General features: G+C 45.4%; 3 protein-coding genes across 8 annotated transcripts; 1 reads left to right on the forward strand and 2 right to left on the reverse strand.

The window, feature by feature from the left end:
• Positions 1–11,685: 11,685 nt before the first annotated feature.
• Positions 11,686–28,112, reverse strand: SCO1 (synthesis of cytochrome C oxidase 1). 2 transcript variants are annotated; one of them, XM_032803855.2, is made up of 7 exons: positions 27,992–28,111; positions 27,603–27,728; positions 27,120–27,210; positions 25,791–25,988; positions 19,202–19,294; positions 18,939–19,054; positions 11,686–12,701 (listed from the first exon to the last, which is right to left on the reverse strand). In XM_032803855.2, the coding sequence occupies exons 1-7, from the start codon at positions 28,073–28,075 to the stop codon at positions 12,570–12,572; spliced, it is 840 nt and encodes a 279-aa protein (XP_032659746.1). In that variant the 5' UTR covers positions 28,076–28,111; the 3' UTR covers positions 11,686–12,569. The 2 variants fall into 2 exon arrangements, with proteins under 2 accessions (XP_032659746.1, XP_074927823.1); XM_075071722.1 differs by lacking the exon at positions 18,939–19,054 and having other exon boundaries at positions 12,525–12,701; positions 27,992–28,112.
• A 265-nt stretch (positions 28,113–28,377) lies between these two features.
• On the forward strand, positions 28,378–35,850 carry ADPRM (ADP-ribose/CDP-alcohol diphosphatase, manganese dependent). 2 transcript variants are annotated; one of them, XM_032803842.2, is made up of 4 exons: positions 28,378–28,851; positions 30,097–30,744; positions 33,996–34,112; positions 35,481–35,850. In XM_032803842.2, exons 2-4 carry the CDS (start codon positions 30,114–30,116, stop codon positions 35,771–35,773), a joined length of 1,041 nt encoding a protein of 346 aa, XP_032659733.1. In that variant the 5' UTR covers positions 28,378–28,851; positions 30,097–30,113; the 3' UTR covers positions 35,774–35,850. The 2 variants fall into 2 exon arrangements, with proteins under 2 accessions (XP_032659733.1, XP_032659718.1); XM_032803827.2 differs by having other exon boundaries at positions 28,378–28,594.
• A 166-nt stretch (positions 35,851–36,016) lies between these two features.
• Positions 36,017–60,139, reverse strand: TMEM220 (transmembrane protein 220). Of its 4 annotated transcripts, none has more exons than XM_032803884.2 (6): positions 59,940–60,139; positions 56,744–56,773; positions 56,023–56,083; positions 53,599–53,722; positions 51,396–51,455; positions 36,017–36,286 (listed from the first exon to the last, which is right to left on the reverse strand). In XM_032803884.2, the coding sequence occupies exons 1-6, from the start codon at positions 60,027–60,029 to the stop codon at positions 36,241–36,243; spliced, it is 411 nt and encodes a 136-aa protein (XP_032659775.1). In that variant the 5' UTR covers positions 60,030–60,139; the 3' UTR covers positions 36,017–36,240. The 4 variants fall into 4 exon arrangements, with proteins under 4 accessions (XP_032659775.1, XP_032659758.1, XP_032659766.1 ...); XM_032803867.2 differs by lacking the exon at positions 36,017–36,286 and adding an exon at positions 45,400–46,567; XM_032803875.2 differs by lacking the exons at positions 36,017–36,286; positions 51,396–51,455 and adding an exon at positions 45,400–46,567.
• Positions 60,140–66,045: the final 5,906 nt, after the last annotated feature.

Below are 66,045 nucleotides of genomic sequence, written 5' to 3' on the forward strand. Positions count from 1 at the left end.
TTACTGGATGTGATTAGCCAGTTTGAATGCCTGTATCATTTCTGCATCTGAAGTTAGAAATATTGACCATGTATTTGAATTTCAAAGGTGCTACTTTGAGTGTCACCCACAACTAGCCCTTCGAGTCCCTCCACTGGCTCCCAGTCAACTGCCAATGCCAGTTTAAGGCCGTGGACCTAGTTTTCAAGGTAATTAATGGATCTACCTCCAGTCACGTCAAAGATCAAATGTTGATCAAACCACTCCCTCAGCTGTGCTGCTCTGTTTGGACTAATGTCAACGGTGCCTTTAGAAGCCCCGGGGGGGCATCAGACTCAGGTGCTGCCTCCCCCAACCATGTGGCTTTGGGAGAAAGCTGCAGAGAGGAACCAGCCAAAGGTTCCAGCCCAGAGGAGCAGCAGAAACAGCCAAAGCAGACACCTTTTCTACAGTTTTGACTGGACTTTCTCTGCCCTGTGTACTGATTGGCTGTTTGTTCCAACCCTCTCTTCCCTCCCAGTCTCTTCTCCTCAGCTTCACTCCCTTGCTCTGTCCCCCTCTCACATCCCTTTCCATTTAGCTGAGCTCCTCCTAAGTAAATCCACCACCCCCATCACCACCCCCCAAAAAAATACAATTGTGGCACTAACGAGCCACTTCCTGCCATCAGTGTCCACTGTCAGTGTGTTGGACCCCTTCCTCCACACTAGGTTTGTCTGGTCTATTTAGATTGTAAGGGACCAGTCTGTGTATGTGCAGCACCTGGCACAACAGGGTCCCATTTCTGATTGTCCCTGAGGCACTACTTGTAAAGAACGTAGTTAAGAATAAAAGCAGGGCAGGCACAAACGATAGGTTATGTGATGAAGTCTGGGAACAGCACATAGCAGATGTTACTTGTTAGTCCCTCTAGACAGCTGCTTGGCCTCTCGGTGACAACTTCCGTGGGTGCTGGAACTAGGGGTGCTGGTGCACCCCCGGCTTGAAGTGGATTCCGTCATATACAACAATTTGCCTCTCAGCACATTGCACAAATTGTTCCAGCACCCCTGACAACTTCTAGTATCGATCTCATCCAAGCCCCAAACAAGGCATCAGCTCACATCACAAGCCCTATTAGCATGTAGCTGGGCCAGACTCAGAGCTTCTGGTGGCAACTCAGCTCAGCCGTGTGTTAAAAAGCTGCAGCACTTCTCTTGCTCTCAGAGAAGAACTCAGTTTCTTCTAATTAAGGAGATGACGGTGGTTCATCCTTCTGCCCATACAAGAGCTAAGGCAGGGACTGACCACTAGGCAAAGGTGTGCTGATGCCAGTACAAAGTCCCCCGTGCATTTAGGGCTCAACTGCCATCTCCTGGGAATCTGCGTTGGAATGTGCCATCAGCCTGCACCAAAGGCTTTGCAGAAGAAATCAGTCTGACCAGCATATTAGGAAACATCTGAATTCTCCCACATGCCTGTGCTGAGTGCTTAACCCCATTCTCATGGACATGAGCAATGGACACAGCTCCATGTGATGCTTTGACTTCATTCCACTCTCATTTCCATGTTTGAAGGCACTTTATAGCAGTGTAAACTTCTCCTGTGTCTTGGACCAGGCTCCTGAAGAAAAGACCAAACCTTTGAGTGGCCTCTTCTGACTGCTTAGGATATGATTCACCCAGAGCAGAGAAGAAAGGGCTCCTGCGCAATGACTTTGATTCTAGTTATTTGTAGCAATTTACAGACAGCGGAAGGAGTGCTAGAAGGAATCCATCTGCCCCTTGGAATGCTGCAGATGTCTCTAGTGTAAAAAGATCCCTAATGGCCCGAGCGAGGAAAGTGCTGACAAAAGCAAAACTGTAAAGGGCACAACGTGTGGATGAGCCACCTGGCTTAGGGACGACATGCCCCTCCAGCTCACACCCCAGGAGACTGGAGCCATTCTTGTCAAAGACAGCCACTGTCAATGGGGCTCCTCCAGGCTCTGCAGAAGACTCTCCTATCCCTAAGCCTGACACCAGCTTTAAGGGCCTGTAGCATGTCCCCTTTCTGATAACCCTGCTCTGGTCATTAACTGTATTCTCTTAGTGCCCACGAGTCTCAGGCCTGGACCAGGGCACCACTGGGCTAGTGGTGTACAAACATAGAACACAAAGACAATCCCTGTTCCAAAGAGCTCAGAAACTCAAAGTCCACAACAACTGAAAACATCCACAGACCAATCAGCTAGGAAACAGAGAGACAGCACAGGGCAGCACGCCGGGCAGTTGGCATAGCACACCAGTCTCCTGACTGTCGTCAGGTTTCTGTGGGCATCGCATGAGAAAGGAAGGTTTTGAAGGAGAATAACGAGGCAGTGCCCATGGGAAGCTCTGCCCGAGCATGAGGCAGCCTGGGTGAAAACACACAAGGGGCTTTTTTCAAAATATAATGAGTCATGATGGAGGCTGGGATCGTGGGCCAATCAGAGGAGAGCGTTGACAGCTCAGTAGTGAATGAGAAGTGATCGTATGGGTGGGGATCAGCTGTGCAAGTAGGGTGGCACGGTATGGTACGCTGTACCAGCAAGACATTTATAGGTGGTACAGTGTACTGGAAAGAGGAGCAGCAGAACTTGGGGCCATTGGGCGGCCCCACGCCGGCAGCTTCTCCGGCCTAGCAGTACAGCCCCCAGCCCTTCCACACAGGGTCTTCCCCAGCTGTACAGCAGCCACACCGGAGAACAGGGCTGGGGGTGGAGCTGGGGGTGGTACAGCCACCGGAGGAGCTGCAGGCATGGGGCCACCTGGTGGCCCCATGTTCTGCTCCTTTCCCTGCTGCGGTTCCAGGGCTCTCCCTCCCCGTCCATGGTGCTCCTGGATGCACTGCCTTGGTACTGGGTCTGTCAGAAGGGGTTGGGCCCTGCCCCTCTCTGGACACACCTGGGGCACAACACTAGAGGAGCAGCTGCTGAGTTCCCCCACCTTCCCAGGAGCAGTGAGACTCAGGCTTTGGGGTTCAGGCTCTGGCCACAAGGTTTCAGGCTCCAGCCCCAGGCTCCGGCTGCCTGGCTTCAGGCTCTGTCCTCCAACCCTGGGGCTGCAGACTCTGGCGCCCCATTGCCTCCCTGGCCCCCACTGCCTCCCCTGGCCCCACATGTAGGGCTTAATTTGTCTCCAAACTTGCCACGGCTGAATAAGTCTGCTGTGAAAAGTGCTACTTGTATGTTTGTTAATATCACTTTTCACAACAGACTTACTAGCTAGCAATAAATAAATTACAACGGTTTGCAAGTGTATATGTGCATATTTATTAGTTTTTCCTAAACCTAATTAAGTATTTTAGGAAAAAGTGTGAGAGCAGCCACCAGTAAGAGTTTGTGCCCACACTGATGCCACCCCTGCCCTAGAGTGATGATGCTCTATATGTCAACACTAACTGCTTTGCTGCTGCTTGTTAAGCAGATGAGGAAGCGAAGCCCATGGGGGTGGAGGGGAGTGGGGAAGGAAAAGGGAGGGGCGAGAAAGAAGGAGACACAGAAAGACAAGGCAGGGAAGAGAAACAGAAAAAGGAGGTTGGGGAAGAAGAGACAGGTCAGAAATAGCAGCCCAAGGAGAAATAGTCCCCTAATGGAAGATGGAGAACACAGAGTTCATCCTGGAGGCACTGAGCATGACAGAGACCTCCCCACCTGCAGATCGTGCTGCAGAGCCTTCACCAGCCTCAACAGCAGCAACACCCCCAACTACCAAAGGGAAGCAAAAAGTGGGAAGAGGAGCAGCTCTCTCTTTTGTTCCCTCTCCAACCCAGAGAAGAGCAGGGAACCATCCCAGCAATCCCAGGAGAGGAGGCAGAAATGATAGCAATGATAAGGGACTTAAGCAGTAACCCAGGCAAACCCACTGATCTATGGGGGGAACTCACTGCACAGAGTGGTATTGGCCCTAAACTTGTAGCTGGGCCATGGAGCAGAATTCAGACCTCATTGCACCATGACTTTAAGAGCCCAGCTCCACCCCCAGCTCGGTGCTCACCACAGTGCAGTCTGAGCACTCAAACAAGTCACGTGGACTGGCCACACGGCTCCATCCGTTTTTGCTTCCCCAGACTTTTCCCTGGCTCCTCTCCCAGAGCTGTGATGGGTGAGTGGGGCTGGCTGGCTGGCTGGCTATGGACATGGGCTGGGCAAGGTGCTGAACATACCACGTGGCCCATGACCAGATTCTGAGCTGCTGTGGGGCAGGTGCACAATCAGCATTTCCACCTGCTGGAGTTCCCAGTTCAAGAGAGCAGCTTGGAAGCTGGGAACTAGACTAAGGGAATGAAGCCTGAATTGCCCTGGTCTAATTCTAGGCAAAGGTCTCCATACAGCCCTGCTAAAGCCAGCAACATGGTGGGGATCCTAGATGGGGGAAATTCCAGGACAAAGTGCATGGCCAGGACAAGCGAGCAGAGGGAGCCATGGGAAACAGGCAGCTCACAGTTGCTGCTCTGTCGTGCTGCCAGCCTCAGCATCTTCACTCACAGGCATTGAAAGCCCCACTCCCCAGCAACCTTTGAGACTCTCAGACAAGGCTCTTTGGCAGCCCAGGAAGTACCATGTACATTAGGGACAAAGGCAGCTCCCTCTCCCTGGATGTGAATGGTCTCAGAACCTCACCAGCCCCTCCCTTGAGAGACCACAGGCAGGACAGTGTGGTTAATCAGTCTGGAAAGGAGAGCCTTGCTGGGGCAGCAGTCGGGGGAACATTAGGGCCTGAAACATAATGGGAAGAAAGAATAGGTACGAAATAAGCTGTGTATCAGAACCTGTCTCTGCATCAAAAAACATCTGTACCAACGTCATCTGCACCCCACTGCAGAGGGCTTCTCCTGTCTTGTCCCCTGAGCTCTTTTGGAATGTGCCAGGACAAAACTGTATGGATACACAACTTTAAGGCAAACTGTGGGATAAGAGAGGACAGAAACCTCAGGCTCTGCCTATTCTTGTGCTGGGAAGAAGTGGCAACGAGCTTATGGCAGCAGCTGCAGACAGGGTGACCTTGTGCCCTGAAACATTCATAAGCAACAAAGCCCAGCACCTGCTGGAAATTAGAGCGCATCAAAATACCAGCCATGCTCACTACAATTAATGAGCTGGCCCTGGTTCCCCAGCTCCAGTGGGGAGGGTTGGAAGCACATCGAGTAGCACTGGCCAGTTTGTTCACATGCAGATCCCTCTCTCCCTTCATGCCCTGCTCAGTATAAGCCAAGGTTTTCTTCTTACACTTGTTAATTAACTAAATGTTCATCTTATAGGAAACAAAATGTTTTCTCCTGCACACAGTGCAAATGAGACCATGGGTGATCAGAGAAAACAGAGCTTCAATTGGCAGCAGTTCTTTCCACTGTGCTGTTTATCGGTCATGCAGCAGCAAGTTTAGAACACAGACAACCTAGTACAGTCTGTCTGATCAAAAACGAGCTGACTTTTCCCCACAACTGTATTAGAGAAGTAACAGTGACACCTGAAAGTCCCTGGCAGGATTACTAGTATTGTCCGTTCATTTTTCACTTGCTGAAGCACCCTCTTGCCAATGAATTTATAGAGTTTCATAGTCAGAGCTGCTTTCTCTTATCTCATTGTACCTCAACATCAAGCTGTTACCAATGGATAAAGACTCCCTTGAGGGCACAAGGCACATCATAGTCACAGTGCAGAAAATTGGTGGCGCAGCGGGGCTAAGGCAGGCTCCCAGCCTGCCCTGGCTCCGAGCTGCTCCAGGAAATGGCTGGCATGTCCCTGTGGACCCAGGGGGGAAAGGGGAGGTTGTCTCCACGCGCTGCCCTCGCCTCCAATGCCAATTCCACAGCTCCCATTGGATGGTCCTGGTCCCCCTACCTAGGAGCCACTACCAGAGAGATGTGCTGGTCGCTTCTGGGAGCTGCCTGAGGTAAGCGCTGCCCGGCTGGAGCCCGCACCCCCTCCTGCATCCCAACTCCCTGTGCCAGCCCGGTGAAAGTGAGTGCAGGTGGGGGAGAGTGAGTGATGGAGGGAGGGGGATGTAGTGAGTGGGGTGCAGCCTTGGGGGAAGGGGTGAAGTGGGGGGCAGGGCCTGGGGCTGAGATTTGCGGGCTTGGGGGGTCCCTGAAAAATTTTACATCGAAGTGGGGATCCTTGGGTTGCTAAAATTTGAGAACTGCTGTGCTAGAGGAATGGGTGTAGAGAAGTGGATTGGGAACTTCAGTCCATCCATGAAGGCAGGGTTTGAATCCTTAACAAATCCTTAAAGAGCTTTTCTCCCAAGTGTTTCTCAGGCATTTGAGTTAAATGGGTGATTAAAAAAAAAACAAAACTTATAAATGGCCCAACTAAAAAATCCTTCCCTGAGTGCTCACATCTCAGTTTCCTGCCACCTGTGATGCCTTAATCCCACCTATCCTCCTGTCATACATAGAGACTTCTAGGAAAGGCCGGATAGACCCGACCTGAATCTCTAATGTAAAACACCAGAAGGAAAAAAAAATTAAATAAAAGATCTTCAGCCCCTTCTTGATTCTCCTCTCCTATCCTCACACATACATGCCAAAAAAGGCACTAACTATTTTTCCCCTAGGAAAATCACTAGCTTCGGGGGACTTTAACAACTAACTTGAGGGATGCAGACAACCTACCTGGTAACCTTAGCAATGCAGTCTCCACCACAGGACCAGTACTCCCCGCTAACTGTTATTAGTCAGGAAGTAAGGGATGCCTTTGGAACTTGTAGGCCAAAGCTCCCACAGAGCATCCAGAGTTTCAGGAAATACAAACCATCAAAAGTAACTGGAGAAGACACTATTTCGAAATGTATTTGCTCCTGCTACTCATTCCCCTCCTCCTGTATCCAGAGCTCCATCTATGATCCCACAATCACCTTCAAAGCAACTACTTCTGATGACAGCAGTTCAAGCAAGACTTAAACTGATACTTTCCTATTAAAGGCCCTAGTAAGAAAACATGAAAGTACAACAGAGGCCAAACGATTTCTGACTGTAATGCTGGGAAATATCAGCAGGCTGCACTGGGTCCCTAATGGAGCAGAATGTTTAATGCCCACAATGTGTTCTATACTGCACAGAACACAAAAATAAGGACAGGCCCTGTCCCAAAGAGGCTACAGTCTAAAGGACTATGACACGTAAGGACTTGAGGGTTTGGATTTTCTTTTAAATCTTTTTCGTAATTATTTACAACCTCAGGGCTTGTGAGCAAAAAAACATTAAAGGGGGGGGGTAAGGACTTTGAGAAACATCATAGTGGCACTTGCACCTTTAAGGTGCTGGGTGGAGTCTTTTAAAACGATATCTAGTCTGTTTTCATGTTATGGTTACAGGCAGCAGGGAATGGAGCGTTCTCAACATAACAACAAGATCCTCAACAGAGCTAGTAAGGAATATTTTTGACAATTTTTTTTTTTTTTGTTTGGCACACATGGGTTTCAATGAAACTTTCATTGAGGTTCTCAGGTCCAGCAAGAGAGATCCCAGAATAGCCAGGTGGATAGGATATCTAGGCTATAGGAGAGCCAGCTACAAGTCTCTGCTCTGCCCTAACTACTGGGCAATAGAATCAGTCTTGCTCTGGGCCAGTGAATACTACAAAGTGGAACAGCTTCACCAGGAAAGACAGAGGCAGAATAATCAGCAGTCAGGGTGCTCACCTGGGATGTGGGAGAAGCAAGTTCAAGTTCCTGCTCTGACAAATAACTCTAGTCTAGAGTTGTTCTTTCTTCCTCCCACCCCTTTAAATAAAAACATTTAGAAGGTCTTGAATTCATCTCAAAGCAGAATGGAAAATTTTTTGAAATCTCAAATTTCCATAAAATAGAAACACTGTTTCCTGCCAGTTCTAATTATGAATACCTGTCTGGATTTGACAGTCAGCATCTACAAACAGATCCTATGACAGATTCAAGATTTAAAGCATGAGACTTCCTTTGGAAATCACTTCTCCTGGAAATTACACATGACAGCCACTAATGGACTGCCACCATAAGGAATAACCCTCATAAACAATAACCCTCAACAGCTGAGAATGAAGGTTAAATTCTACCAAGACACAAACACACACAGTGCAAACTGATCCAAGGAAATTCTTGGTGAGAACTTAAAACAGAAAAAAACTTCTTTAATCTATCCGGCATTTCAGAGGCAGGAAAGATATCTTAGTTCCACAAGAATCTTCTTACATTAGAATGCACCCTCTTGACAAAGATCTGTTGAGACACATTCCAAACTAATACTCCTTTCTGACACACAACTTGTTCTAAACAAAGTAACCTCTTCATTTTCCCAAACCCTCTGCAGGAAAGAGGGGGTTAAGATGCACTGCCATTTCCCAAAGCTTTGTAATGGCATGTCTATTTTCTAAGCTTAGTTTTCATCCAGTTATTCAGGTTATTTGAAAGATGAAAAAAATACGTATTAGACACAGTACTTGCCCTGAGTCAGAAAACTGATCATTTATTCTTTGTCCTAGGACCAGCACAAGACTGCTCCTGATTGTACCTAAAATCATAGAAAGGTAGGGCTGGAAGAGACCTCAAGAAATAAAGTCTAGTCCCCTATGCTCAGGCAGGACCAAGTATACCTCTAGACTATCCCAGAGAGGCGTCTATACAACCTGTTCTTAAAAGCCTCCAATGATGATGTTAGGGTTTCCTCCCCACGCTGAACTCTGGGGTACAGATGTGGGGACCTGCATGAAAGACCCCCTAAGCTTATAAGTACCAGCTTAGGTTAAAAACTTCCCCAAGGCACAAATCCTTTCCTTGTCCTTGGACGGTATTGCTGCCACCACCAAGTGATTTAGACAAAGATTCAGGAAAAAGACCACTTGGAGTTCCTATTTCCCCAAAATATCCCCGCAAGCCGCTTCACCCCCTTTCCTGAAGAGGCTTGAGAAAAATATACTAACCAATAGGTTAACAAAGGGAGCACAGACCAAACCCTTTGATCTTTAGTGTCCTAAAAACCAATCAGGATTTTAAAAGAACTTTATAATAAAGTAAAAAGAATCGCACCTGCAAAATCAGGATGGAAGATAAGTTTACAGGGTAATAAAAGATTTAAAACACAGAGGACTCTCCTCTGGACTCACCTTCACATTTACAAAAAACAGGAATAAAACTACCTCTTACCATAGGGAAAATTCACAAGCTAAAACAAAAGAATCTAATGCATTTCCTTGCCTTTACTCACGATTTTTGCAATTTTAGATGTATCATTTCAGGTATCTTTTTAGGAGCTGCTTTACCTGCTTAGTCTCTCTCTCTGTCCCAAGAGGGAACAAACAAAGAGAGCACAAACAAAACCTCCCCCCCTCCCCCACCATTTGAAAGCATCTTCTTTCCCCCTTGGTCCTTCTGGTCAGGTGCCAACTAGGTTAATTGAACTGATTAACCCCTTACAGGTAAAGATTCAGTACATCTGGCCAGGATGGATTTTGTTACTGCGTACATAAAGGTTGTTACTCTTCCCTTTATATTTATGACAGATGAGAATTCCACAACCTCCCTAGGAAGACTATTCCAGAGCTTAACTACCCATATAGTTAGAAAGTTTTTCCTAATATCTAACCTAAATCTCCCTTGCCAAAGATTAAGCCCATTACTTCTTGTCCTACCTTCAGTGGACATGAAGAACAATTGATCGCTGTCCTCGTTATAACAGCACTATATTTGAAGCTGCTATCAGGTCTCCCTTCAGTCTTCTTTTCACAACACTAAACATGCCAAGGGTTTTTTAACCTTTCTTCACAGGTCAGTTTTTCTAAATCCTTAATCATTTTTGTTGCTGTCTTCTAGACTCTCACTAGTTGGTCCACATCCTTCCTAAAGCATGGCGCCCAGAACTGGACACAGTACTCCAGCTGAGGTCTCAGCAGTGCCAAGTAGAGGAGGACAATTGCCTCCCATGTCTTACACATGACACTTCCATTAATACTCCCCAGAATATTAGCTTTTTATTTATTTTGCAACTGCATCACAGTGGCTCATATTCAATTTGTGATCCACTATAACCACCAGATCCTTTTCAGCAGTACTACCAGCTAGTCAGTTATTCCCCATGTGATATTTGTGCATCTGATTTTTCCTTTCTAAGCATAATAGCTTGTACTTGTCTTTACTGAATTTAATCTTGATTCTAAACCAGTTCTCCAGCGTGTCATCATTTTTCATTCTAAAGTGCCTGCAACCCCTTGCTCTCATCAATATATTTTATAAGCACACTTTATTATCCAAGTTATTAATGAAAATATTGACTAGTACTGGACCCAAGACTGACCCATTACACCTCACTAGATACATCCTCCCACTTTGACAAAAACCATTGCAAGCTACTCTTTTGAGTACAGCCTTTCAACCAGTTGCGCATCCACTTTATTATAGTTTCATCTAGACCACACTTTCCGAGTTTGTTTACGAGAACGTCATGTGGAACTGTGTCATATGTTACTAGAATCAAGATACATCATGTCTACCGCTTCTCCCTCTTCCACTAGGTCAGTAACCCTGTCAAAGAAGAAAATCAGGTTGGTTTGGCATGATTTGTTCTTGACAAATCCATGTTGGTTATTCCTCACAATTCTAACAGCAGCTAAGTAATTACAAATTAATAATTTCTTGCAGTATCTTTCTAGGTATCGAAGTTAGGCTGGTTAGAGTTTTTTTGTTGATTAAAAAAAAGATTTGTTGAAGAACAAAAAAAACTTCAAAAACAGACTTCAGTGAGAAACTGCAGAACTGGAATTAATGTGCAAACTTGACACCATCAAATTAGGACTGAATAAAGACTGGGAGTGGCTGGGTCACTCCAAAAAGTAATTTCTCTTCTGTTGATATTCACCTCTTCTTGTCCACTGTTGGAAATGGGCCACATCTACCCTAATTCCATTGGCCTCGTTAGCACTGACCCCACCCCCCTCCACTTGGTAAGGCAACTCCCATCTTTTCATGTGCTGTGTATTTATACCTGCCTACTGTAATTTCCACTCCATGCATCTGATGAAGTGGGTTATAGCCCACAAAAGCTTATGCCTGAATAAATTTGTTAATCTCTAAGATACCACAGGATTCCTCATTGTTTTTTCTGATACAGAGTAACATGGCTACTCCTCTGAAACCTGTCATCATGCAAGGACGGTATAAGGACACCATTAAGGCCCTGTGGAGTGCTGAAGAGTGTTACTAACAACATTGTAGGAGATGTCAAAGTAGAAAGGAATACAGGAGACTCTTCCCTTAACTTTTGATTTAAGGCCTGAAGAATCTTTAATTGTCATTGATAAAGTTTTAGTTTGTGTTATTTTGCTAAGGCTTGAAGCTCTCCTCAGAGCAGTTGGCTGGATCATACACAAATCTTGATAGGGCTTGGCAAAGAGTTCTCAGGCTCTTTAAAACACAATAACTGTACAAGACCGCTTTAGACTGCCAACCTAAAAGAGAAGGCTCTCTGCTGTGGATGTGCCAGTGACAAGGAACACATTGTAGCCTTATGGGTAGTACAGTGGCATTGTGCACTTCTGACCAGGACTGTTCACATGTCCATTTAAATATGGATTTTAGCCTATTCAAAGCAACTGTCAAAGCACAGTGAGAAGTCGCTGCATTCTCTGTGCTCAGTGTGCTGCACTGGATAAAACACTCACTCTGCTCCCTTTGAATGTGGTATTTAGATTTGATAACCACTGTAAGGTCCACAAAAAATCAACTGCATGCAACATAAGAGTCATTCCTTTATTTTACAATCAGAGCATTGCACACATTTTACCTGATCAGTAGCCGTGGGCACATACACTCACTGATCACTCCTCCACTCCATTATTCAGTGCTTCATAACTGTCAGACTAAAAAGCTGCAGGTGGCTGGTTACACCAGAAGAAAATCCATCCCCAACTCATAACCTATTTCATTACTAGTAAAAGTAACACCATTCTACATTAGGACATTGGAAACCTTGCCTGGAAGTGATGCTGCATCCCTGGGCTTGAGCCCAAAGATACTCAGTCATTGTACAGGGCTGGTCCCACAAGTGGAAGAGGATGTGCCTTCAGTGCTCTCCTGTAAACCACAGGGTAGGAGTGCTATCAAGGCTTGTTACTGTGGACAGAACATTACAAGTGTCTGTACAAGATCAAAAGGCACTGCAGAGAAGGGGGCGTGGGAAGGGACGAGCCCTTTGGGATGCCAAAGTTTCTGCAACTTACATCAGAGAACAGCTTTTCCTGCAGAGAGTAGTTCTCACTTACCTCTTCCCAAAAGTGAGCGCATAACTGATGCAGAGGTACCTTCACCAACAAAAATAGTTTTGTAAAAATTTTAAATTCTTTGCTCCCGTGTTCCATAAAAGTCTCAAACAAGTTCCTTATTCTGCAGCATGGTAATTGCTGCCAAATACACCCAATGGGAAAAGTTATGTATAAATTTCTGATAAGCAGCTACACTTCACAGAAATAAATACAATATATCTTTCTTGTTTGGAGAGGAAATGTGTGACATAAGGACACAGTCTTATAAGTTCAGTGCAGTTGAAAGCAAAGACATGTCAGTCCAATTGGAGCCTGCCTTACAGTTTGACTTTGCACCATTCTTCGCAGATCTTGTATTTTAGCTGGGCTTATACTGTCTCATGTGGGCAGCAATAGAAGTGGCAATCTCAGAATTCTTCTTGTTCTGGCCATAGTAGTCCACAAAGCCTCCATCTGGCCCAATGAGGTACATAATAATTGTGTGATCCACCTGTAAGACAGCAGAGAGCAAATTTGTGCTACAGGTCCTGAGTGTCACTCAGAGGGCAGTACGGGTTAGTGCCCTGATTAGCCTTTCAATCAGATTATCTCTGACTGTAGATTCACCACGAAGAACAGACTATAGTTACAGACTAGAAATGAGCCAAGCAGGAGGAAATTGGAGAACATGCTGTAAATAGGTAGGGCGAAGAGGCACTGCAAGTAGCAGAGCCTTGCAGGAGTTGTAGGCAGCTTCCCCCATTCCAGTCTTCAAGCACGGTAAGTACAGAGGACAAGATGGAATGAGAAAATGAGGCTTGACCTCTTTTTCCACTAACTTTTCCCTCCTCCCAGCTCTTCTGAAGCCTGGATTAAGAGGAGAAGTTCTTCCTGCCCTGCCGGCCTAACATCTCAATGTGCGCGAGACCCTCTCACTCCTTGCTGTCCTACAACCCTGGCTCCTGCAGTGAGACAGGCACTTGAATCTAGACCTTCGCCTGATGTAAATGAAAGGGATATGGTGTGGGGACGCTGCAGTAAACCAAATTCACTCTCAGAGCAGACAGTGAGAGCAATAATGTTATTGAAAAAAGTGAGCTATGGAGAGAAGGCCTTGTGAATACCAGGAAAGGCATGTGTATCCTGCCATGGGGCTCCCTCTGCTGGCTACACTGTGCTAGCATTCAAAGATGCTTCAGCTGCCTTTCAAGCAGGGTGGAAAGGTTTAAATCAAGGCAATATAAATGTTTGTTTTTTGTTTTGTTTTTTTTTAAAAGTTCACTCACATAAATCTGAGATTTTACAAAAGTCTTTAAAATATGTGCTATTGCAACTTAAAACTTAAATGTATAATTAATTCAGTTATAAATGTTTAGATATCACTCTCCTGGTAGGGTCTCTTCTTCTCTGAGCTTTACAAGATTGCTATGGGCAAAAGTAGAATTGAAAACTAAGGCTGTGATCCTGCAAACACTTACGAGGGTACCTAACTTGATTTACATGAACAGCTCCACTGACTTCAGTGGGGCTACTTTTGTGCTTGAAGTTAGACGTGCACATAAGTGTAAGCGGCATCACAGACAAATTGTATTAAAACTTCTCATAGCTGCATAAAATCTTTGAAACTTCAAAACAAAACTGCTTCAGTGTTAACAATGCAAAGTGTATGCCATGTTGTAGCCATGTTAATCGCAGGATATTAGAGACAAAAGGTGGGTGAGGCAGTATCTTTTATTAGACCAACTTCTGTTGGTGGAAGATGCAAGCTTCTGAGCTACACAGAGCTCTTCAAGTCTGGGGAAGGAAGAAGAGTGTCTGAGCTAAACACAGGTTGGGACAGATTGTTAAGCAGGAGCCCACGTAACTTGAAATGAAGTGGATAATTGGGGGTTAGGCTGTTATGCATGAAGGGTTTGAAGTGTGGGTGAAACCAGACAATCACTACACTCTAGAATGAACTTACACAGAAAAAAAGATAAAAGACAAAAGCACCACATGACCCATGGGCAAACACTTTTCACAAAGGGATTACTCCATATTAGATCTTTCAGTACTTGTCCTCAAAGGAAACCTGCACAACACCTTCAAAAGATGAGTCTGGGAACTTAAATTCATGACAATTCCATGGGACAACTTCCTTAGCCCTCTCTATCCCAACAATCTGCAATCCACTTTATTAAAAACAGAAGCCACTGATCCTTTACACAGGGCAGCAGCTCAGGTCAGCATCAACCCATTTTCTTCCGAGCACCGATCTGCAAGCACACTATCATGAGAGCCTCCAGCGTTTGCAATGGAGAGCAAACTGATCAAGCTTTTTGCAAAAGAAGCTGTTTCAAACTACCTGTAACCTACAGGGCAGGCAGTAAAGTTTTTCCACAGTCCTAGGACTAGAGTGGCCACATCTGAGCAGGGTAGGGGCAGAGAATGGTGGTTCTAGGGACTCATAAATAGTTCCTTTGACTTGGGTCTGCACACTGCAGTGCGGACTCCAGAGCCACAGATTCGAGCATGGGTTAGAAAACAATCTTTAGGTAGGGTTAAAAAGCAAAATGTAGATGCTCAATTTCCACTAACTCTGGGCTTACACTGCAGTGCAGATATCCCTCTGCTACCTTACAGACCTGAAGAAGAGCTCTCTGAAATTGCTCTGACCCACATATCTAGAGTATGTCCACAGAGAATGTAAGCCCAAGCTTTTGCCTAAGCTCAAGCCTAACGCCCCTTGCGTCCACACACCATTTGTGTTAACCTAGGGCTCAAACCTAGGGTCCCAGGACCTTGCAGGACTGTAGGCTCCAAGCCAGTGTTAAGCTGGGATCTAGGGTCCAAACCTTATTGCTTTTCTGTGTGCACACAGCCCCAGAAGTCTTCCAGATGTATCCCAGAGTTCCTTGGGGCAACTTCCTTAGTCCTCTCTATGCCTACAATCTGTGGTGCTGTCTATTGAACTTTACCGCAAATGGAAGCCACGCCTCTCTTTGCAAACAACCTGCACGAGTAGTTCAGATCAGTGTTGACCCATTGTCTGCTGACCACCACCAGCCTGCACACACACTTCCAGAGATCTTGCAGAGTTTTCAGTAGAGACTGATCAGAACAAGCTTTTTGCAAAGAGAGCTGCTTCCTCGTGACAAGAACACAGCCAGATTCTGGTGCACGCTGCCGTGGCACCCCTGCACATGCAGCCCCAGGGCAGGGTGGGGCAGAGAGCAGAAAGGGGACTACGCAGGTGCCCTGCAGAGAGGAGCAGCAGCAGAGCTCCCGACTCACCATGGTGATAGAAGGGATGACCCCCAACACCTCAGCTGCTCCGCCACTTGGTCCCGCTCTGCTCTCTGTCCCTTGCTCCCGGCCCCCCTGCCCTCACGGGGGCTGCGTGTTCAGAGATGCCTAGCCAGTGTGCACTGTCAGGGTGGTGACTGGGAGCCAGCCCCAAAACTTCCCCACAGCCTCCCAGGGATCCCTTATCCCGGCCTCCTGGGGGGTAGGGCCACGGCAGGGATAAGGGACCCCTGGGGGATACTGGAGCACAGTACATCTCAAGTCCTGGGGATACCCTTCATACCCAGCTAACCAAAACACTTTCATTGAACAGCTCATTTTAAAAATTAAAAGTTGCAAAGTTTCATTTTAATCATTTGGCAACCCTGGCAGCACTTATGTCCTAATTATCCTCTGAACAAGTGCACATGGGCATTTTCCTGCCAATGTGACTCGCGTAGAGGGAGAGAACCCAATTCTCAAATTAGATGGTAGAGTTCAGTATAAAGCTTTCTACTGACACAGCCACCAAAGGAACTAATTATGCAGTTTATGTACTCGTGTGCTCCTTATTGACCTGAGTCCCATCAACAGCACCGTCACAGTTAGGAAAAAGGGTGGGCACTAATATTTTCCCACTGTGCAACACATGCTCAAGTGCCAACTGGGGTCGGGGGGTGGGGGCAAAGGGGTGCTAGGCACTCTGGGTTAGGGTTACGTTGACTCAGGTCTGTGCACTACAGTGTGGATTCCAGAGCCCTAGGTTTGAACACGGGTTGGAAAATCCTTAACCTAGGGTTAAAATGCAGTGTAGACGCTCAAGCCCAGGGTTCCCTGACACAGTTCAGCTGACTCAAGTCCCAAAAACCCAATGGTTCTTAAATTATGCATCAGGCCTCCAAAGTGGGTTGCAACCCTGTTTTAATGGGGTCACTAGGATTGGTGTCAGATTTGCTGGGTCCCAAGGCTGAAGCCAAAACCCTTGAGCTTTGGCTTTGGCCCTCCAACCTGGGGCAGCAGGGCATGGGTGGGCTCAGGCTTCAGTCCCCATCCTGGGGTCATGTAGTAATTTTGTTGTCAGAAGGGGGTTGCGGTGCAATGAGGTTTGAGAACCCCTGGAAACCACAGCCTTGCACTGCTGTGTAGACATACCCCTAGTGACTTCATCCTGGTCAGGTCTTGTGGCTACTACTTCCTCCTCTTCCTCTTGGCTACTGACATCACTTCCTATTTCTTTAAATCCAGCTCTGCACTCGCACCATCTTCACATGGTTTCCCTACTTCTCTGATCACTCCTTCAGTATCTCATTCAGTGCATCCCCCCACCCCCAGTTATTGTTCTTGGCCCACTCTTCTCTCACCGCCTCTACATCAGGGGTGGGAAAACTTTTTAGCCTGGGGGCCACATTAGGGTTCTGAAACTGCATGGAGAGCCAGGGTGTAGTGTATTAAATTGCTCCCTGTAGGAATGTGCTACTTCTAGTATACAACTTACAGCTGCCAATCCTAGTGCTCCGTAAGTAACACCAGGGCTGGCACTTCCAGGATTTGGAGGGGCGGCATTGTGCCGCGCTCGGCAGCAATTCGGTGGTGGGGGGGTCCTTCTCCGCTCGGGTTTTCGGCAGCAATTCTGCAGCGGGTCCTTCACTCGCTCTGGAACCTGCTGCTGAAGTGCCCCGAAGACCGGGAGCAGAAGGACCACCCCCCCCACCCCCCGCCGCAGAACTGCCGCCGCTGATCGGGAGCGCGGAAGGACCCCCACCTAGGGCGCCAAAAACTCTGGCACTGCTCCCGAGTAGCACGTTCCTACTGGGAGCAATTTAATGCACTACACCCAGCGGCTCTCACAACCACGATCCCACCAACCAGCTCGCAGCATCATACCCCAGAGTGCTGCCAGCATGGCGAGCTGAGGCTGCAGGGGAGGGGCCAGGGGCTAGCCTCCCCAGCCGGAAGCTAAAGACCAGGCAGGACGGTCCCACGGGCCAGATGTGGTCCACGGGCCGTAGTTTTCCTACCTCTGCTCTACATGCTCTTATCTGCAAGCACAACCTTAAATCATCTACTTCCCTGTGGGGAAGCTCTCCACCTTCATTCAATTCCATATCTCAGTAACTGGTATCTCTGTGGATATCCAGCTGTCAATTTAAACTCAGCAGACAAAACCAAACTCTTGATCTGCCTCCTCCCCCTCCCACCACAACTGAGGATACCACCACCTTCCTCCAAGTTACTCAGGCCTATAACCTGGGTGTTGTTTTTGACTTCTCTGTATTCAGGCCATCTCTAAAGCTTACTTATTCTTCCCATACATCCCTTAGATCTACCCTTCTCCCTTTACCAATATTGCTGAAACTCATCCAAGCCCTTATTTAGTATCCTGACTACCATAATCTCCTTTTCTCTGGTGTTGACTGCTGCAATCTCTCATGCCTCAAATACATTCAGAACACTGTTGCAAAACTCTTCTTCCTGGCTCATCACTTGGACTACCTCACCCCTTGCTGAGTCCAACATTGGTTCCCCATACTTCCACAAACACAAGAATTTTGTCTTCACCTCTAAGATCTTTCATAGTACTACCCTGCCCCACCTACCTAATTTAGTCACTTGTAGTATCAATCCCCCCTTCACAATGCCAACATTCCCAGGCTTTACTGTGCACCGATCTGTAAACAGCTCCACATTTTCTCCCATGCTGCAATTTACACATGCAGAAAGTCTCCTATTGACTGTAGACACTGACTTATCTTCCTTCAAATCCCACCTCCATCTACAAAACCCTGCCAGTTGATCATAGCTAGGCAATGATGAGCTGATCATCCTACTCCTTTAATTCCCAATTCCTGCCATTCCCCCTCACCCTACCTCCACCTCCAATTGCAAGCGAGACCAAAACAATACCACATGGAATTAAATTCATGTTAATTCATAACCAATAATTGCATGTTATTGCCCATGCCCACCTTTTGTGTGCCTCCTTTAGAACATGAGCTCACTGGAGCAAACAATGCCTCTTTGGGTAAGTCTCCACAGCAAAGAAAAAACCACAGCTGGCCCATGCCAGCTGACTCAGATTCATGGGACTTCGGCTGCAGGGCTGTTTCACTGCTGTGCAGACTTCCAGGCTTGGGCTCTCTGAGACCCACTCACCCTGCAGGGTCCTAGTCTACACAGCAATGAAACAGCCCTGCAGCCCAAGCCCTGCAAGCCCGAGTTGGCTGGCCTGGGCCAGCCGTGGGTTTTTCTTTGCTGTGTATATATACCCATCATCTGTGTGTGTACAGTATCCAGCACAATGGTGCCTTGGTCCCAGTTTAGGTCTTTGGGGCTAACTCCCCTAATGTAAACATTTAGTAGGAGCAATAAATAAAACAGGCATATGTTATGCAGGATCTTAGATTAGATTATCTTCTGGCTTTAAGATCAGTGACTGAAGCTGTGAATAACAGAGCCCTCAGGCACAGGCCTTGCTTTTACTTACTATGTAGTCGTTGTCTTCATCCCTGGGGCCTGAGCTGTAATACACACGATAGGCTCTGGCCACCTGCTCAATCTGCTCTTTCGTACCAGTCAGTCCAATCAGTTTGGGAGAAAACTCTAAACAGAAATGCAACATATTAGCCATGCTAAGGTTCCGTCACCCAGAACCAGCTTTGGTAGAGCCCAGCCATCATTTTAATCACAACAGAAAGCAATGAGCACAGAACAGCTACACAGTGCAAGAAAGAGAAAGGCAAATGGTACCTTTAACGTATCTGGCAACGGCTTCTCCAGTGTCCCTCTCTGGGTCGATGGTAATGAAGAGGGGGGTCACATTTGGCAGAGATGGGATCTGGTCTGTCACCACAAAGATTAACAGTTAATATTGCTCTCAGCAGGCCCAATGCCACAGCTGATCTCCCACATAATGAGGCTATAGCCAAACTCATAATACACAGTGAGTATAGGGGGCCCTTTTTGGCATGGATTGAAATGGTGACCACTTTGGAATGATATTGGGCAGGTTAAAGAACATCTAATGAACCTTTTTAAAGGCCAGGGAGCAAGTGCAATGAGATAAAATGGCGTTCTCCAAACCCTTGTGTCTGCCCTGGGGGTCCCTTCTCCTCAAGTAGAGATCCTACGTCCATTTACTAGGGCTGACAGGCCAATTGAGGTGCAAGGCATGCAGAGTGTAACCAAGATCAGGCATCTTGAGAAATAATAACCACTTCTCCCTGTTGAAAGGAGATGGTATTTTGCATTTCAGCATCTATCCTGCTACTGCCTCCTTCCAAGGGAGCAATGCCACATCACGGAGACATCAGGGAAGGCTTCTCCTGCAGCAGTAGCACAAAGAGCAACAAAAGCTACCTGCTGTTGCAACACTGCACATTCCTACAGGGGAAAGGGTTATCTGCCTCTCCTTAACATATTAGGTTTGCTTCTGGGGAAGCTGACGGAACCCGTCATCAACAGAACCTACAACCCACCTGGCCCAGAGGCCATCTTTCAGCCATCCCCACTGTCACAACAGAGCTGGACTCACCTTTCTGGCCTCCTCCTTCCCTCACCCCTTTGACCAGAGCACATTAATTTCTTTCCTGCCAGGAAAGGCTCCATCCTGCCAGTAGTTACTATCCATGCTTTTCCTCCTTTATTCAAGGTGCTGCTGGAGGACCCAAATCTCCCTCCTCAAGAAGCAGATGTGGACCTTGCTCAGCCTGCCATCAACAACCACACCCTTTCAAGTGGCTCAACTTCATTGGTGCTGAGAGTGCCACACAGGGGCAAGTAGCTGGGATTTTAAACATTCTGGTAGACTTCTTCTGTACTCAAGAAATATTAAAGACTGTAAAAGAGAGCATCCATTGCAGAACCTTTCTGTCTGAAAGGACGTTTTGAGCATGGAGATAATTCCTGTCCTGCAGAGCCAAGATCTTTGCCACAGAACCTTTCACCTATTGACAATATCTCTTCTTGAATGGTAAATTTGGTACAGGTAAAATTGTAACAGGAATGTTTGAGATTCATGAGAGTTCTCTAGGGGCCACCTCATCTCAACAATGGGGGCTATAGCCCCATACAGACAGATGTACAGCCAGTTCAGGGACCCCCAGATATTGCCCAATAGGATGTTGGGGTTACGTTACACTGATTGCTGCTTCCCTGGCATTTTTGCATGTGGACATAAGGTGTTTTTCAAATGAATGAGAAGGATGAATGGGCAAGATTTCTCTAATGCGGACAAAGCTCTATCTCAAGAGAGATCTGTTCTCCAGAATAGATCCAGCCTTTCCTTAATCAAGAAACTGCTCTTGGTTAGCAGTTACTACCATATTTCATTAACCAAGAAAACCCTCTTCTAGCAGGACAATACCACATCCCAAAGGGCAGTGCTAAGTACAAAAAACTATAGGAACCCAACACTGACTCCAGGCTTGCCTTATATGAGGCTTCCCCCAAGATCTAAGCATGAGGCCCAGTTTGACCTTGTTTGATAACAACATTGCATCTAATGTGAAGCAATGCAGAGAGACCAGGAACTTGGAGCAATCACATTTTTTAATTGCTCCGCTCCAGCTCCGACTCCACTCCGCGCTCCGACTCAAATTTTTAACTAAATAAAAAAGTGCATACTGTAATTTTGAAAAAACATTTTTATTCAGACTTTTAACACAATTTACATATCAACAATGATACAAACTAGAATCATTCATAATTCATTCTGTACAAAATTATTGTAGCAATCAAGTCGTCTTTCATAGCCTGCTGCAAATCATTTAAAATTAACTTTAAAGCTGAAAACAGTCGCTCCACACTAGCTTGAGTTTTTGGCACGCTCGAAGCAATTCTACAGGCAGCCTGACTGCAGTGTGGGTAGCTGTGAATGGCCTCAAAAACAGACTTAACTTTTAGCCTACCAATAGACTCCATCGCCTCACAAACTTCCCGAAAGTTTCTCTTGAATAATGCTTCATTACAATTATGAATTGCAGAAACTCGATGTCTTTCTTGTTTATCCAATTCCTTTTTGAAGTCATCTTCTGAAGAATTGACGCTTGCATTATCTCCATTTCCACATGATGGTTGTGGACGTCTCAGGGATGGACGCTCGAATAAGTTCAGAGTGGAGATGGAAGTTTAAAAACAGCCTGCTATTTCTGAAAGATGTGAACTTTCCGAAACTGCAAATTCGATTGTTGATGACTCATTTTGTTGTGTTTTGTTTTCTTCAAACTCTTTCATCGAGTTCAAATGTAGCAATAGATTGATATTGCTCAACGACTCGAAAAACAAGGAGCCCTTCCTTGGACTTTGGTATTTCCCTTGAGGTAAGAAGAATCCGATACCGTTGGTAAACAAACTCCAGCAAGGAAATGAATATTGTCAAAAAGCTTCTCTTTGCGTTTCTGCATGGAAGACAGAATTCCTTCCGCAATTTGTCCACTGTTTTCTTCCAAGAATTTTGACAGTTTTCGCCATTCCTTCATTAAAACTCCCGGGGTTACAGCGACAGCTTGAAGATTCATGGTTGTTTGGTTTGGCTGTGCCAAGAGGTCTCACAGGTTCTTCACTTCATCCCATTCAGCTTTTGTTAACTTGAGTTCTCTTGTTCCAGCAGCAGCCACTTGTTCACAGTAAGATTGAAAAACGAGAAGCCAATCAATCATCGCAAATGTTGAACCCCAGTGAGACACAGTATCCAATGACTGAGTTACCCCTTGTAGATCAAGCACTTTGGGTTCATACTTTGAGCACTTGGGGTTCATAGTCTGACAATGACTTGTCAAATATTTGCCAGACATTTCTCCGCACATTCTTTGTTCAATCAATCCCAGATTGCCAACTGGGGGCGGCGATACCATACCACATCAGTTGGGCTTTTGAGTCGTCCTCATGAAGCCATGTTGGAAGTATGAGGATAGGGTCATTAACCCATTGTGCAGCAGCATTCATGCTGAATTTAATTTCATCCATTCCTTTAGTTTCTTCAGACAAAATAGCTTCAGTTCTGTCCACACCCCCTGTTCTCAGAGGTAGAAATCGTTTTATTGCCCTCGCTGAAATTTTTGATGGTACACATCATGTCTGCTGCATTGTCAACGCAGATGCTCAGCACTTGCATTTCATTGATCCTAAATTTTTCTAAAATAGCCTTTACTTGACTTTCCAAGTACAAAGAATTGTGATGCCCTTCAGTGTCGATTATGTCCAAGGTTTTTACCTCAGCTTCATCTTTTCCTTCTTCGTAGTACTGAGCATTGATTGCAAGGAAATTTCTGTTTCCACGGGTTACCGCATCCATTTTCAGGTACCACAATCTTTGCTCCAAAGCTTTCTTGAGCTCTTCGCGACCAGACTCAGCTGTGCTGACAACTAAATGAGAAACCGTATCATTCCCGGTCAAAACACCAAGCTGCTGACCCATTTCACCTGCAATTTTTTGGAATCCTTTGTTCTTTAGTTTGAAGGTAGCGAGCAGTGTTGAACTCAAGCAAACCATTTCCATCAGCCCTTCACAGAAAGTACTGGAAGCCATGGTGACTGTAACCTTTGAGGACGTCAAATATGAGTCAAGTTTTGTTTGCTCAATTTGGGTTTCTTTTCAGATGAAGCGCTGCAAAAAATCTTTTCTCCGGGAGTTTTCAAAGAGCCAGATGAACATCATTTAGCCGCGTCAGCTTTCTGTTTTGCCTCATCTTCCTGGTCCTTTTTTGTAACCAGAGCCACATACTTTTCAGGATAGTTATGTTTTAAACAGTTGGTGACATGTAAACTTTTCACAACACTTGCTTCACTTGTCTTGAAGCTACATGGTTTGAGCTCGACACTCACTTCCTTGTCCACCTTGGCACGTTGCCGATTTCTTTTTTGCTTTTCCCATAAGCCCAAATTTGGGCTTTTCAAATTCAAAAGTAAAGACGTCGTTGAGATCCTTTTCTGTAAATTGGCTATCAATCATGGGGGGCAGATCTGATTATTTTCTTGAAGCCATGGCCAAATCTTTTTGTGCTGCTACTGCATCCAAATGTTTCTTGTTAAGATATTCGAAAAACAATGAACAAAAGCATTACTTTTTTTTATAATGTACCTGCCTGTGATATCTTAACCATTTCAGGTACTTCCAGTTCTGGATTTTCTCGACAAAAATGATCGCATTTTCTATTTACGCAAAATTATTATTAAAGTATATTTTAATATTTTAACATGTTTCTTGCAGTTTTAATGACGTAAAGTATTTTTGATATACATAATTTTTTTATTTATAAATTGCAAGTGAGCTTTTCTTATGAAATTTTGCGGTAAAAATATTCAAAATATTTTCCAAGTTTTTAATTATCTCAAAAACGCATTAATATAGATAGATCAATGAAACTTGATATGTGCCGTATCATTAGCATGTGCTATCACTGTTCTATAACATTAATTGTTGGGCAGTAACAAGGCTACATGTTACAAGACTGAAAATAAACTTTAATGGGAAAGGGGATTCAAATTGCAAGAACAGTCCTTTTAGTAAAGAGAGCAAATTTTTGGAAATATGTTTTTGCTTCATCAGCCTGAATAGATTATACAAGATAGAGCAAGTAACAGATTCCATCTTGTATAATGTTTCCAGCCTGATGAAGGAAAAACATTTCTGAAAATTTGCTCTCTTTACTAAAAGGACTATGCTTGCAATATGAATCCACTTTCTCTTTAAAGTTTATTTCCAACGTTCTAGCATACATCATTCAAATAAAATTATTTAAACTACTGGTGTCATGAACTGGGGTGACTGGGCCAATTTAATATTTTTTAAATCTTTGACTATTTAAGAGATATGAGCCTGGAATATGATTTAATGCTAAAACATGCATTAAAATGGTACTCTTAATTTATTCTGTATAATTAACCACCTCCGAGAAAACTGTTTAAAAATTGTAATCTGCTTAGATGCTTAGAATGATAAACAATTTTACTTATTAATTATTTTTCAACTTTGGAACCATAAATTTTAAATGTAATAATAAATAATAACCAAAAGTTATTAACTTATTATGAAACATATTACCACTCATAGCCAGTGGCAGTCGATGACAAGTCTTCCTTGAAATATGAAATAAAAATGACCAACTGCCAGTTCGGGACACCTACGGTTTAAATAATTTTGGATAATGTAATATGGTAGCACATACTAACGCTAAAACACAGACATAATTTCATTACTTTATATTAAAGCGTTTCTGAAATATTAATCAGAAATTAATTTTTCATCACCTCTTTGAAGGGACTGTAACTTCCTTAGGAAGAATTTTAGGACACGTGTTCACAGAAACATTTTTTGTTAAAATGACAAGGATACACCCCCAAAGTTGTGTTGGACATTTTCCAATCACTCTGGATATATCACAAAAATCACTCCTAATTTATGCAAAAATGTTTACTGTATATTTATATGCCTGCTGCACGTGACTTTGTTAGTAAATTTAAAATTACAAACAATGCTACCAAAAGACCATTGAACAGATGACAAATAAAATAAGTCCACCAGAGTGATACGAGAGCATGTACAAACGAACAAATGTACCGGTAACAGGAGCCCATGTGAGAAATGAGCTTAAGTGGTTAATATCTCGTGTGATATTTTAATATATTAATAAAGAAAAAATTTTTTTTGCAATATACCTGTTTGTGATAACTTAAATGTGGCATCTCGCATCACACTTTTCCATAATCGCAGCACTCAGCGCGTCTAGTTGATTAACTCTTACAAAAGAAGTATCAACACATACTAATCTAACTAATCTACGTGAGTACGTACTCGCCTAACATTGGCACAAGGGTGGGAGCAGTCTGCAGTGTTGCCGGATGTCTGATAATTATCTGATTCTTTAATAAAAGGTATCCCCAAAAAACTTCGTAACTTTGTATCTGTACATTTAATCTTGATTTTGGCCGAAATGAGAGCAACTGTGACATATTACATAAAGTGGTAAAGTAGATGTTAATATCAATTGTTATACAATCTGAAACTTTTGGGCACCTTTAGGACTTTCTTGCTAAATACCATTTATTCTGGACTGAAAATGAAAAAAAAAAACAAAAAACTGGAGCAGTGGAGTAGTCAAGGTTTTCTGGGCTCCGGCTCCACTCCAGCTCTGGGCAAAAACCTGCAGCTCCACTGCTCTCCACTCCAGCCTCTGCTCCAAAGCCCTTAGAGAAACCACCTAAAAAAGGCTGAAATTTTCACATACATTAAGAAGATGGTCCCATTGCCATTTAGTAAGCTGGGAGAAGCACTGCAGTATTTCACTAAATGAAGTGCAGCCTATTTTAAGTAGTTAGGATTCTGACTGGATTTAATTACCAATTTCATCCACCGCTAGAATCATTTTCTCCAATTCCTCTGGACAGATATCAGGGCAGTGCGTGAAGCCAAAGTAGATTAACACCCACTGGCCCAGGAAGTCCCTGTTGGTCCTGGGCTGTCCCTGGTGATCCACAAGTGAGAAAGGGCCTCCCAGCAATGGCTTCCCAAGAGCTCGCTTCTGTTCTTTCTCCAGCACTGAAACCAGACAACAATGGGAGGTTACTTACCAGCTGTGTCACACACAAAAGATCCCAGAAACCATTCAAAGACAGTTTGAGTCATAAGGCTCTCAAAGGCAAATATGCCTAGTAGGACTACAGTAATGTAACACCTTGAATTTCAAAGCCCGCTGCAAAATATAAGCCCAACATGGACAAGACAAATTTACAGTAAACAGAACAGCTTTACATTGTGATATTTTGCATATAAACTATATTCTCTTGTGCTCCAAAAGGAGCTTATCATCAAGATAGCACTGAAGCTCATATGCTGAAGTCAGGAAACATGAATTGAGATGGGATGCCTGCAGTTAAGAGTCAGGCATCTTTTAGAGACTTAAGGGGGCGGGAGGGGAGGGAAACTGCTGTGCTGCCACAGTCTAACTGGGTTTCAGTATCAGAACAAGGAAAAAAGAATTAGGTAAGTGTTCACTATAAAGACAGCATTAAACAGTAAGTGGTTAAAACCAGCATACAGGGGTTAAAACGAGAATTGGGAATCTATGCTCTTAAAAAGTCTTACACATACTTCCACACCCTGGGGAAACAGACACGCACACACTTTCATTCTGGGCTTTTATACTCTAATCTTGCGTAATGCTTGCATACAATGATAATAAATGCAATATAACAACTTAATATAAACCAACAATACTACAAGTTTTAAAATAGGACTTTAAAAGAGCAAAAAGAAATCAAAAATGTGGAAAAGAAGTAAAATACTGGATAAACTGAAAACAGATAACAGTGTAAAATATGTATATATGCACACAAGGTAAAAATACAAACTGACCATCAAAGAGCAAATGGTCATGAGTTAAACAGATAAAGGAAAAGGATAATAAAACTAAGTGGGTAAAACAGGCCAGAACAGAAAGACAACGTGCAAAAACTCTTGTGCTCCATCTTATTCCATGAATATTTAGACCAGAATCTCTTTTGGACAAGGAGCTCTCATCCTGTGTGTTTATCAATCTCTCCTAGTTGTCACCCTTCCAAGCAGCAGTACCACAACTAACATGGCCACAAGATCTTTTTATCTGTTCAGCTATAAAGGCCTGGAGGGGAATTAAAAAGGTTTTGGGATGACAATGTAACATATACATACTTTCTTCCTTTTTTTTCTTGAAGTATTTCATTCCTGCCAATAAAGCTCCACCAATCGCAAATGTGAGTGCCAAGGACTTCCAGGAAACTGGCTACTAGGAAAGAGATTCCATAAAAATTAAACTTCATCATCTTCAACTATCTTTTTTGTAAAACATAGGAAAGTGCTAAGTACATGTTTATGAAATAAACACTCAGCTCTTGCGATATGACAGAATACTTGTATAAAAGATCAACCACAATTCTGTATGAAGAACCAATCCACAAAAACCAAACCCAGGTACTTTTGTAAATACAGCCACTGCACAGAGACTATCGCCACAGAGGGACCCTTCCCACCCTGGCTCCCTCCTTGACCGGGAGGGCAGGGCACCTCTTACTACACACAAGGAACACGAGGGAGTTTTACGCCTTAGCCCGCAACCCCTCTGAGTTTAGATTAAGGACACAGCTATGGCCGCTATTGGGAACGTGGCCTCCTTACCCCGGGCTTCGAGGGGCCCGTCTTCGCTTTGTCTCCCTGAGGTGCAGTAGCCAGGTGGCGAGTCACCGCCAAGGAGCCGGGGAGAGCCCAGCATGATGAGCGGCGAGCAAGGCTGACGGCGAGCAGCTACAGAGAGAGATGAGGTGAGCAGCAGGTTAAGGCGCGAGGCTGCTCGGGGTCTGGGGACGCGCAGGCGGGAGGGGGGGCCGGCCGGGAAGGGTGGGGGGCGCAGGCACAGGCCGGGCCGGGGCGCGGAGCTGTTCTGCCATGGCGGGGCCCTGGCCACCTGCCCCCAGGCAGGGTCCAGCCGGGTCAGGCTGCTCAGTGCGGGAAGCAGGACCCCGCCAGGCCCCAGGGGCGCGGCCCCCCGGACTGGAAGTTCCCCTCACCGGTCGCGTCCACGCGCCTCTGCGTCCCGGAACGTGGAGTCCCAGCGCCCAGACGAGGGAGACCCGCCCGGCCACCGCCGCCATCCTACAACCGGCGTCACCGCAGAGTAACCCCACCCCCCCCGGCAGCTTCCGGCGTCACCAGCGACTAACCCCGCCCTCGGCAACTTCCGGTGTCACCGCCAACTAACCCCACCCCCGGCAACTTCCGGTGTCACCGCCGACTAACCCCGCCCCCCGGCAGCTTCCGGTGTCACCACCAACTGACCCCGCCCCCCGGCAGCTTCCGGCGTCACCGCCGACTAACCCCGCCGACAGCGTCCACTAACCCCGCCTCCCAGGTGCCTTCCGGCGTCGCCGCCAACTAACCCTGCCCCCCAGGCAGCTTCCGGCGTCCTTCAGTTTCAGTCCGCGGGCGCACAAGCAGCAGCCCGGCCCTGGGGCGTTGGGTGGGCGCGGTGGCCGGTTTTAGGGTTGCCAATTCCTGGAGCTTTCATCACATGACAACCCTCAATGACAGATTAATCTTTAGTTCCTGGCGACTCCAGGACAATCATGGTGGGTTGGCAACCCTAGACCCCGGCCAAGCGCCGACAGAGCCAGGTTCGTAGTTCAGGGACGTGCTCCGTGGGTGGGCGAGGGGGGGTATCTGAAGTGGGAATGGGGGTCCGAGCTAGAGTTGTCACCTCTCTGATTGCTGGTAACCCTGAGGTCTCGCCCCTGTCCTGCCGCTTCCCCTAAGATCCCCCTCACGCACTGGATTGTCTCTATCTCCCTCCCCTCCACGCCGCAGCTGGGCTCCCTCGGCTCTGCGGCAGGAAGGGGAGCTGCTGCAGTCTGACAAGGAGCTGCCTGCACAGGTAGGAGTGGCCCCAACTGGGAGGTTCTGGGGTGAATGACCAGGCACCTCCCCTCTCCCTTCAGTAACTGGACATCTGACTGGACACTGCCAGGTCCCCTTTTTGGCTGAACTTTCCAGTTGAAAACCATGCACCTGGCAAAACTTTTCTTCTCAGGAAATGAGTTAGAACCAGAAACATCATCAGTTGAAGGGTGATGTCACTGTTCCACAATGTGGTGTGTGTGATGATGTCATGCCAGAGATTGTGGAAGTGACATCATAACATGGTGACTTGTCTTACCATGACAACCTGAGATGTTTCTTTTTGGCCCAGACCAGATGACCATCCACTCCTCCTCCTCTCTCCCCACTCCCCACCCCCATTCAGGCCATGATCTTTCCTAGAGACTGTCCGTGGCCCATGTAATGCCTGGCACTGAGCTGATGCACAGAGTGTGGCAAATGAGGCTGGAACTGTGATTCCAGAACTGACCTGGGCTCCTGGAGAACTGGGCTACATTCCTGCCTCTGCCAGAACCCTGCTCAACCAGTCAAACTAAACCCTCCAACAGCTGGCTGTAGGCTGCATGATGCACCTTTCTGGGTGCCCAGCTTCAACTGCTGGAGCCCTGGTTTATAGAAGGTCTGAGCACAGTACTGGGAAACTTCTGAGTTCAAAAATGATGAATCAGCCCTCAGAAAATCGTTAAATTAGCCTAAAAATCAAGAGATTTTTAAAAATAAAAGTTGTATTCTTTTTGCCTTCTGGTTTTTGAGCCTTCAGGATTTCCAGCTTCAAGCTCTTCTCCTCAGCCATGAGGACTAATCGTCCTTTAAAATCAGTTTAATCCAGAACCACACTCTTAATAAGCAGGGTTTATTTTTTAAGCTCAACCTTATCTCTGAATTTCTTGGCTTGGTAGTGCTTATTTCAGGAATAATTACATCATTCTTACAATGTTTTTACCCTTAAATTACTGATATGTACTCCCAACTCAAACTCTAGTTTAACATAGTTTTTAATCTGGGAATGTTACATATTGAAGGAATATTACATGAAACCCCCTGCCCTCTTTGCCTTTTTCAAGAGTGGCAGGCTCTTAGTGCTTCTGCTTTTTTCTGAAGTGTTACCTCATGCCAAAGAGTTCTGCAGGTCTCTAGCTGTATAAAAAATGTTTCTTCTGGGTGTTGCAGCTGATTCTTTTTTTAAAGCACCCAGCTTTGTTTGAACTGAGTTTGTCTTCTCTCTTTTTTCCTGCATTAGATTTTGGGAGCCTGGTTATGGATGAAACTCCTACTTGGAGACCTGGATCCTTGACAGGGAACTCTGAGCTGTGTTTTTCCTTTGGAGTCATAGCAGATATTCAGTATGCTGATCTAGAGGATGGTTATAATTTCTGGGGGTCCCGGAGGAGATACTACAGACACAGCCTTAACCTTCTTCAGAGCGCAGTTGATGAGTGGAATAAGGAAAACAGTCAACTTGAGTTTGTACTACAGCTTGGCGATATTATTGATGGTTTTAATGCCCAACATAAAAAATCAGAAAGTGCTCTGAGAAGAGTTATGAACAAGCTTAAAAAGCTTAGAATCCCAATCCATCACACATGGGGAAATCATGAATTGTACAACTTTACTAGAGACTATTTAACACAATCTGAACTTAACAGCAAGTCTTTAGAAGACCAGATCTTCCTTGGCTCTGCTGCCAGTGGCCAGGACTCTCCTGGAGCCACTGCTGAAGAACATTACTATGCTTATCATTTTAGCCCAGTCCCAAAATTTCGGTTCATTTTACTTGATGCTTATGACTTAAGTATCCTTGGGAGGGATAAATCCACCCAAAAATATCAGGATTCTTTGAAGCTGCTGAAGGAGAAAAACCCAAATGAGAATCTGAATAGTCCCACAGGTATTGCACTGCCTGAGAAAGGTTAACATGCATTCCCAAAATTCTGCTTCAAATAATATTCCTCTTCATAGTAGAAAGACTTATAATTAATGTAAGATATGTTACTAGGTGGTAAATCAGTGTGAGCTTCGTTGTCCTTGATCCTTTTCGCATAGTATACACACAGAATTCCCACTCTTGGGCGTAAACTTCTTAGTGCAAGAAACGTCAGAACTTTCTTAGCTTATTTGTCCTGTGAGGTACTGGCCATTATGCACAAGTCCCTTTAAGTTCTTTGCCAACTTTCTCAGCTAGGTTCTTATTGAACAGGGTCAGAAAAAGAGTGCCACACATAAGCTGCATGCCAGATTTTTTTTTTCCCCAGTGCTGTTATGATGCTTGCTAAGTCTTATTTTAGACACTTCCATATATCTTCTTCTGATCGCTCAGTCTTCTGTGAGACTCATCAATACTAAAGCACATGACCATGGAGGGGCTTTGGAGGCATGCCTTGACAAACCCACTGATGACTAATGTGGGGGCGGAACTATTCTCAACATCAGTGCCTTGTTTTGGTTACACTGTGAGACTTTGTCTAGGCCAGTGCAGAGACTGCAAGACTAATAACGTTTCTTGGAATAACCCCATTTCTATACTTTAGAGTTGCTGTCTTCCAAGGCAGAATGAAATAATACAGATTTGTATGGTTTACAAATCTACATTCAAACGCCTTGGGAGCACAGTTTGCTGATAAATTTGGCAGGTCAGGGCTGGGCTTTGTGGATACAGGGGTTTGGTGCCCCTTTGTCCCTTTTAAAGTGGTTAGCCCTGCTTCTTCAACACTAGGCCAGTCTGTTCCAGGGAACTTTTTGGTGGGGAGTAGCGTAGATGGTCCTGCTTACAGGACCTAAGCCAGACAGAGCTCAGGAGCTATCTGCCAGCTGGAACTCAGCAGCTCTATGTTACCTGTTCTGAGGCTTCCTACATGCCAGATTTTGGGGCAGCTGTACCATGGGTGAAGTTTGTCCCTGAGTGCCTAAAGAAAAAACACCTTTTTCCAACACCAGATGCCTTAGCACGGTAGACTAGGGGTAGACAAGCTATGGCCCACGTGCCAAAGGCAGCACGTGAGCTGATTTTCAGTGGCACTCACGCTGCCTGGGTTCTGGCCACTGGTCCGGGGAGATCTGCATTTTAATTTAATTTTAAATGAAGCTTCTGAAACATTTTTAAAACCTTATTTACTTTACATACAACAATAGTTTAGTTATATATTATAGACATAGAAAGAGACCTTCTAAAAATGTTAAACTGTATTACTGGAACGCTAGGTGCCAGTATCCTGGAGATTGGGTTTTCCATTGTCTTGGATTTTCCACTGATATGGGGTCTGCTTCAGCCAGTCCTTTTTAATGGCCCATTCAGGCTCAGACAGGTAGCAACACACACACACCCCCCTATGTTTCTTAACCTGCTCTGAGAGCAAACTTAGTCCTTTTTCCCCTACTGGGTAGTCATGCAAAATGTAGGGGAAACTGAGGCACACATAGGATTTATAAAAATATTTCAGAAAAGTCTCACTTTGTCACAACGTAACTTTAGCTTTGAAAGTGAATATGGTAGCACTTCAGAGCCTACAGGTCAGCTATGGAGTATGCTCTGACTTTGTAATGTTTCTTTCCTGATGGGGCCTTATTTTTCTTTGCTGTACCCTCCCATCGTTCTTACTGCTACTTGTAGTACATTTATCAGTTTAGCATGAGACATCCTTGAGCTTTTTACTGTTCAAGAGCGGGAATCTTGTGTGTAATGCATCTTTAAAGATGGGCAAATTACTTCTGTAATTCTGCTTCTTTGAATATATCACACCAGATTCACCCTTACCTCCCCTAGGTTTGCAAGTCTGTTCTAAAAGGGTATGTTGCTGTCATTTCGGTCCAGAAGATGGCCATTATCTTTTGAAAAATTCACACACATGCTTTTGTTTAGTTTTCATTTTAGAGGAGCCCTCGCTTCTCTCTAGTAGACCATACTAGATGATGTGGTTGCCAGGCGTACAGTTTTCAACCGGAACGCCCAGTCAAAAAGAGACCAGGCCTGTGACCGAGCCGTTAAAAGTCCAGTCAGCAGCGCAGCGGGGCTAAGGCAGACTACCCGCCTGCCGTGGTTCCACACGGCTCCTGGAAACATCAGCATGTCCCCCCTTGTCTTCTAGGTGTAGGGCAGACAGGAGGCTCCAGTGCTGCACCCGCCTCAAGCACCAGCTCCACAGCTCCCATTGGCCGGGAACTGTGAACAATGAGAGTTGTGGGGGTGGCACCCACAGATGGGGCAGCATGCAGAGCCACCTGGCCGCACCTCCGCATAGGAGCCAGAGAGGGGACATGCCGTTGCTTCAGGGAGCTGCCTGAGCATCGCCTGGAGCCTGCACCCTTTGCCCCCTGCCCCAACCCTGATCCCCCTTCCGCACCTCATTTCTGACCCCACATTGGAACCCACACCCCCAGCCCACACCCTGACCCCCTGCCTCAGCCAGGAGCCCCCTTCCATACTTTGAACCCCTTGGCTCCACCCCCCAGCCCAGAGCTGCCTCCTTCACCCCAAACCCCTCATTCCTGGCCCCATCCCAGAGCCCGCACCCCCAGCTGGACCCCTCACCTCCTGCATCCCAAGCCACTGCCTCCACCTGGAGCCCCTTCCTGCTCCCTGAATTCCTCATTTCTGGCCTCACCCCAGAGTCCACACCCCCAGCCGGAGTCCTCACCCCCTCCCACACCTTAACCCTCTGAACCAGCCCGGTGAAAATGGGCAAGTGAGTGGGGAAGAGCGAGCAAAGGGAGGGGGGATGCAGTAAGCGGGGGCGGGGCCTTGGAGAAGGGGTAGGGCAAGGGTGTTCAGTTTTGTGCAAGTAGAAAGTTGGCAGCCCTTCTAGATGAAGCTGTGGCAGTTGGAATTCAACACAGGCAAGGGTCTCATGTCCAACTGCCAGCTCAGAAAGCCACTCACGAAGTTCTGGACTGTGTTCTGCTAGGTTGCTGTGATGCAAGAGTGGGAATCCTTAATGTATGGCATTGTCAAAGCAAAATGACTAGTAAATCACTGTCCCTCATTTACTCATGAAGGCAGTGAATTTTTGGAGGCACAAGATACATAAGAGCCTGTCAGGGGAAAGGACGCTATTTATCCTAAGCACAGATGTACATAGAAGACCAAAGCAGGTAGAGAAGCAGGTATTCGGTGGGTGTGTGCTTTACCTTCTTTCTTCATTACAGGACTTGCTGAACCACAATTTGTAGAGTTCAATGGAGGATTTAGCCAAGCACAGCTGGATTGGTTCAATGAGGTTCTTACATTCTCTGACACTAATCAAGAGAAAGTCGTGGTTGTGAGTAAGTCGGCTTTTTTATGTGTGAATGCATGTGAGTTGAGACATCTGTGAAGGAATAAACCCCAGTGATAAACTGATAGGATGCTGTACATACTCCAGGGGTACTCCAATTTTTCCCACTCATGGGATTTCCTACCAATATCTTATATTCTAGAATCATACAGTTTCCCCCTCACACATACATTTTTTCCACAACAGGAGGAGGAGACTGTGGTAGACAGGAGCAAGAAAGGGGGTTACAGATTTGAGGGGGTCCTAGGTGGGAGGCATTAGGCTGCTGCAAGGTATTAGAAGTTGCTGTGTTGGGGAGCAGTGGTGCTGGCATTTGGGGGAAGGAACTATTAGAGACTTGGGCAAGGGAAAGATTTTGCATTAGAGGACCTCTAGATCCTGGAACTCCCTGATTGTTCTTGGAGCCAAGTGCCCTGGGCAGTGAAAGGCACTGTGCACCAAAAACATCTGAGCTGCTGTGGGCCATGGAACAGCAGTAGCCACAGTAGGAGCCCTCTTTCTCTCCTCTCCCTGGGCTTTAGTTGACACCTCCACATAGCCATGCAGCTGGGCTGTATGCCAAGCCAACTGCCCAGCCAGAGCAAGAGCATGCAACTGAGCTGGCTGCCCAGCAAAAACAGGTACACCCACTGAGGACGCGTCATAACTGGAGCAAGGGCATGCCCCACCCTGAAGCTAGTAACCATTTTACATCCGGTAAAGAGTGATGAGAACATTTTACACTACATGAGCTTTGTGAATAGAAGTGTAAATCAGACTGTTTTGCCAGCAGTGAGTGCTGTAGGCACCTCTAGAGGCTGGCATTATGATGTTCAGGCTATGTCTATCTACACTACATCATTTACAGCAGTGAAGAGGCTCTGTGGCTTAATAACTCCTGCCTCCAAGAGGTGGTCGCTGTGTTGACGTGAGAAGCTCTCCCACCGACATAGTGCAGTCTACACTGGTGCTTAGGTCGGTATAACTTACGTCGCTCAGAGGTGTGGATTATTGACAACCCTCAGCAATGTAAATTATACTGAAGTAATTTGTAGTGTAGACATAGCCTCAGTGCACGGTTTTAGATTTGATTACCCAAGGCAGTGGTCTTGTGAGCATAACTCAGCTGGGATTCAGTACTTAGATACTTTAGAAATATCTGAGAGATGGAGAGTGTTCTCATTATTCCATATGACTGGACAACCTGTGTGCAAAACCCCAAACTTAAAGAAAAGTTCTAGGGGTTTCACTGCACCCTAAGCCCCTAAGATTCCAGCATCTATAAGTGATTTCCAGATGGGGAGATGGTATAAAACACTCTTAACTGTGGTTGTCACCAATGATGTCTCTTACCATTATTGTTTTTTTCCAACTGCAGGTCACATTCCAGTTCATCCAGGTTCTACAGAGAGTGTTTGCCTTGCTTGGAATTATAAAGATGCCCTTTCTGTCATCCATTCCCATCAGTGTGTGGTGTGCTTTCTCGCAGGCCACCTCCATGATGGTGGTTATTATTTAGATTCTCATGGAGTCCACCATCTTACTTTGGAAGGGATTGTTGAAACTCCACCAGAGAGCCATGCCTTTGGAACGATGCATGTCTATGATGATAAACTGGTATTAAAGGGAAGAGGTAGAATTCCAGACAAAGTAATGTATTATACAGGATAGTTGTAAATACAATTGTGCATGATCCAGACAGTGCTCCAGAAATTAGTTAGTTTAATAAATAACAGCTGACCATTGCAGCCATGGTGTTTCTGTTTATAGAAAATCTGCACGATGATGCTTACAGCTTCAAGCCTGATAAATAGAGCCTTAGTGCTGTCAACCTTCTCCTCTCAGAGCTGGTATCTTAGAAGTTTTACTTCTTCAAGAAGCAAGAAACAAGGTCTAGCTTCTTGCTGTAGGGCAGAGGATGGCTAGCCAACAACTCAACACAATCTGAAATAAATGCAACTTGATTTGGACAGCTTCTGCTTGAAACAGTTAAAAGTGAACAATTTGTTACTTATTGTGGCACAAAAGGCACAAGCAACATTAAAAGGTATGGCAAGGAGTTATTAGTGCATCTTTATTAGTCACACTGTGTTATGAAATGGAAATCTTATCCCGATCAGGTGTGATTCAGCTTCTTTTCAAACACTAACATTGATATTCTTCAGCCTGCCAGTAGTTTGCTTCCTGAAATCAGCAGAAGCTGTAGATACTTTTTACCTCTAAAAACCAGATTCCTTTGAATGTTTTTGTTTTTTGTCTAGGGAGAGGATTTATGATTTTATAGATGAAATGTTCAGGGAGATTATCTCCATATTGACTGGATATATGTCACTTCAGGAGGGGATGCAGAAATAAAATGTCTAGATGCCATTAATGACTACTTCCTGGATCTGCTAGTCCTGTAACTCACAAGGGGAGAGGCAAGTCTTGATTAAGTCCTATGTGGAGCACAGAGTCTCTCTCTCTGTATATATAACTGAACCACTGAGTAATAGTGGCCATAATATAATTAAATATAACATCCTTGTAGGGGGAAAATACAAAAGAAACCCACCACAGTAGCGTCTAACTTCAAAAAGGGGAACTACACAGAAATGAGAGAGCCAGGTAAACAGAAATTAAAAGGAATAGTCAGCAGTGAAATGCCTGCAAGACACCTTGACACTATTTAAACTAACTATAATAGAGGCTCAAACTAAATGTAAAGCCCCAAATAAAAAAATAAAACAGTAAGATATGCCACCATGGCTCAACAGCACTGTAAAAGAGGCAGTTACAGACAATAAGACATCCTTTAAAAATTGGAAGTGAAATTCTAGTGAGGAAAATAGAAAGGAGCATAAACTCTGGCAAGTCTAGTGTAAGTGTGACTAGGCAGCCCAACAAAGAATTTGAAGACCTGCTAGCAAAGGCTGTACATGAGATGCAGGAAGCCTGCCAAACAATCAGTGGGGCCACTGGACAATCAAGGTCTTAAAGGAGCACTCAAGAGAAGGCCATTGAGAATCTAAATTAATTCTTTGTATCAGTTTTCACTGCAGAGGAAGTGAGGGAGATTCCCACATGAGCCATTCTTTTTAGGTGACAAATCCAACACTGAGGTGTCACTAGGAAAGGTCTTGGAACAAATTAAATTAAACCGTAATAAATTACCAGGGTCATGATATTCACCCAAGAGTTCTGAAGGCACTCAAATATGAAATTGCAGAACTGCTACGGTGCAGGTAGTTTTTGAATGGGGTTAAACCTGGGAGTGTGCAAGACAAATCAGACTTCTGAAAGGGGTACAGTAGTCTGGAAAGGTGGAGAGCAGCTGGCTTAAATTACAGTTGTGTCCAAAAGTCCTAATCAGGGTTTGGCATCCTATTGTTAGATTCTCACAGTGTTGGTGGATTGTCTTGGAAATATGTTAATTAAAATATCAGAGAACCAATATCTGCTTAGAGTATGAACACGGTTTTACTGAATAATTCTGTAGTTCGGAGGGTTTGCGTATCATTCATATGCTTAATTATTTTAAAAAATAAATTCATATAGTCCATAAGCATATTTTCAAAAAGTCAGTGCAATAAGCTAAATATATTGGAGTGGAGGACTTTCAAAATAAAAATCAAAGTTATGCTTGTACTTTGAAGCTGTTCATCCCACCATCCCATTAGGCAGGTGCTGTTTAGCATGATGATGGCACTTCTAGAAGGCTTTTTGCTTGAAGTCCTCTGATATGAACAGAGCATGTGAGAAGTGAAGTAGGGTGGTATTTTAAACCGGTGGTTGTGGTAGATCAAGACTAATGGAGAGCTTAAATTGCTTTTGATAGCTGGTATGGGTGAAAATATTAAGTTAATGTTTTGTTTAGTTTGAGTTAAAACCTGATTAAAAATAAATAGTGGTCAAAAGCACCCTTTTTTTTGGTTATAAAGGCCACTATTAAGAGTACTGCTTGATGCTGATAAGTGAAGTAAGCTATTACTTTGATTTATTTTGTCTGTGATGTAGAATGCTTCTAGCAATTGACTTCTCTGGTGCACTGTATCTTTATTCTGTCCCCACCCACCCCATCTAAATTTGATGCAAGATCACATGTATCCCATGCCTTCACAGCCTGCTTCTCTGCCATCTATTTCCAACCATACCAATTATAAAAATTGTTGAACAAGAGAATCTTTCCCCATATGCTTATGACTCTGCTTTCTTCATATACTACTTTCACTCTCGTGCTCTCACTGATCAGAAACTGATGAAGGGTCATGCAGTTCTCATGAGTTGTTTTACTTTGCTTCTATTTGCTGTGTTGTGAAAGTCATATGTACAGGAATAGTACAGTGCTATTGTCTGCAGTGGTGGAGGGAAATTGAAGGTGGAAAGAAGAGGGTGAAGATTATTGGATGAACAGGTGGGAGAAGACAAAACTAAAGAAGCGGATGACCAATGGTCTAGCACAGTATTTCCCAAATGGTAGGTCTCGACCCACCATTGGCCCACGGGAAGATTCTAGATGGATTGCCACATCCAGGACTGGATTAACCTATCACTGGGCCCTGGCCTGGGCAAATATATGCTATTCCTGGCCCACTGTGGGTGGGAGGTATGGGACAGGGAGGACTGGAGAGCAAGCCACCCTGCAGCAACAGCTTCTGTTCTACAGGACTAAGCCTGGCTCCCTGCTCTGGTGATGTGACCAGGGGCATAGCATCACTTAAATATGGCCTGGCCACCCTTGATTGCTGCTGTGACCCCATGCTCCACATTGCAATGCCACTCAAATTTGGCCCAACTGGCAGAGGGGGAGCCTCCCATAACACCTGGAGTGGGAAGCCAGTCCCACAGGACAGGAGCTGCCACAGTGAGGTGAATGAGGAGCGGGGTCACTTTCCAACCCCTTCCTCTCAAGCCTTCCCTCTGCACTGTGCCTGGATTAGAGTTGCAGAGCTGGGGCAGAGAGGACATATGTGTAATGATGGGTCATAAAAAAAAAAAAGACAAAATGGAATTGGTGGGTTGACTTAATAAAAAGTTTGGCAACCACTAGTCTAGCAGTAATATATCTGGTTCTTGCTGAAGGACAACCTAAAAAGGTGTAATATTGACATTGACACTTGGGAGACTCTTGCCCAGGATCACTTAAAATGGAGTGAAGTCCTAGATGGTGGTCCCCTGCATTTTGAACTTGCTCACTGACAAGCTGAAGAGGACAAGAGGCGCAGGAGGAAGGAGAGACTGGTTTCCAGTCATGGTCAACAACCTCCTGCTGAGCCTGAAAACATCTGCCTTCATTGTAATGGAACTTGTGGTTCAAGGATTGGCCTTATTAGCAACCTCAGGACCTGAAACTCCCATGGAAGATGATCATACTCGGTAAAGAGTGATTGGCCATCATCGTCTGGTCCTTTTTTCTCTCAGCCAGCTGTGGATGGAATACTCCTGTGGGAGTGGGGGCTATGTCTTGTCTCCCCCTCTAGTGACCTCCACCTTGCCCAGAATAAAGTAGGACCACAGTAATAGTTTTAACCTAGCTTTTAAAAAAAAAAAATTCTAAAGTTTTGACGCTTTGCTGAAATCCCAGCATATATCATTCTATGATGACATATTGAGAGAATATCTTCAGCAAATCATACAGTACCAGTAAGAAGTCAGAGCCTAGTCTTTCCCCACTCCCCTTCTTTTAGAGATAAAAAATAGCCATGTATGTGTTATGTGCCACTTAGAGTCTAATTAATAGATTTAGCTTTTTTTTTTAGTTTAGCGTAAATTTAATTTTACATGGACTGTAAAGATAACACTTAAAATTCTGACACATTCTGTTGACATATCATATGCCAACATATGTTAAGGGCTGTTATAAAGGTGAGGTTATAAATTGTTCTCCTGAATCTGATTAATCTGCAGCAAGGGAGATCTAGGTAAGATATTTGGGGGGAAACTTTCTAACTATAAGGATAGTTAAGCAGTGGAATAGATTTACAAGGGAGGCTGTGAAATCCTCATCATTAGAGGCTTTTAAGAACAGGTTAGATAAACATCTGTCAAAAATGGTCTAGGTAGACTTCGTCCTGCCTCAGTACAGGGGGTTGAACTAGATGATCTCTCAGGGTCCCGTCAAGCCCTACCTTTCTATAAGTGTGGTAATGTAACCTAAAGCTTCAATTAACCTCTCTACCAGATAACTGGAGGAAAGTTAATGAACTGTCAATTTTTAAGAAATGCTTCAGAGGTGATCCTGACAATTACAGGCTGGTAGACCTAACTTCAATGCCAGGCAAATTCATTGAAATTATAGTAAAGAACAGAATTATCAGACACAAATGAACAAACTCTATTAGAGAAGAGTCAGTATGAGTTTTTGTAAAGGGAAATTGTGCCTCACCACTCTATTAGCATTATTTGAGTGTATAAAGAGCATGAGGAAAGGGTAATCCAGTTCACGTAGTGTACTTGTACTTTCAGAAAGCCTTTGACAAGGTCTGTAGTGAGACAGAGGGAGTTAATTCCCCCTGGTGGGTACAGCTAACCCCAGCTTGCTCACAGGAAATGCAGTGGCATGGCAGGAAGTATAAGAGCAGGGTCCTGTAGCTCAGTTGGGGCTTGGCCAGAGAAGGAGGCAGACGTCCCTCCCAGGGAGTTGAACCCTCAGTCGAGCCTGTGACCGGCAGCAGAGAGAAAAGTCAAACCACTGCCCCAGGAGACAGGGCTGCCTGACCACAAGTCTGAGAACCAGGTCAAAGTGGTGATGGAGCAGCACCAGCAGGAAGTAGCCTAGGGAAACAAGAAGTTGGTCTGGTTGTACTGCTGAGACATGAGGCAAAAGTCACATGTCTCGTCAGATGTTCAGCTGTGTGCATGTGTTCCCTCTGCGTGCTGCACTGACTCTGGCCAGACAGCCCGTACAGCAGTCTCCAATCAAACTACCCAATAAGACCACAAGACTTGGTTTAACAGCAAAGGTGCCTGGCCAGGTTTATTACCGACAAAGCACGGTGCTAATGCCCCTGCTCAATGGTTACAGGTACACTAACACGTATGCCCATGACAATGGATGCAGCTGTCAGTGGCAGGACTTTCCACTGCCCCCTCAGCTGGACAAAGATGCTCCCTCCGAGATACATAACTTGTTCGTATCACTATATAAAGATGTATCACCCTTGACATATCTGATGTATTAGGGTGGTGCTACCCATTGCCTTGTACCTGTAGGTTTGATCAAAACAGCTCTATTCTTCATGCTGTCATCCTGACCTTATCCTTAAGGTGGGTCAGCATGTCCCTGTTATCTGTGGGAAATGTTTATCAGGGTGTTCTGGTACCACCCTTCCGGAATGTGCTTGTGTGAGTGTTTTGTGCCTACCACCTCTTAGGAATATGTGTTTTTGCGATATCAGCCCTATGCTTGCTAAATTCTCTGAACAGGGCCTTCCTCTTGCTCCCAACTTAACTTTGCTTTGTATCAGCAAGGTTTTGACTACTTTAGCACAGGCCTCTGATACATGGGCTTATGTTTCAGGCCCTGTTCCTACTACAGCATGTTTCCCCACTGACCCCATGGTAGGATTACCCATCACTTCTAGGGCCCTGGGCAGGGACTCAGTGAAGCAGGATGGGCCTGGGTCCCCCTACCCTGGCCCTGTATGTGGGGCTGGGTGCATGCTAATCTTTTGGCCAGAAGGCCAAAAATGCTGCCTGTTTGTTTGCTCAGCCCTCACCTTAGCAGGCCTGAGATATAGACTACCTGTTAACATGCTGAACCTGCCCCCTGCAGGTTGAACTGTCAATTATATGACTGCAAGCCAGGCTGCCAACCACTTCAGCTGACAGGTGTACTGATCCCCCAATGCTGCCACAGGAGTGCCCTAACAGAAAGCTTACAAGGTCCCCCACCAAAGGCTTTCAAGCAAAGTAAGCAGTTATGGGATAAGAGGGAAGGTCCTCTCATGGATCAGTAACTGGTTTAAAAGATAGGAATCAACAGGTAGGAATAAATGGTCAGTTTTCACAATGGAGGGATGTAAATAGTGGGGTCCCCTGCAATTTTGGGACCTGTTCTGTTCAATATATTCATCAATGATCTGGAAAAGGGAGGTAAACAGTGAGGTAGGAAAGTTTGCAGATAATACTAAATTACTCAAAACAGTTACTACTGGGGAAGAGGAAAATGGGTCAGATTCTCATCAGATTCTTCTCCTGGTGTAAAACTGGAATAAATCTGGATCTTGTTGCATTTACTCCAGATTTACACTGGTGTATGCAAGATCAGAAGTTGGTCAATAAGCACATTTACAAATCTTAAAAATTCTGAGCTAAGCTAGGGGTTCTTACACTGAGTATGTCTATACTGCACTTAAAAACCCATGTCTGACCCATCAGCTGACAGAGGCCTATGGGCTGTTTAATTCTGGTGTAGACATTCAGATTCAGGCTGGAGCCTGATCCCTAGAACCCTCCCCCTCCCAGGGTCCTGGAGCCCAGGCTTCAGCCCACACCCAACTGTCTACACTGCAATTAAACAGCCAGAGCTCAAGTCAGCTGACATAGGCCAGCTGCAAGTATCTCAACTGCAGCATAGATATACCCACTGAGCTATGCACAGCTTCTTTTTCAATGAAGATGTGACAGGGGATTGTGTCTATGTACAATTTATGAATTCCCATTTGATAATCTATATGGAGAGTTTATAATATCAATCTATAAATGCCACTTTGATTGTGAGGCTACTCTGCCTTCTCTGCTGACCTTTTACCACCATCTTGGACTGAAATTCCAAGGCAGAATGACACAGACTAACAAAGGAGGGTCGTTAAACCTTGACTATTCTCTATGCACGTGGAAACACCATTGGAGGGATATCACAGTTGTCTGAGCCTGAATGGATTACTAAAAAGAACCGGCCAAGGCCTACTCCATGTCAGTGGAAAATCTGAGCAGCCCAGGCCAAACCCAATCCCCACCACATTGACACCTAGCAACCAACAACCCAGAGGGAGACGGATAACAGGGAAACTGAGCAAAGATCCCACTAAAGATCAAAGGACTGGAAGATGTGAGCAGGGCTGGTGCAAGGATGTTTTGTGCCCTAGGTGAAACTTCCACCTTGCACTCTTTCCCCCCCCCACACCCTCGCCCTGAGACACTCCCCCCCGTGCTCTGAGCCCCGCCCCAGCAGCTCCCCCCCTCCAGCCTGAGGCGCCCCCCCGACCCTCGCTCATCCCAGCTCCGTCTCTTCCCCGAGCACGCCATCACTGCTTCACTTCTCCCACCTCCCAGGCTTGTGGCACCTAAGCTGATTGGCACCGCAAGCCTGGGAGGCAGGAGAAGTGAAGCAGCAACAGCGTGCTCAGGGAGGAGGTGGGGCGGGGAGTTCCCCTGCATGCCACCTCCTCCCCCTTACTTGCTGCAGGCAGCCCTCCCCACGCCCCCCTGCCCCAGCTCTCTCCACCTAAATGTCGGTGCCGACCGGGGCAGCTGAAGATCTGGCCACCACAGTCGCTGCTGAAGAAAATGGTGTTCCAGGCGACCGCCTAGGTAGCCTAAATGGTTGCACCGGCCCTGGGTGTGAAGTGGGAGGATAAAGCATTGGTTTCTGGAAGAAGGGATAGACACCTGGGAGCTAAGAGGATGAGAGAAAGTGCATGACAGCTTGAACATGGGTTCACAACAGCTTGGCTGAGCTCAGGGATAATTAGCATGGACTAAGCTTTAACTCATATGTCTCTGTGCCAATTTAGGATTTTCAGATTCTGTTGCCGAGTGACTAATAAATAGTACCTTGTTTTGCAAAGGCTGTCTGTGTTGCTGTAATACTCACTGAGAGCCCTGCACCATGAAAGGGATAGTACAAGTCTCTCACATGAGTCTGGCTCGGCTGTATTTGCTGCAGGGAGCTATGGAGAGACAGGGATTGCTGGTGCCAACAGCCCAGTCTTGGAACCCACAAAGCCTGTAGACTGCATGCACCCTTGGGGCCCAGCCCACTAAAGGAGTCACTCCCAGGAGACGTGTTACAGGTTGGGACACAGACCAGACCCTGGGACTCAATGATGACAAGGGCATAGAAGTGTTTTTGTCTAAATCTGTATGTTTCTTGGGGTAGCTAAAGAGTAATTGTGTTAAACTTTTGCAAAACCTGTGTGTTATGCACATCAATTATCACACAGCCCTGGAAAAAGACACAGTAAACCAGACTGCCCACAAGGCTGGAGCTCAGGGAAAAGGTTTGCTGAGGTTATCAGTGTGTCTTGTGGGGTCAGAACCAGCCAGGATGTGGGGCTGGGTCAGCTAGACCACCAGCCCCACTTATCTAAAGGGGCAATGGGTAGAGTCTGGGCTCAATAAGCATGCCCGAGGGGCCAAAGACTCATACAAACCTTGCTGAATCCTTCCCAGATTAAGGAAATCTTAAGAGCACAATGGTTCCCTCTTAGGATAGAAACAGCAGCCTAGTGAGCATCCAGCAGGGGGAGCTGTATCAGAGCTGGGACAAAAATGTCAGTCTTCACCCAGTGACTTTTCCTGCTAAGCGTAGCCAAAACCAGGACCCTTTTAAGGCTTCATGACCAACTAAAGGCATCTACCCCCCTGCACAACTGACTTGTGTCCTCCTTTGTTGAGGCCTATTTACTGAAAATTAAGCTACGCTCAAATTTGCAGACAACTCCAAGATTAAAGAAGAGGACTAAATGCACAGCAAAAGCGAAGTGAGCTGCAGAGAAAAGACGAGACTGCCCCTCAAACAAAATAGTTTGGATTAATGAATCATTGTTTGCCATTATTTTTCAGGGCTGAAAGTTTGTCAGTAGAGACTGATACTTGAAGTCTCCTTCAGAGAAACTCACAAAGAGTTGCCCTTTTCTCAGAATAGCCAGCATCTCCCATTATTCTCAATAGGACAGAGGGCAAACACTGCCCTCAGTTAGGATGCCCTCTTTCAAAATGGCAACTGCCTCCCATTGTTCCCAGTGAGAATGAATCAAAACAGAGCTCAGGGAAGATGGTATGCTGGTTTTTGAGAGGAAGCTGTGAGGAGCAGTGGCAGTGCCATATTTCCTGAGGGCAGCTTCTGGCCTCACTCCCACTGAAAACAATATAAGAACGCAATCATTTTAAAAGACAGTGGAACTTCATGGAATTTGCTGTCGAACATTTATCAGTGCTGCTGAACTTTTAATTATGAAGAACAGCAAAAAGTGACCAATACCCTTAAAATATTTCTCCAAATGTAGTCAGCCTCCCTAAAATCTCATGCACAGTCTTGTGTTATTCCATTAATAACATCAATATAGACCAAAAAAAAGTCTGACATAAGATGCTAAATTTCTAAAAATACCCATTTAATTTTAACTCTAACATAATTACTCATAAATGCTTAGAAAATTCATTCAATATTCAAAAGGCAAATGATTAAGCTTGGAGAGGACATACGGTATTTGTCATACAGAGGGTAATCCCCGCTTGTAGAACAAAACCAAACTTAATCTTAACTATGAAACTGCAATTGGTCCCTCCATAACAGACAAAGCAGACAAAGGGTAGGAAGGGAAATAAGGTTACACAGGAGGTCAGTGGCGGAGTAGGGAATAGACTGCAGGCCTCTGACTCTTACGCTGGTGTCCTCGCCCCTGGCCCACAGTACCTGTCAATCCTTCCCGTAGTCCCACGTTTTAGTTGGCCCATGAGTCAGTAATAAAAACCACAACAGCCACACTTGCCACCTTTAATACTTTGTGGAGAAGATTTCTAAATGTGTGATTCAGCTGAGAAGCAACGCTGCAGTTATCCAAAAACCTGAATTCTGTGTCCACTTTCAGCCTAGGTATGATGGAGTCTGAACTATTCACATTGACTAAACAGACAGAACAGCTATCCCTGCTAGCTTTTTCAGATCTCCCAGCAGCCACTGATATCACTGCCCATAAAAATATGGCTGCTTACTTTAAGGCCCTGAGGGAGGAGGAAAGGATCTCATTTGAATGCTTCTGTCCTTTCTAAGAGTTCCTAGCAGATGCTGCTGTACAATTGCTCATCCCACACTAAGGGCACATATTTACCAGGATCTGATCTGCCCCTGCTCCTGTTCATTGTGGTACTGGAGGAGACAGTGATACAGGAGCTGTGGTGTCATCACTACATGAAGGACACAGTTTGTTATCATTATTATCCAGCCATCTCTTCTTTCCATGGACCAACCTGTGGATTTCAAATTTCAAACTGCGCTGTTTGAGGCAGCAAAGTGCTCTTGGTCCATAGCTGCAGTTCCTGTTGGTCCAATACCAGTTTTCAACTGAGAACCGAAAGCTGAAGGCAAATAGCTGTTAGAATATTTGTGTGTGTTTGTTCCTTTCTGGTTAAATCACAGTTTTGCAGTGAGTTGGCCAGGATGATCGCATCTCTGAGTTCATGTAAATGTAAAGCCATGTTACAAAGGGGAAGAGAGAGAGAGAAATTGCAACCATCAGACGAATTCCACCCAGAGGATTTCTAGAAAGAACAAAAGACAGTGGTGTTATTTCAGATCAAACCCAGCTAGCAACAGAGGTGGCTTGGCTTGGGGTGAGATTCCTCATCACACTGAGGAGCCTGGAGAAAAGCAGTGCTGATGAGCTGCAATCAGCATGCCACAAAATCTCCCTGGCCGCTGCTGCTACAGATGGCTTTTCTGAAGCTTTTGTGCCTGCTCCCAAACCCTGCCTTTAATGTGACAGGAGAACGGAGCAGGCAGCAGCACCTGTCCGGGAGCCTGCCCACTTATTCCCCTTCTCTGCTCCTTCCCTACCTGCACTGAAGAGCTGCTCAGCTGTCCCAAGTTCATGTGGCTACATCCCCCTCAACTTTTAGTGATGAACATCAAAGCCTCCCTTCTTGCAGCAGCAGAACACAGCTAGACCCCTGTTCAGCAAGTAAGAATCCAGGCAGACAGAGCAACGGAAGGAAGAAAGGCAGGGATTTCAACCCAGAGGCAGAAAGCAGCCAGATTTTTCTAGACTGATCGTTTGGGAGTACTACTTTTTTTCAGCTTACACATGCAGATTCCCCAGACTATATTTTCACTGGGCATGTACCAAAGTATAATTCTTAGTGGCCTAGCGTAAATGAGGCAAACATACATGCTGCTCCTCCACTGCTGCATCTTTACTGATGGGGGCAGTGACTACCACAAGGAACAAAGACTGAGCTCAAGAGTAGTTTTGTGTTTGTATCTTTTTGCAATAAGGGTGTATTTTAGTCCTTAAAGTGAGGTCTAATGGCACGCCCTAACTGCAGACATACTCTTTGCCCCCTTTACTACACTAGGTGTAGGCCTTCCTTGATTTGAGGAGCTGCGCTGAGATTTTGTGGTGTGGCTAGAGATCACCACCCTTGTGCTGAGTCTGGATTTGATTTGAGCTCACCAGAAAAGCTTAAGTAGTAGCACACTGTGCCATTTAACTCTTCTCTAGACAAATAATGAAGCAAATGGATAGTCTCTATTGCTACTTTCCTTTAAACACTGGCTCCTGGCTTATTCCAGAAACTATTTCCTTGCAGTACATGGCACACAGGTACTGCTCCTCTAAAGACAACATCTCTGTAGGGTTCCTGGATCTTCTCTCTTTAGTTCTAATGGAACAGCCCTTTGCTCTTAAGGCTTTCTGATAGATGAGAGCAGTATTAGTGGGACAGAGCACAAGACAGAGCCCTTACTGGGCATCATACACCACTCTTTAGAGCAGTGGTTCTCAGCCAGGGATACATAAACACCTGGGGGTACACAGAGGTCTGCCGGGGGTACATCAACTCATCTAGATATTTGCCTAATTTTACCACAGGCTACATTAAAAAGCACTAGCAAATTCAGTGCAAACTAAAATTTCATCCAATTACTTGTTTATACTGCTCTATATACTATATGCTGAAATGTAAGTACAATATTTATATATTTCAGTTTATTTTATAATTATATGATAAAAGGAGAAAGTAATCAATTTTTCAGTACTAGTGTGCTGTGATGCTTCTGTACTTTTATGTCTGATTTTGTAAACAAGTATTTTTTAAGTGAGGTGAAACTTGGGGTACACAAGACAATTCTGGCTCCTGAAAGGGGTGCAGTAGTCTGGAAAGGTTGAGAGTCACTGCTCTAGGGTACAAACACTGCCCTTGAGGTGCTCAGAGAAAGAGCAGGAACTGCAGCATGTGGCAGACTGCTCTGGATACTAGCAATGCTCATTGAGTAGCTGATCATTTTCCAACCCCATCTTCAAAGTCAGAGCTGGTACAGGTTTTCCAAATGCTGAGGTCTTTGCTCTGATGCTGGTTTAATGCCCAGCACAATTTTGTCATGTCCTTCCCAAGCTCTGTCTCCCTCTCCTCCTAAGATGACTGCAGGCTGCAGAGAATCTGCTTACGCTGATGGCAGTGGAGTCAGCCCACTCCTCATTAGGGTCCTTTCTTACATACATTATGCCCCATTACTAGTGTGCAGAGTGGGAGGCTGGCTGCACTGGGCCAGCCACCAAGCATTCTCCTTGCTCCACCAGGAACTCTCTCAGTCAGCAGGGACTCAGAGTGGGTAACACAGGAATTGCTGCCTGCATCTGGCTGCTATGTGCATCTAAGGTGACCAGAAGTCCCAATAAAATCGGGAACGTCCTGATATTTGGGTGGTTGTCCTGCGTCCCGACCGATCTGTGGTTGGGATGCAATTTGTCCCGATATTTTGCTCCGCTGGCAGCACTGGTTTTTTTTTGCTCCACCAGCAGACCTCCCTCCCCATGTGTCCTGATATTTTCTTCATCTCATCTGGTCAACCTATGTGCATCCCACCTCAAGGAAACAATCAGACAGCACTCCACTCCAAGGATGTGGGCCGGCAACCTAAGCAACAAAGGATATTCCCAGTAGGGTGACAGATAGCAAGTGTGAAAAATCAGGACTGGGGTGGAGGTTAATAGGCACCTGTATAAGACAAAGCCCCAAATATCAGGCCAGCCCCTATACAATCGGGACATCTGGTCACCCTAATTCCCAGTGATGGCTGCCATACAGCAAATGCCACTGTGTGAAGGTGCTAAAGCACATGCTGAGGTCCAACAAAGAGGCTCGGCACAATGGGATAGACAGATCAAATTATAGTCACGTTAAAAGGAAAACACATTAATATAACAGTAAGGTAACACAACTGAAATAAAGTCAGAGGATGCAAAAGTGAAGATTCCCATAGCAATGACACTGATCTCAGCATAAAGCACTAGTCACTGTGCTATCCAGCCACCAACTCTGCCCTACTGCATTTTATTAGAAACATTTAACAAAAAACATAAAAACACATTGAGTGAGAGGGAGACAGATAATAGGGCTTGTGCACTCCAACCAAGTTCAGGTTTCTACAGCAACCTTTGCAAAGTGTGCACAATTTAAAGTAAAAAAATGCATTTACATGGTCTTTTGCAGTTAATTCCCTACACTTGTTTTTGGTTTCTTCGTTTGTTTTTTAAATAGAAAAAAACAAATGGACATTTCTCAGTTACATAGCCAGAGGCCATACTGTCTCTAGTGCAGGGATGGGCAAAATACAGCCTGTGGGCCAGATCTGGCCCATCTAACATTTCTGTCCAGCCCGCCCTGACTAAAATTTCTGTCCAGCCTCCTCTGCCCCCTCGCAATCTCGAAGTCCGGGCTACTAAAAGTCCCACAGCTCAGCGGGGCACTCACCAAGGCTGCCTGCCTGCCATAGCTCCATGCTGCTGCCAGAAATGGCCATCTGCTGCTGGGATGTCTCGGCATGCCTCTGGCGGGGGGGAGGCGGCTCTGTGCACTGCCCCTGCTCCGTCCTCACAGCTCTCAGGAGCTGTGGGAGTAGTGCTCGCAGGTTCAGGCAGCACATGGAGACCCGCTGCCCCCTTCCCTTCAAGGGGTATGCAGAGACATGCCAGCAGCAGCCTGTCTGAGCCCTGCTGTGCCACTTGCCAGGAGCCACCTGTGGAAAGCGCCTCCCAGCCAGAATCTGCACCTTGCACTCTCACACCTCCCCCACACACACACCCCCAATCCCAGGTCAGAACCCCCTCCTGCACCCAAACTCTCTCGAAGACCCTACTGCCCCTCCTGCACCCCAATACAGTGCCCCACCCTGGAGCCCCCTCCTGCACCAAACTCCCTCCCAGAGCCCACACCTCTCACCCTCTCCTGTACCCCAACACTCTACACCAGCCCAGAGCTCCCTCCTGCACTCAGACCCTGCACCTCCTCCATTAATAAAGTAGAAATGTGCAGCCCGGTACGACTTACCAAAATTCATGGAGTGGCCCCCTTGTGTAAAGTACTGCCCACCCCTGCTCTAGTACCTCTCAAAATCTTTCCCAAACTGCACACTTACATAGGGAGCAGGAACCAATAAGCCACAGGCTGACACATGCCCTGTAGCTGCTGGGCAAAGCTGGGCATGGCTACAGTTGTGGTCCAAGACGCATTTTAAGTGTGTAGCTGGACAGTGGCATTTTCATGTGCTAATAAGAAGTATTTATATAATTAAACTGTCAAAATGCTGTACAAATAATCAAAATAGTATTTTCCAACCTACAGGGGCACACACTCCTCAACAAGATATTCGACATTTCAAGAGCCCAGCACTGAACAGTCTTGCTCACATGAGTCCTCTCTACTCATCCAAGCAGTCATACGGTCACATAGGACTTACAGAATTATTAATATTCCCCTATTTTTGAATTGTCTATTTGGAAAAACTGGTGGTCAGAATGGGGGGGGGAGGAATTGATCTTCATATAACAGCTGAACAACATTTGCTGATTTCCAAAAAATAAATAAATAAATAAAATCAGCTTGGGAGTAAAAAAACTTCAGACCATTTCAGCTTAAGTTCACTTACCAAAAAGTTCTGAGATCATGTAAACAATGTTCTAATGGAAACACTTTTGCCACCTTGTTTTTTGCAGTTACTGCCTACACCTGCTAACATTATGCTACCAATATACAAGACATACAGTCTCTTTTTAGGAAGAAACATCCCCACCTTCAGATTCTGCAGGAGGAGCATAAAGTTTCCTTCAAGTTGTCCTAAGGACAAGGCTTGCCTCACCCTTCTTCCCTTTTGCTTTACGCTGCTTATGACAAGCAGACCCTGTCCTTCCAGAAACCCAAATGAACATGGTGCTGTGCCGAAGTCTGAGCAGGATTTAGACAATAATATGCAGCAAGGCAGCACACAGCCAAAATCACCTGTGGATAGAAAATGGCTAGCTGCAGCCAACCCTGCAGTATATACCCTTTTACTATCACTAACCGTCAATATACAAATAGATTAAAGACTTACTTTGCTGAATTGCGGCAAAGATTCATCCATACTGTAATAATCACCAGACCAAACAACTCCCTATACAAAATAAATAAATAAATAAATGAAAAATTAAAAAAAAAGTCAGAATACAATGCGCACAAGCAGGGGCGGCTCCAGGCACCAGCACGCCAAGCGCATGCTTGGGGCGGCAAGCCGTGGGGGGTGCTCTGCTGGTTGCCGCAAGGGTGGCAGGCAGGTTGCCTTCAGCGGCATGCCTGCGGAGGGTCTGCTGGTACCCCGGCTTCAGCGGACCTCCCGCAGGCAAGCCACCGAAGGCAGCCTGCCTGCTGTGCTTGGGGCAGCAAAATACCTAGAGCCGCCCCTGTACACAAGTATTTGCTTACACAAAAGGACAAATTCTCTGCAGAGAAGGGTAGGCATGCAAGCTTCCCCTAAGAGGAATTAGATTTACTGTTAAAGCAGGATCTGAGCTAACAGAAATCTGAATGAAATTCCTACCCCTCACTCCACATGCACACAACCAATTTGCAGACTCTGCAGAGATTTCTGCTTCCATTTTCTATTAGACTCCTTTTAATACTATATATAATGATATGATAGCTGAATATGTACAAACTCACACCACAACCGTTGAACCAAAATTTTTACAGAAATACAGATAAATCTGTAAACTACACCTCAGGGTGTCCATTTAAACAGCAACATAAGACACCATCACTTTTACCTTGTACACAAGCAAGCACTTTGCTTACTCAAACAAAGGAATATCTGAGTCTCTGCCAAGTGGGAATTTGCATCCTTCACTTTCAACCCCCTTTCTCCTGGGCTTCACAGCAGTGGAGATTGTCCATCAAGTCTCCAACAACTTGACAGTATTCCAGCCCAAACAAGTAAGTACATGGTACCAGCCAAACAGAATTAAGGGGATAAAAACTGATTTTTTTTCAATTTTTAAAAACGTTTTCTATTTTGTTATATAAAAATTTTTCTTATTAAAAATACACCAGTTTAAAATGAAATCTGAATTTAATACAAAATATGTTAAGGCTTAAACTACTTATCTTTGAACATTTAAATAAACAATAAATATACTGAATCCATGAGCCTCTACGAATTAAGGGCTTCTTTTCTATACAGAGAAAGATGTTTTGCCCAAGTCTAACTTTTGCAGTCAAGTTTTATAAATATAGCACAATAGTTCAGCCTAAGTGATTTAGAAGACTCTCTCACTTTCAAGAGACTTAAGTGGAGTAGGAATTTAAGCTCCAGTCAATTTCAAACATGCTCGTGTAAAACTTTCCCAGGCTGACCTGAAATAATCCATTTAATTCACGGATCACAGTTAATCCCTTTGTTTAATAAATCATTTAGTTGTGAATGCGAAACATGTTTTGATATGGGAAGTTTATTTATCAAAAACATTTAAGTTTGTTTTAATAAAAAATACATTTTATATGCTGTTGTGTGTGCTTAATTAAATTCCAGTTACCATCCTCATGAAGTTAACTTTTTGCGCATGATTTGTTTAACTATCCAGTAAATAAGCAATATATAATTTGCCCTTTTCTGACATATTAACCATAAATTATAGTAAGAATTTGAAAATATTAAGCTATATAATTGTTTACATAAATGTATATAGTTATAGTGCTCACTCTCAGGTAGCAAAGAGATGTACCAAATCTAGTGTAAAGGCTCTATTTAATTGTAAATCAACACGTTGTAATGGTTATATCAAGCAATAAGAGTGCACCTTTCTTCAGAAAATAGCTGAATTGCAAATGGAAAAGTTTATTAAAACTGATGATTTAAATCACTTCATTTGCATCAATCCACCCTGAACACAATACTGAAAAAACTTACCCAATTCCTGCCTCTAAAGCTCTGGAGTCAGAACATAGGGGGCTTCCAAGGTACAGCGCCAGTCTTGCAAGTCAGTACTGATCCCTACCCCATCCCCAACTGTGACTGACCAAAGCAAAGAGAACAGGGGATTCAGACAAGCTGCAACCTGTGCTCACTGGCCCCTTCGTCAACGGTTTGTCCAACATACTGCTGGACTAGCAACGCCCAGCCTGACTCCTGTCTTTTTAGGGCCAACCCACTCACTACAGCAACCAAAAACTGAAGCTTCGTTGCCTGGGAGTAAGCTGGCAGAAGGACAATCAGCTTCATGCATGGACTGTATGGATTAGGACAGAACAGATGCATTACTCACCTTCCTTCCTCTTCATGCAAGATGTTACTTTTTGCATAAGTGAACAAAGAGCACCCCAAGGCAATGGTCCCAACTAAACAAGCAGCAGAATGCAGATCCGACAGGCTCCTCCAGACAACATTATCTGGGGAAGAATAGACTGGAGCTACTAAATGTGTATGAACAGATACAACTTTAGATAATGTTTTCACCCCTCAGCCATGAGCATGAAGTACATCCCAAGTCTTCCAGACTGTAAAGAAGCTGTGTGAAAATGGACCCTTCCGCAAGCGCTAGGAAGGAGGGATGGAGCAGCGTCTGCTGCAATACTAGGCAGAACTTGCTCTTTTATGTATCCAGGTGTTTGGAATGGTGAAGGAATTCTGGTCTGGAAATACTGTTGACAAATGCAAGCTCTGGATGGATTTCAGATTTCAGAGTTCCTGGGAAACATCTCCTTGGCAGCTCCACAGCTATGAAGACCATCACAGATCCTCCCTAGGAAACAGAAACATGCTCCACTGTTCAAAGGCTTCAGAAAGGCCATGGAGAATTACAAACTGAAGCCTCTACATAGCAAGGAGCATGACTTCCTGACACTCTATGCCCCCTGTCAGGCTCTTGGCAGTGACATCAGAGTGCTCCCCAAAATTCTAAGGCATGAGCTGTCCCTGCCTCAAGCAAGGCAAAATATTCCAGGAAAGATCAGAAGGGGCCCAGACACAGGCGCTTGTGGCTTCCAGGTCCATACTGGAGGGCTATGGGAGGCAGAGGTAAGTGACTAACAAATGGTTCTTTGGCTGACCTCCAAAACAACAAGTCAACAAATGGAAAACCAGAAGCCTTAATAAACAAAATCTCTTCAGGGCTGAACCCTGATTACAGGCTCCCAATATAGAAGAGAGCTGTGTATGACTTTTTTGACTTTGGAGTAGGTCTACATAGAAGGCTGATGGTTCTGTAGAACTAGCTGCAGCTCAAGGCCTTTCACAGTCCTGATATGAAATGCTTCTTATTGATTTGGCAATATCAAGATAAAAATAATTAGGAAAAACAAATGTCCTTAAAATATACAAGAATGTGAGAATAAACTTTAAGCTATCTAAACCAAAAGAATCTGGAAAAATGATTTCCCTTTCCAACACTCCTGTCTGTTTATGTTTGACATTTATTTCAATTTGGGCATTGAAAACAGACTTTCAATTTCATTTTCAGGCTCTTCTGCACTAGCAAAATGCTGCAATTTTAAGGTTGGAAATGCTGCAGAGCAAGTTTTATTTATGAGCAGTAACTGTTACACTTTTATTTAACAAAGCCAGCATTTTAGGAGGCAGAGTTGATGCAGCATGTTACAGAAGAGATACCGTGCTCTCTCATGGAGACCTGACTTTGCTTTGTCAGGATTTTTCTCAATCCAGAATAAAACTCATTCAGCATATATAGTTGTCATTTAGCATATAGAAAATAATTTTTCTAATGAGAGAAAAAAAATCAAGGAAACACTTCTAGTGATCTTAGATTGTATAAACCTTACTTTTATTTCCTGGGCCAAATTTGGCCTGACAGGGTCCCTGTAAATACAGCCGCATCAGTCTCAGCCAGCAGATAGCATTCCCCAGTGACTATACAATCTTAAAACTCCTACCATGTCATATTATAACCACTAATGCCTAGTCTACACTGGGTGGGTCGACCTAAGATACGCAACTTCAGCTACGAGAATAGTGTAGCAGAAGTCGACATATCTTAGGTTGACTTACTTCGCGTCCTCATGGCGCAGGGTCGACTGTTGCCGCTCCCCCTTCAACTCCACTTCCACCTCTCGCCGCTGTGGAATACAGGAGTTGACAGCAGATAAAGACGCGATAAATCGATCCCCAATAGATCAATCACAACTGTGGAAGTACCCTAAGAATACTACACTGCTGTATGTGCACCTTGTGTGGTAATCACTGTATTTGGTAATTATACTTTTATCTCTTCAGAACACTGTACAGACATTAACCCTCAGCCCTCCTAGGAGATAGATAAGAATTATGCCAATTTTAACAGATGGGGATACAGAGAGAAGTTCAGTGACTTGCCAATGGGAGTATCAGAGCCAAAGACTAGAACATGGAAGTTTCTGGCTTGCAGTCTCATGCTCAGCCCAACAGATCACCATTCTGTACTAGAACCAGACTGTTGCAGCATAGGTGCAGTAATAAGGATGTCTCAGAGAAAGGAATTCATTCAGAGACAATGAACTAAATCCATTTCCAGGATGTCCGCCTGCAAACAGGAAACCAGTCACCATCACTCCTGTAAATGGGCACCTCACCACCTGCAGTCGTGGACCAGTCCATGCAGCCTTGGGTTTGCATCCTACCATGACAAAAAATTAAAACCAATCTCTTTGGGGTGAAGATCTGACCAGTGAGTCAATTTAGAATGCCAATATCATACCTGTAATTGACGGATTAAGGCCAACAAGCAGTGTAAGGACAGCAGGTACAATGTAGACCACCTGTTAGTGAGATATTGCAAGTCCACTCTGTAGCATGAGAAGGCAGAGCACAGAGAAGCACCCACATCCCATCCAGATCATTTACACAATGCAGGAGAGCAGGTTATCTGGAGCAACTACAATACAGAGAGGTGACGTGGAGCCCAGAGATACTCAGATCAGGAGGTATGTGCCCCAGGGAAGGAGGAGAAGAGATAGTTGGTGCCTGCCCTAGACAAAGATGGCAGGGTGTGGGGGCAAGCAAAGTGGAATAAAAAACCCTGGAAGTGCCAGACAGTTAATTAAACTTGAGTAACCTGTCCACTGCCTCCCCAAACCTAGGTCACTGCTCAGATGGAAGATGATGTTCCCAAAAGGTGTCATTTTAAAAAGCTGCTTATTTTATCAGGGACAATGATTTAAAGCTCATCCAAAGCAGGCTTCAGGTTTACCTGCTCCAGGCAAATTACAGAACCCATTCAGATGGTCTGAAGTCACCCACATGTTGTGAACTTGTGCGCCACAGGTCAGGCCAAAGCTAGAAGAGCCACTGTAAACCTTTCAGAAGGGGGTTGTAACAGAAAAGGGGGCAGATGTTCAACTAAGGAGTGAATTTAGGATTCTCTCCTATAAAATGCTCCAGATTCTTCAGCAGCTAGGAAAGTCTGTAGTCATACTCACTATCCACAGTCCTGCATCAGGGTCATTTATCTGGAATAACAAAGAGGTCAAAATAAGCACTCAGACAAGATCTTACAGGCTTTCACCTGGTGTCAGGATTCTCAAACCTACATTTGCCCTCCCAGCTCAGTCAAGAATAAAAAGTACTTAATTAAAAGGATCCTCTTGGTTCAGATTTCTCTTATTTTGGAGAGAATAGTTGGTTAAAGCCACATATGTGCATAGGCACCCTGCACTGCTGTTGTCATCATCTGGATGCACATAATAGAGAATCCAGAGACCAAAATTTTGTTGTGCAGGGGAAGCACATTTTCCCCATCTATACCAACTGTCACCAATTTAAACAGAATTATGGGCGACAGTTTCTTCTTGATAACACCAAAGAATAAGAGCAGGGGGCAGCTTTCAATGCTAACCCTGGGGCAAAACTGCCAATCTGAGCCAGCTGGAGTTTGGACTCAGTCAAGGAAGACTGTACTTTGAGTTCAGTACTATCTTGTGGAATAAAGAGACCTGGGCTCTGTTCCCAGCTTACTTGGTGGGTGACCATGCCCTCGAGCAAGTCACTTCTCCTCTCTGTGCCTCAGTTGCTCCATCTGTAAAACACATCACCTCTTCAGAGGACTTCTGATTTTCCAGATTATTATATTTTAGTCAAAGATTTTCTAGATTTGCCTAAGGAAACTCTCCCCTGAGAGTCATACTTTCTCAGGTCCCTCTGGCTTGGAAGCCCAGTCATCACAAGTGGCACAGTGCACATACACTTTTTTCTTGTGCCAAAGTGTCACAATGGGGTTCAATTACAGCTCAGGATTTATTTTACTTACCCATTTAAAAAAAAGACTTTGAGGGCAAATAAAACATTTACCAAACAGTCAATAAAACGTCAGGACAATCAGGAACAAGCACTTTCCAAAGTACCCAACCAGGTCTAGGACAATGATTAACAAAACTGTATGATTTTCATGCGTGAAAGTCTGAGCAATTTAAAACTACGCTTTACTTTTTCTTTTCTTTTCTTTTTTTTTGGGGGGGGGGCTGTTTGGTGTTCTATACTGTATTTAAATGAAAATCCAGGATTATAACTGGAATGCAGGGTATTAGTTACCAAGTGCTTGTAACGTAACTTTCATGTGTTTAGAAACTGCTGAATAGTTAGTCTGACTTTTTTCTGTATTGTATTTTAAATAAATTACCAAAACAACTGAACCTAGTGTAATTATATTGCATTATTTTGACAAAACGTGCAGAATTTTTAATTTTTTGATGCAGAATCCCTCCAGGAGTAAATCCTGCCACGCATCTCCACCCTCCATACACTGAGTCATTGGCACATTAAGGGCACTCCACGGTTCTACTGTCTGGTGAACAGGGAAAGCTAACTGGATGGGGGAAGGGCTAGCTCAGTGGTTTGAGCATTGGCCTGCTAAACCCAGAGTTGTGAGTTCAGTCCTTGCAGGGGCCACTGAGGGACCTAGGGCAAAAACCAGTACTTGGTCCTGCTAGTGAAGGCAGGGGGCTGGACTTGATGACCTTTCAAGGTCCCTTCCAGCTCTAGGAGATTGGTATATCTCCTATTATTATTAAGATGCAATGGGGAGCTGTATATGGCAATCATGAGGACAGGTTAAATCATTTCTGTTGTCCTGGGAGAAGTGGGATGGAGAAGAGCTGGGCTTTGACAAAAGACCTACACTATCCGGCAAACATAGCTCCTCTCCAGCATGCTTCTCCATGTCTCACATCAGCTGGAGGTTGAGTAGGATGGGTAGAGATAGGGCAGCAGGCCAACTCTGTGGTTGTGCATAGCCCTGTTACCTAGCTCAGTTCCTCATCTTTAATACACAATCTGATGCAAAATGTAAATCCAGTTCACCACAGAGTCCATGGAGCCTTGCTTATGGCTTGGCTGATGTATAGTGAAGTAATTTATCTATTTTGTCCACCCTGGGCAATCTGATTTAATGTCCATCTAGATTTAACCTGCATTATGTACACACAGGCTATAGGGGTAGATTTCAGTCACTGAAGAACTGTATTTCCTCCTTTTCAATTTCATTGTCTATTTCAAGTCCTATTTTATGCTGTAATAATTTAAATGCTGGAGAAACCTACTGTTATTTTTCTTTATGTAATATTTATTAATTACCAATTTTCCTATGTTCCCTCTTCAGTCCTGCATATAGCCAGGTTTGATAAAATACTGTCCAATTTCCTTCTGATTTTATCACTGGGATATAGATAAATTTCCTCTCATCTGACTTTCCTCATATGAATTGCTCCACCTAATTAAAGGGAATGACAATCCCAAAGAGAACTGCTCCCTGATAAAACTACACTTCCACTAAACCCCTGGAGGGGCTCAGGAAGCCCCACTCCACCATGAATAGCCCCAAATTGGCAGTGTATGATGGCAGGGTTAACCCATGACAGAGTTTCTCTCTTATGACAGATGAAAGCTACATCACTTCTTGATGACATTCCTCACAAGATCTGACCACAATGGGCTGCAGCAACTAACTACATAGCCAAAACTGCAGTACATGCAGTATTCCATAGAACAGAACATCATAGGGAAGTTTACACACTGGCCTGTTACACAAGCACAGGAGCAAGCTTCTCTATGAGCCATTTCCACACCAAACTCCATGAACAATAACCTGCAAATGAAAACTCCAGTCCTGTGAGCTGGCACAGGGACTAGATCATCATTAGGGATGTCAAAGGGATTACAAAAATTAATTGCAATTAGCAATTATGCATGAGACAAAAAAAAAAGTTTTTAATTACACTCAAAAGATAACAGAACATTTATTCAAATATTTTGATGTTTTCTACATTGTCAAATAGATTGATTCCAATTACAACACGGAATACAAAGTGTACAGTGCTCACTTTACATTATATCAGCCTACAAATACTTGCACTGTAAAAAGATAAACAAAAGAAATAGTATATTTCAAATCACCTCATGCAAGTACTGTAGAGCACTCTCTTTATTGTGAAAGTGCAACTTACAGATGTAGAATTATTTTATTTTTGTGTATTCACCCCCCTCTCCCGAGCCCCTTTCCCCATTCACCTCCAGCCTGACTGACTGACTGCAGCCCCATTCACCCCCCTCCCCCGAGCCCCTTTCCCCATTCACCCCCAGCCTGACCGACCCCGGCCCCATTCACCCTCTGCCTGGCCCCACCTGCACGGCGGCCGCCAGCCCGAAGAAGGCGGCCATGAGCAGGTTGCAGAGTCTCCATAAGCGGCCCGACCCGGCGCAGCTGCCCGCCATGGTGCAGGCCGCGCCGAACCCCACCTCGCCTGGACAGGCCCGGCTCGGAACCTGGGTAACTGAACGAGACGAGGCGGAGGCGGGGCCGGGGCCGGTCTCGGTCCTGCTCCAGGTCAGGGGGAACGTAACAGGGCGGGGCTCGGTCCCCTAATAGGGGGTGGGGGTAACGGGGCGACCGCCTAGGGGCAGGGCTCGCTCCCTTTGGGTGCAGGGCAGTAAGGGGGCGGCCTCGGTCTCTTGAGGGCATGTACGGGGGAAGGGAACCTCGCCCCACCGAAAAGACGTAGGACGGCGCAAGCTGAGGGCGGAGTCGCAAAAGCCAAGTTCCAAGGAGGCTGGAATCAGCCGCATCGAAAGCAGCAGAGCAGAGCCCCTGCGATACAGCTAGGAAAAAGCCATTAGAAAATTTGGCCAGGTGAGTTTCACAGGAGTGAGGAGGGATCCAGGATGGAGCTGAGGGAGAGAAACCCAGGCGTTGGTTGCAAACTGTGTCCCAGTTTAAAAGTGAAGAGCAGAAGGGGGCATGGAACTGGATTCCGCTTTGGGAAGAAGAGCCCGTGCAGAGAGCCGTATCTCAGGTGGCTGGCGCGTTCGCAGTGACCTGCTGCTGCTTTCCAACCCAGCTGGATTTTTCTCAGTGCATGGGATGGGTCTTCATTCTGAAATACAGCGAGCTACAGTAGCTGCGTGTAGACATTACAGAAGAATGGATTCCTGTGGAGACCGAGTGTGATGGGACTGGATGTGAGCTTCTGGCCACCTGAAGCCTTTCACGCACCCCTCACAGAGGAAGCGGACAGCAGCTCTGTACGGGCTCTTTCTCCTACACTGGGGTTCTCAAACTGGAGGTCAGGACCCCTCTGGGGGTTGCGAAGTTATTACATGGGGGGTTGTGAGCTGTCAACCTCCACCCTAAACTCTGCTTTGCCCCCAGCATTTATAATGGTGTTAAATATACAAAAAAAAAGTGTTTTTAATGCTTAAGGGGGGGGTCGCACACAGAGGCTTGCTATGTGACAGGGGTCACCAGTACAAAAGTTTGAGCACCCCATCCCACAGCTTCTTTGCTGAACTACAGGGGTCTCTCCTAGGGTGGGGGAGGGTTGTAAATTGAGCATGCTCAGAACTGCTGTGGGGCTGCACTGCACGGGAGAACACTGGCTGGCAGTGTTGTGCACTCCTATCAGGCACAGCCTTAGCTCTCATGCAGTACAAATTGACCTCCGGTGGGACACAGCAACTACCCAGCACAGGCCAGCACATGTTTTCAGGAAGAGCAAGGCTTCCCTCCAACCTCGGAAAGGAAAAGAGAGGGAGCAGTGCCTGCACATCAAACTCCTGCCCTTCCCAGTTATCCTCTGACATTCACCTCTCGGGGTATGGAGAGGCATAGTATGTTACATGTTCAGTAACATACACTGATATCTTTACATGCAAGATGCTATAATACACAATACAAGGGCAAAGTATAGTGGCTTGTTTTGGTTAGCAAATCACAGAAAGACTTGTCCTTAATGTAGGTGCAATTATTGTATTTTCACAGTAATATAGTCAAATTTAGGCATGTAGGGTGTAGGTTCTTAAGATGTGAGTTGTGACGATTTGTGTGACGGGGCAAACACAAGAAGAAAACAACATGTACTAAAGGACTTCTTAACACAGCAGGGAAAAGCATAACAAGAGCCAATGGCTGAAAGTTAAAGCCAGACAAATTCAAATTAGAAATAAGGCACACATTTCTAACAGTGAGCGTGATTAACCATTGGAGAAAATCACAGGAAGTTGTGTAGGCTCCATCCCTTGAAGTCTTCAGATCAAGAGCAGATGCATTTCTGGAAGATGTGCCTTAGCTAAACAAGGTATTGGGATCCTTACAGAGTAACTGGAAATTCTACAGCCTGTGTTATACAGGTCAGACTAGATGTTGCCTTTTGGCCTTCAGTGGAAATGCTGTAAACATGAAGCAAGAGATTTGGTGTCACTGCAGATAGAAAGCCTCTTTATAACTGAGGAAACATTGACTCCACCCTGTTTCAGATGCTGGGATGTGTTGCTGCCAGTCAAGTGAGAAGAGGCATACTAGTGGCACCTTAGTGCCACAAGTACTCCTGTTCTTTTTGCAGATACAGACTAACATGGCTGCTACTCTGAAACCAGTCAAGTGAGAGTAATTCCCCTTTCCAATGACAAAGTCAGCTAACAAATTCCTGAGCTGTCTGCAAGTGTTCATAAACTTCTGTTTAGAAGAGGTCAGTATAACTATTACTTCTGCAGTTTTATCCAGCCGTACTGAGCTGTCCTCAGCTCAACTTGTAATATTTGGCCAGTATGAGCAGAAAAGATTGATCCATACCCAAGGACTTCCTGTTTTGCTGCCCATGGATAGGACATTGTAGGGAGGGGAAAAAATCTCTGAAGCTGTGGTAGACTGGCATAACTTCATTGGCATTTACACTGATGATTGGAGCCCTGCGTGGTACAAAATGCATATCCACATCCGATCCGTGATCTGCAAACATGGTCCACAGATATAAAGTGAATATCTGCAAATTTGCAGGGCTCTACTGATGATGCTTAAGCTATGCTAGGAAAACAAAATGACTTCATGACTAGCCAGTTAGATACATGGTTCAAAGTGTAGGCTGAGGGGCTTGCTGAAGCGTTAATGTTGATTTTCAGTAAGTATTGTAACATTGGGGAAGTCCCTGAAGACTGGAAGAAAGTTAATTGACAATAGTTAAAAAGGGTAAATGGGATGACCCAGCTAATTGTAGGCCTGTCAGTCTGACACGGATCAAGGCAAGATAATGGAGTAGCTGATAGAGGACTCAATTAATAAAGAATTAAAGGAGAGTAATATGCCAGTCCGCATTATGTCATGAGTCATAGGGTCTGGTGTATGCCCCAGACTGTAACCAGTCTCCTTGGAGTGAACTCATTAGAGAGCCAGGCCCCAACGAAGCCCACAATGCACAGAGGCAGGCCCCTGGACTCCAAGATTGAGCCTTCAGCATTAGTGTTCCCTGTCTCTCTCGGTGGCTCCCTGCAGTGCCAGATTCCTGCAGGAGGCTTGTACTGCCCCCTTCAGAGCGCAGGGCTCTCAGTGAATAATGCAGGAGATACTCAGCCCTATCTCCCAAGACTGGTGTCCCAGGGTTTGGTGAGGCAGCAATTCCAGGTGCTCCCTCATCCTGGCAGGCCCCTCTGGAGCTGTGTCTCAGCCTCAGGGCTGTGTGTATGGAAGGAGCCCGTCTCCCCTGTTGGGATAAACCCTTTGTCCTCCCTCCCCTCAACAGAGTCCTTCTGGGATGACATTCCCCAAAAGGATGTCAAAGCTGATATCCTGGAGAACCCCAGCTACTAGCCAACCTGATCCTTCCTGGGTTTGCACAGAGATCTGAGCCATGGGTAAGGCAAATGGTTTTACATTTATAACCTTATCCCAGGTTACACAGTCCTTCAGCATTCAATAGGACTATACCATGCATGATTTGACAAGAGTTCTCTCTGCCCCAGAATCTTTCCACCTCATGAATATTTTCCCATTAGCTACCACCTTTCACTCTCACTGGGGATCAGACAGATCTGAGCCCAGGAGAGTATATCAGGACATGTATACCAGTGCCTGGAGTGGGAGCCCATCTGTCACCACCTCTCTACCCCGCTGGCTGTGTTACTGATTTCCTCCAAATGTTCAGTCACATAGTTTGTTCGCTGCACCTGAGATACTGGCTGCCTTCTTCTAGGCTTGACAGAGACGGAGTTAGCTGCTCTGGCCTGGGCGAACCTTATTTCATCGAGCTTTGGGCATCCTGCCCACTTATGCCTGGTTTTCCTACAAATGTTGCACCTCCTGTCCTTGCAATCCCTTGGGGCCATCCGCCCTAGGTTCATTTTACCTAAACCCCCATTTGGGTCTGCTTCATAGTGCGCCCGTGCTGCGGCCGCAACTGAGGTCACCTCCCTTTGGGTCTCTCTTAGTGGCCAGACCTACTGTCCACACACTGACCTGCCAATCAGCCTGTGCTATGTAAGTCGTTAGGTGCTTATTCCAGTAGCCACATTTTAAGCTCAAGGGGACATAGACCTTCCCTAACCTTATCAGATCATACAATGATTCCAGGGTAGTGACACCAGCCTCTTTACCCCACTTGTGGAAGTACTCATCTACCCTGCAGCCAACCTCCATATACGTTGCCCCTTGTTCTTTTGCACACCCTGAAACCTTTTCTTATAAGCCTCAGGTATTAACCGAAATTTACACAAAAAGGCTCCTTTGAACAGTTCATAGGTCCCAGTTTCAGTCCCATCCGGCTGATTATACACCTCAATGGTTCTGGAACTCAACAAGGGAGTGAGACTACACAGCCAGTCTGCAGGGGGAATCTGGTTCAGCTCACAAGCCTTTTCCAAGGTGGTGAGGCAGGCATCTGTATCTCCCTGTTAGTATATAGACTTGTTTGTCAGCCTGAGAAAGAATTTTGGGTTTAACTTTTTGATACTCTTATCTTATATTAATATATGTGAACAAAGGGATCTTTACTAATATGTGTAGTCAAAGACACTGTGTATGTTGCTTCTGCCTAGCATGGGTTTGTTACAGATATCAGTTAAAGTGTAACTGGGCATGGTGGGAATATAATATACGAGCGCACACTTTGACTGCCTCAACTCCTATCTCAAGGCAAGGTCAAGCAACCAGTCGGGAGGGGCAAGGGACGGGGGCAGGCATAATAAACATTAAAAGCCAAAGAAAACACCTGGGCTTGGCCAGAACACAACCTCACTCCTTACCCCTCCCATGGGATACAAATGAGTGGGATGAAGACCCTAGACTCACGACCCTCCAAAACGGAACATGACCATACGTTGTAAGGGGTGGGACCGAGGGTGTGCATTGTAGGTATATTTGGGCCTGCTAAGAAGGAGCAGGTGGGAATGGGAATACAGGCAAGGCTCTGCAGTGTCAGAGCTGGAAAGGGGGCATGAGGTAAACGCTCTGCAGTGTCAGCGCTGGGAACGGAACACTGGAAAACAAGGCTCTGCAGCGTCAGAACTCTGGACATGGCTGCTTGGAACTAAGCCCAATAAACATTGCGTTGCCTGCACTTTGGACTTCTGTTTTCTGTCTGCGTGACAAGAACCAGGGGAGGAGGTGAAGGGAAAGCCCGCTCACACTCCTCTTCCTGGAATGGGGCCAACATTTTATCATCTATGCCCCCTGCAGAGTGGGCACTCTGTGGTCTTTCTTTGCTGACTGTTCCCTCCTGTGTCTCAGTCCCCTGCTTCTGCACACAGAGGCTTCTTGCCTCCATCTCTAGCCTCTGCCTCTCCAGATCTCAAGATGGGTGAAAGCAGGACCGTCCGTAGTCATACGCAGCATAAGGGGCTGCATACGGTATCAGAAAACTTGGGGGACTCCCGGATCTTAGGGTATGGCTACACTTGAAACTTCAAAGCGCTGCCATGGCAGCGCTTTGAAGTGCGAGTGTGGTCGCAGTGCCAGTGCTGGGAGAGAGCTCTCCCAGCACTGCACGTACTCCACATCCTCTACAGGTGTAGCTTGCAGCGCTAGGAGCCATGCTCCCAGTGCTGTGGCACTGTTTACACTGAGGCTTTACAGCGCTGTATCTTGCAGTGTCCAGGGGGGTGTTTTTTCCACAGCCCTGAGCGTGAAAGTTGCAGCGCTGTAAAGCGCTAGTGTAGCCATAGCCTTAGGCCTAGTCTACACTACGCGTTTAAATCGATTTAAAGAGCGTTAAATTGATTTAACGCTGTACCCGTCCACACTACAACGCCCTTTATATTGATGTAAGGGGCTCTTTAAATCGATTTCTGTACTCCTCCCCGACGAGAGGAGTAGCGCTAAATTTGATATCAACATATCGGATTACGGTTAGTGTGGACGGAAATCAACGTTATTGGCCTCCGGGCGGTATCCCACAGTGGACCACTGACCGCTCTGGACAGCAATCTGAACTCGGATGCAGCGGGCAGGTAAACAGGAAAAGCCCCG

This window comes from Chelonoidis abingdonii, chromosome 13, assembly GCF_003597395.2.
Source record: "Chelonoidis abingdonii isolate Lonesome George chromosome 13, CheloAbing_2.0, whole genome shotgun sequence".
NCBI classification, from domain to species: Eukaryota; Metazoa; Chordata; order Testudines; family Testudinidae; genus Chelonoidis; species Chelonoidis abingdonii.

Coding starts and splice junctions, on each gene's coding strand:
- SCO1 (XM_032803855.2), bottom strand. CDS start 28,075: ATGGCGGCGGTGGCCGGGCGGGTCTCCCTCGTCTGGGCGCTGGGACTC. Junction 27,729..27,991: donor GAGGCGCGTGGACGCGACCG/GTGAGGGGAACT, acceptor CTCTCTCTGTAG/CTGCTCGCCGTCAGCCTTGC. Junction 27,211..27,602: donor CGGGCCCCTCGAAGCCCGGG/GTAAGGAGGCCA, acceptor CTTTCCTAGTAG/CCAGTTTCCTGGAAGTCCTT.
- ADPRM (XM_032803827.2), top strand. CDS start 28,492: ATGACAACCCTCAATGACAGATTAATCTTTAGTTCCTGGCGACTCCAG. Junction 30,745..33,995: donor GAATCTGAATAGTCCCACAG/GTATTGCACTGC, acceptor TCTTCATTACAG/GACTTGCTGAACCACAATTT. Junction 34,113..35,480: donor AGAGAAAGTCGTGGTTGTGA/GTAAGTCGGCTT, acceptor TTCCAACTGCAG/GTCACATTCCAGTTCATCCA.
- TMEM220 (XM_032803867.2), bottom strand. CDS start 60,029: ATGGCGGGCAGCTGCGCCGGGTCGGGCCGCTTATGGAGACTCTGCAAC. Junction 56,084..56,743: donor CTGATGCAGGACTGTGGATA/GTGAGTATGACT, acceptor TCTCACTAACAG/GTGGTCTACATTGTACCTGC. Junction 51,456..53,598: donor TTGCATGAAGAGGAAGGAAG/GTGAGTAATGCA, acceptor TATTTTGTATAG/GGAGTTGTTTGGTCTGGTGA.